The sequence below is a fragment of the Pituophis catenifer genome, unplaced genomic scaffold, assembly GCF_029215685.1.
Source record: "Pituophis catenifer annectens isolate HBS135680 unplaced genomic scaffold, rPitCat1.0.hap2 SCAF_11, whole genome shotgun sequence".
Taxonomy (NCBI): domain Eukaryota; kingdom Metazoa; phylum Chordata; class Lepidosauria; order Squamata; family Colubridae; genus Pituophis; species Pituophis catenifer.
The window spans coordinates 16,873,541-16,945,280 of record NW_027256891.1 but is presented as its reverse complement, the minus strand read 5'-3'; the positions used below and the strand labels follow the sequence as shown (position 1 = coordinate 16,945,280).

Here is a 71,740-nt window from a genome sequence, read left to right as displayed (position 1 = left end):
GCTTATAAAATGGGCCTACCTTACCGGGAGGTTGTAAACGTGACCGGAACCGATGTGAAAGCTGTTTTCGATGCATGAAATGCCGCCCTATAAAGTCGTTATCGTTGCAACTGCATTTCGGCTTGGACTGGAGGAACCTTCTCACCAAAGACTCTCTGCTTGGGCTTTTCGCACTTGCAAAACGAAATCCCCCAGGTTGTAAAAAGAATTGGCTGTGCTCTTCTTGTTTTGCACTTGTGTGTATGGGGGTGGGGGAGGGTGGGGGGGATGCGTGTGTGTTTGGGCCACGGGGAGGGAGGGGCTGCGCAGAAGCCTGGTGCGGCAGCTCCCATCTGTGTAACTTTTATTTTTTTTCTTCAGGTGGCTTTTCTTTGTAAAGAAACACTAATTTATACCAGCTAGGGATGCCTCCTCGCTTTAAACCCTTGTTGGTAACTGGGTTACCAGTGTTGTGTGGTATCTGTAAAGGTTTGTTCTATGTAAATATAGCTTTATAATAAAGAGATACGAAAGAAATAAAAGCTTGGGTTTTTGGGGGGTTGGAGTCTTAGGATGGTCTTTATCTCTTCTCTTCTCTTCTCTTCTCTTCTCTTCTCTTCTCTTCTCTTCTCTTCTCTTCTCTTCTCTTCTCTTCTCTTCTCTTCTCTTCTCTTCCCTTCCCTTCCCTTCCCTTCCCTTCCCTTCCCTTCCCTTCCCTTCCCTTCCCTTCTCTTCTCTTCTCTTCTCTTCTTTTCCTCTTCTCTTCTCCCTCCCCTCTCCTCCTTTCCCTTTCCTCTCCTCCCTTCCGTCTCCTTTCCCTTTATTTCCAATCCTATCCTTCCCTTCTCCCCTCTTCTCTCCCCTCCCCTCCATCTTCTCTCCTCCCTCCCCTCCTGTCTCTCTTCCCTCTCCTCTCCCTTTACTGCCAATACTCTCCTCCCTCCCTCCCCTCTCCCTTTATTTCCAATCCTATCCTACCCTCCCCTTCTCCCCTCTCTCCCCTCTTCTCTCTCCCCTCCCTCTTCTCTCCTCTCCTCCCTTCCCCCTCCAATCCTATCCTACCCTACCCTCCCCTTCTCTTCTCTCTCCCCTCCCCTTCTCTCCTCCCTCCCTCCCTTCCCCTCTTCTCTCCTCCCCCTCCCCCTCCCCCTCCTTTCTCTTCCCTCTCCTTTCCCTTTATTTCCAATCCTATCCTACCCTCCCCTTCTCGCCTTCTCTCTCCCCTCCCCTCTTCTCTCCTCCACCTGCCCCTCCTTTCTCTTCCCTTTCCTCTCTTTATTTCCAATCCTATCCTACCTCCCCTTCTCTTCTCCCCCCTTCTCTCTCCCCTCCTTCTTCTCTCCTCTTCTCCCTTCCCCCTCCAATCCTATCCTATCCTACCTTCCCCTTCTCTTCTCTCCCCTCCCCCTTCCCTCCTCTCCTCCCTCCCCTCCCCTCTCCTCCCCCCTCCTTTCTCTTCCCTCTCCTCCTTTTATTTCCAATCCCCTCCTCTCCTCCCTCCCCTCCCCTTCCATTTCCTTCCCTTCTGTTTTCTTCCCTTCATTAGAGAGCTCAAGGATGCACTGTTATAAATATTTGTCCATCTCTGTCTGGAAGAGCTCACTTCACATAGAAATCCACAGCAGCTGGTTCACACACTGCCTTCTATATCTGGTTGATTTGTGATGCTACTTACACGGTGTATAACCTTTGGCCAATCGTGTTTGGTAGCTCATGAACGTATTGCAGGTAACAAACATCGGCTGTCCTTGACTTAACAATCCCCCGTTTAGCAACTCATTCGAATGCACCATGGGACTGAAAAAGCGAGTTACATACAACAGGTCCTCGCACATACAATCGTCACAGCATCCCCATGGTCCCACCCGATCAACAATTGGATGCTTGGCCACCGGCATGCAGATCCAATGGTTGCGGTGTCCCAGGATCATTGTGATCACCATTTATGACCTTTCCAGCAACTTCCGCTAAGCAAAGTCAAGGGGGGGTGGGGTAAGTCTGGATTCGCTTAACAACAGTGTGATTCAACTGCAGGGATTCGCTTAACAACCAAAGCAACAAGAGTTGCAAAATCGGGCTGCTCACTTGCTTATCAACAGAAATTCTGGTCCCAAATTCTGGACTACCTGTAACAACAACAACTACTACTACTACTACTACTACGTCTTCTTCTTCCTCCTCCTCCTCCTTTCTCCTTCCTCTTCTCTTCTTCTCCTTCTCCTTTTTCCTCCTCCTCCTCTCCTCCTCCTTCCTCTTCTTCTCTTCCTCTTCCTCCTCTTCTCCTTCTCCTTCCCCTCCTCTTCTCCTTCCTTTTCTCTTCTCCTCCTTCTCCTTCTCCTCCTCTTCTCCTTCCTCCTCCTCTCCTTCCTCCTCCTCCCCCTTCCCCCTCCCTCTCTTCTTCTCTTCCTCCTTCCCCTCCTCCTCCTCCTCCTCCTCCTCCTGTTTTTGGTAGTAGCTAACATACCAGCAGATGGTCTGAGCTCTGTATGTTTTCACAGTCACACAGTATGTTGTTATATCCTCAAAGAGCCTCCACTTGAGCACATTAGTTTTACACTTAGGCCTTCCAACTCTCAACCTATTCAGGGTCCTCCAAGTAGTATAAAGGCAGGCCAGATTCTTCAGCCATATCCTCCTTTAATGTTCTTCCTTGCCCGATGGTCTCCTTCCTCCCTCTTTTAATTCGGTTTTTGTTCCTGTGTATCCTCGAGAATCTTTCTATTGTCCTTGCCATAGAACAAACTATAATGGTAGTGTAACTCACAAGCATAGTGTAACGAGAGAGTCAAGCCACAGTTCCGCAGAATGTCCAAATATTCCTCCGTTAAATCATCTCGCAATCTTGTAAGCGGTGGGTGCAATTTTACCATTTTGTTGGTGAGCTTTTCCTTTCTCCAAAAATGTCTACAAGTGTTGACCTCACTCACCTCCAGCTCAAGCTGTATAGCCAGGGATGAAATCCAGCAGGTTCTGACAGGTTCTGGAGAACCGGTAGTGGAAAGTTTGAGTAGTTTGGAGAACCGGCAAATACCACCTGTGGCTGGCTCCAGAGTGGGGGTGGGAATGGAGATTTTGCAACATCCTTCCCCCAGGAGTGGGGAAGGGAATGGGCATTTTGCAGTATCCTTCCCCTGCCAAGCCCACCAAGCCACACCACACCCACCAAGCCATGCCCACAGAACTGGTAGTAAAAAAAAAATTGGATTTCACCACTGTGTATAGCTTAGCTAGGCTTCAGGCATACACCCATCTCTATTGATTAGATTAGGTTAACAGAGTTGGAAGGGACCTTATAGGTCATCTAGTCCAACCCCCCGCTCAGGCAGGAGACCCTTCACCATTGCTGACAGATGGCAGTCCAGTCTCTTCTTGAAAGCCTCCAGTGATGAAGCTCCCACAACTTCTGGAGGCAACTTCTGTTCCATGGGTCGATTGCTCTCACTGTCAGAAAATGTTTCCTTATTTCCAGGTTGAATCTCTCCTTGTTCAGTTTCCATTCATTATTCTTTCTCTGGCCTTTGGAAAATAGCTCTGGCCTTTGGAAAATAGCCCCTCCTCTCTGTGGCAGCCCCTCAAATACTGGAAGACTGCTATCATGTCTCCCCTGGTCCTTCTCTTCACTAGACTAGCCAGTTCCTGCAAACGTTCATCATGTTTTAGTCTCCAGTCCCCTAATCATCCTGGTTGCTCTTCTCTACACTTTTTCTAGAGTCTCATCTATGTGGATCTCCAACTGTATCTTAGGTTAACTCAACAGTTTTTGACATTGTATTATGGTGTCATTCTTTGTAAGAAAAGGCCAAGGGCTTAAGAAATAAAGAAATCCAGATTTGGGAGTTCGGGAAGCCTAAAGAATAGCTCGGGCAGAATGATGCTCACTAATTATGTGGCTCCATCGTGCTCGAGGTTGTGTACAAGAATATATGAACGGGTTTAATAGACTTTGACGGCTGTTTGACTGAAACTCCAAAATTCCCACAATTAAAGATAAATGCTGCATTTTTCTTCTTTGAAACTGCAGATATGCGGTTCTGGGTTTGATCCCATCAAGCAGCTGTTTGAAAACACAACAGGAAAAGGGTGTGTGTGTGTGTGGGGGGGGGGGGTTAAAGTTATTTGCAAAAAAAAAAAAATCTAATTCAACATTTGCTTGACCTACATTCGAACATGGACAAGTGTAAAAAAATAAATAAATGGGTGTCTACCTTGAAATTATTGGGTTAGTTCTAGGAGATGAGCACAAGCAAGGAATTTTCATTTGATTTCTAACTGGTATCCATTAGAAAAGGGATGCGGTGGCTCAGATGCTGAGCTTGTCGATCGAAAGGTCGGCAGTTCAGCGGTTCGAATCCCTAGTGCCGCGTAAGGGGGTGAGCTCCCGTTCCTTGTCCCAGCTTCTGCCAGCCTAGCAGTTCGAAAGCACGTAAAAAATGCAAGTAGAAAAATAGGGACTATCTTTGGTGGGAAGGTAACAGCGTTCCGTGCGCCTTCGGCATTGAGTCATGCTGGCCACATGACCACGGAGACGTCTTCAGACAGCGCTGGCTCATCGGCTTTGAAACGGAGATGAGCACCGCCCCCAAGAGTCGGGAACAACTAGGACATATGTGCGAGGGGAACCTTTACCTTTACCTTATCCTTTAGAACCGATTAAAGTGATTCAACATTTCCGAATCAAAATACTGAATACTGAAATTTAGGCAAGATCTTCCCTTCGTTAACTTCATTACCCTCAATGGACTTAAAAAGAATTTCATCCTGGCTCATTGGGTCGAAATATTTGCACGTTTTATCTCATCTTATGGAGAAATGACCTCTCCCAAATGCCGTTCAATAAAATACAGGTTACTGGGAAAAAAGGTGCTTCCAAAATTCCTTGTGATTTTCTGGATGCTCATTACAGGCCTGGGGTTAAACCAGGACAGAGAGAGAGGGTAGATTTTGACACGGGAATGGAAGCTTTTCTGATTTGTGGAATTAATGGTCCACAATTTGGAAAATAGAGGGACCAGCTGCTGCAAAGCCGGATGATGTGTGTGTATGTGTTTTTGTGGTGTGCCACTCAGGGAATTCCATCTGAAAAAAAAAATGGGAACTCTAGTTTTCTTTCTTCAAATGCTCAGAGCTCCATCTTGTGGCAAGTCGTTTTATTCAGGAGCTTCTATAATATTGCGTCGAATTTAGGGATTTCGATGAACCGGGAGTTTTCCAAATGAACGACTTTCGGAGAGAAGTGTGAATTTTACACTCTATGATGAAGCCAGACAATTAAGAGTGTAGCCAATTTTTTATTTATTTTATTATATTATTCATATTTCTATGCCGCCCACTCTCCGAGGACTCTGGGCGGCTTACACTAAAGATGTGCTACTCAACACCTCTGTTTATGGAATAGAATAGAACAACAGAGTTGGAAGGGACCTTGGGGGTCTTCTAGTCCAACCCCCTGCTTAGGCAGGAAACCCTACACCACTTCAGACAAATGGTTATCCAACATCTTCTGAAAAACTTCCGGTGTTGGAGCATTTGCAACTTCTGGAGGCAAGTTGTTCCACTGGTTAATTGTTCTGTCAGGAAGTTTCTCCTTAGTTCTAGGTTGCTTCTCTCCTTGATTAGTTTCCACCCTTTGCTTCTTGTCCTGCCCTCAGGTGCTTTGGAGAATAGCTTGACTCCCTCTTCTTTGGGGCGACCCCTGAGATATTGGAACACTGCTATCATATCACCCCTAATCCTTCTTTTCATTAAACTAGACATACCCAGTTCCTGCAACCGTTCTTCATGTTTTGGCCTCCAGTCCCCTCATCATCTTTGTTGCTCTTTTCTGCACTCTTTCTAGAGTGCAGATCTTTCTAGAGTCCACATCTTTTTTACAAACTGGATGCAGTATTCCAAGTGTGGCCTTACCAAGGCATTATGAAGCGATATTTATAATTTGCTACCCATGTTGCCACAAGATGACTCTTCCAAACAAAGCATGAGGCTCTGTGCACTCAAACAAATATCTATTTTTTTAAGAAGATGGTTAATAGAAACCAAATGGAAGTGAGGAACAATGAAGGTGCTAGGGAGGATTGCCTTGGAGATGCAGAATTCCCTTTTTTACTTTTTGGACAGTTTGGTAAAAAAAAAAAAAGGTTATTACTCTGCTCGGCCGATGCCGCAATTTAGCAAGCGATGAAAATTCAAGAGCACACGATATGTCAAGAGGATAGTGTTTCTAGACCATGGAGATCCAGCCATGGGGACAGCTTGCAGGAGACACTGTCATGGCAACGGCAGGGATTTCATGTTGCTTCTCTTCAGTTTTCCCCGAGTTGCTCATCCAAAACTCTCTGACGGGGCTGGTCGCCCTTTGCTAGAATTCAGGATTCTGACCAGTTTGCAAACAAGACAACCACAGATAAGGGCCTGGGCAAAAATTTTGGAAACTAGGCAGTAGAAGAAGGTAGAGGTGGGAGAAATATCTAGATTGAACAGCCAAGAAGTAGATACAGACAGAGATAAAGATCCAAGAGAGGAATATGGGAGGCAAGTAAAAAAAAAAAAAGCATAGCAATTAAAAGTATTGAAGCGGACAAGAGACGATGGATAGATGATCTCTCTTTTTTGTTGTTGTTCTGATTTGCTTTTCTTTTTGTCTCTCTCTTTTCCTTTTTTTAGGTAGGTGACATGACTAGAAGTTAAGTAGGATAGAAAGAAAATGTTTTTTAATAAAGGGTAATATGATTAAAAGTTAGAATAAGAGATAGAAATAAGAGAAGGAGGAATATTAGTGTATACATTTATGTATAAAAAGCAATAACAAGAGAAAATATAGAATAATTGAATAGACTGCAACTTAATATAAATGTGTATTATTATTAGAAATATATAAGTTGATTGAATGTAACAACTATGATTAATTTTACTAGTTTTATTTGTATTAGAATGCATGATACCCAGGTGCCACACTGTTCCCGCATTGATATGTTTATAAAAAAATAAAAAAAATCTTGAAAAAACAAAACGAGAGAAGCACAGATGCCTGATGGAAGAGAAGGGAGGAATAGTTCTGGCTCTCTAGCAAAGTTAGGGTGGAAGAATGACCTACAATGGACTCTATTGTCTTCTGAACATTCTTGCAAAGAGCATATTACTTTGCTTTATTGTCATTGCACCTCGTACAACGAAATTAAACGCCATCTTCAGTGTAACTCATACATAAGAAAACTATAAAAATAAAACAGAAACACACATCTGTCACATTCTATACAATTGAATTGAAAACTCCTGATACTGCATTAATATTGCACCATACAGTAGAATTCAATATAGTTACTGCTCTGGGATAGAAGCTGTTTTTCAGCCTATTTGTCCTGTACCGTCTGCCAGATGGTAATAGTTAAAAAAAAAAAAAAGGGTGCTCAGGATGAGATGGATCATTAAGAATGTTTTGAACTTTCTTAAGGCAGTGGGTTATTATTAGAGAGTAAAGCAGTAATTTCTACACAGAATCACAGTGGTGAGTCTTTGAATCCAACTCAAGCTAAGAGTCCAAATGAAAGCCTATATCTAACCTCATTTGCTATCCCTCAAGATCAGCCAAGGTCAGGGGTCAGCAACCTGCGGCTCTGGAGCCGCATGTGGCTCTTTCACCCCTCTGCTCCGGCTCCCTGTTACTCAAAATATGCATCACAACCGCCAATGTGCGACACCCACCGACACGCAATTTATTGAGCTTTTCAAACCCCGGTAGGCCAGCCATGGATAAATCCAAGAAAATAAAAGTCTCAGAAGAAAACAGAATGTTTAATTCAACTACATATGCTAGTTTTGTGGCCGCTGAAGAAATAGTCAGGCACGGGAAGAGTTTTGTGGCTCCCGGTGTTTTCTTTTCTGTGGGAAACTGATCCAAATGGCTCTTTGAGTGTTTAAGGTTGCAGACAAGGTGGCCAAGGTGAACTGGGTTCTTTTAGCCAGCCAGCCCTTGCAGGAAAAGATCTGCATTCAAGATGAATGAGTTTGCAAGGCCCCCGGGCAGGCTATTGCTCTCACAACTCCACCACAAACAGCTGACCACAATTTAGCTTAGTAGGTTGTGCAAACTCAACTGATACGGTCAGTTTATGATTCAGCGAAAGCAGAAAATTGGGAAATCCCAGCTTAACGGAATGACCCAAAAGTGCATCATGCAACCACAGCGTCCAGTGGCTCGGAGGTGATTTTAACTCAATCTGAACCAACTTTTTACAGTTTTTACCCAGTCTTCTTCCCTTGCTATCCCAGAAGTTAGCAACCCATAACATTAAATGGACACCACTTGGGAGGTTTATTCCTTAGGCTGCCAGATAGTAGGCTACTAAGGCCATATTGTGGACCGGCAAACTTTTTAAACATTCTTCAAAAAGCAACATGTTGCAAATGAAGTAAGATGCTCATTGTTCAGTGTCAGATTGGAGAGAATGCTAGATAGGCTTTTCTCTTCCTACTATAGTTGACAAACCTTAAACTTGTAGAAAAAAAAAACCCCTAGATCCTACAAGCCTAACATTTTCCCAGCTCTATCCTGCTGTGCAAGGGACGCAGTGGCTCAGTGGCTAAGCTTGTCGATCGAAAGGTCGGCAGTTCATCTGTCACATCGGTCAGCAAATTAGGAATCTCATGAGAGGGTTTGAAATTTCTCTTTGAAAGAGACATTCCTAGATTTTTGTGAGGCAGGAAAGACTTGGGAGGTTACAGTTTCCTTAAAGGAGTCTTGATTAAAAGCATTTTTTTTGGGGGGTGGGTGGGTGGGTGGGTGAGGAAACAGAACTGGAAAAATAAATTGCACCTGTTATTCCTTCACATAATTTCCACTCCTTCTTCGCAGACTCATGGACTGACCCTTTTCCTCCCAGCGCCCTCACCCTGCACTTATATTAGAAATCCTCCTTCATCTGCAAAACTTCAAAAGCATGGTGTGGAAGATTTCACACAAACCGGCTTCTGGCGACGCAGAAACACCCCCCGCCCCTAACTTTGGGTATTCCAACACCGGCTTCTATTTGGAGGAAGCCAACATGCTCGTTGACTTGGAACCTATCAATTCAGCCAAATTCATTTTGCTGCAGTCAGCAACCCTCCGTGCAATTGCTTGAGTCAAGAAATCTCAACAGCCTCCATGATCTGAGGTTATCGAAACACTAAAAATAAAGAAATGTAGAGGTTTTGGCATAGAAACGGGAGCAAACCTTGCATCAGCAAGCGAAGTGGTGGAAGACAAGGCAGGGCCCACCTAAGAAGCGATGGATCCTTGTTGTGGCCTGTTGGCCGTCGGCCCCTCCAGCAGCCAAATCAGAGGACGACGACGTGTGGGGAGTCAAGGTCAGCATCAAGGCAACCTGAGAGCTCTGAGGGGGAAGAGGGAATGGAGCTGGCAGAGAGAGAGAGAGAGAGAGAGAGAGGGAGGGAGGGAGGGAGAGAGAGAGAGGCGGAGCCTGGGCCGTCTGTCAGCCCTCAGATGGAGAGTCAACAGCCCCCAGGTCTGGAGGTGGCTGATGAGGAAGAAGAGGAACAGCTGGGTCCAGTGTCTGATGTACGGATGCACAGAAGGCAGAGAGGAGAGGAGAGCAGTGGAAATCTGTGGGCCGGTCCTTGGGACGGAAGAGCCACCGCTGCTAATGAAGCCCCACCCTACCTCTGGGGATAAAAGGAAGGAGGTGGAGATGAATAGATGCGGCAGACAACTATTCATCTCCCCTGCCAGACGGACTTGTTAGCCTGCTGTGAGGGAGAAACTTTTTTGCCGGGGTTGCTGGCGCTCCCAATAAAGGAATCTTTGAGTTAACTTCAGAGAGTTGGTCGTGTTTGGAGAGCTGGGTCAGAACAGATCCATGGTAAAAAAGGGCCATTTGAAATGGGCCTGGTGAGACCCTAAAACATTAGAGCAGACTACATGGAATAAGCATATATGCAATTATGTACCATACTCCCGCATAATACTGCAGGCTTTCTGTCTGCGAAGTGCACAGATGCGGTTACCTAGTTGAGTAATGAAACGTCTGCCAGAAAACAGCCAAGCTCAGAGAGCACCAAGGACCCCATAAGTATGTTTCCCAGGTTTATCGCTATTCAGCTCTACGTTTTGTTCTACTTTTAGCTCCTGTTGTAAAAAGCGGATTCGGCAGCCAGCCCCAATCTCAACAGCTTTACAGGTACTCCTCGATTTATGACCGCAATGGAGGCCCAAAGTATCTGTTGCTAAAGCGAGATGTTTGTTAGGTGAATTTTGCCCCGCTTTTCTTGCCACAGTTGTTAAGTGAATCACTACGGTTGTTAAATTAGTAACACGGCTGTTAAGTGAATCTGGCTTCCCTGTTGACTTTGCTTGTCAGAAGGTCACAAAAGGGGATCACGTGACTGCAACCGTCATAAATATGAACTAGTTGCCAAGCATCCGAATGTAAACCATGTGAACATGGGGCTACTGCAATGGTCGTAAGTGTGAAAAACGGTTGCAAGTCACTTGTTTTTCAGTGCTGTTGTAAACTTTGAATGGTCACTAAGTGAAGTGTTGTACGTCGAGGAGTATCTGCTTGCAAATCATATAATATTCTGGCTTGTTAAAACACAGATCACCCAAAACTGGGTAGATTTCCACAGCATAAAGCAGAGTGACCAAAAACACAAAAATTATCCTTGTATAAGTAATAGCACGGTTTTGTGCAATGTGTAAACTCAGCCAAGATTCGCAAGGTTTCCCAAAATCTCCATTCCGGCATCGCTAAAGATCACCAAAGACAGATCTTTGGAGAAGAGATTTGTTGTGGTCCGCCAGCAGCCTACGGAGCTGGCAGCGGAGTCGGACAGCGATGAGGCTGAGGAAGAACATGGGCCAGTCCTGGAGGCTGGGGAAGGCCCGGATGAGGGCTCTGTGTCAGAGGCAGAGATGGGGCCAGGGCCATCGGGGAGTGATGTGCGGACTCCAGAGCCTCCAGAGGCTGACAGTAGAGAGGCAGAGGAACAGGAGGAGCCTGTTCCTAGTGCAAGTATGAGAAGAGCTGCCAGAAGGCAGGAGCAAATAAAGCAGAGAGAACGACTTGGGAGTAGGGCCAAGAGATGATTGGCCCCTCCTAGAAGACTTAAAAGACCAGCAACGGCTCTTGGGTTCTTTGCCAGAAAACAACGTTGAGAGAATTGGTTCTTGTTTCACTGTATTCATTTCTTGTCGGCGTCTTCTGCTTCTGAAGTTTCGCCAAGAAAAGCCTTTGGCAGTTTGCCTAATTATACCAAGGTCGGTGATAAACTGAGGAATGGTGTTTTGAAGAATTTGCTTTCATTTAGTTTGGACGACGCTGAGAATGAGTTAATTCTCTGCTGTTCTAATAAAGTCTGTTTGTTTTTGAACTGTTTGCGTTTAATACTAACTACTTGGGCCTGGGTCACAACAAGATCAACCACTCCGCTCTCCTTGCCACCAAATACCAGGACGCCTTTTGCACAGTGCAGATTTATTTTGAAACAACTTTCCCAATAAATTATACAGTTAAAAAAGAGAGAGAGAGAAAGAGAGAGAGAAAAAGAAAAAGAGTGAATGTGAACAAAGTACAGAAACCTGAAAACAGACAACTGGAAAGACAAAAGTTGCAGAAACTTCAAGGGAAGGGGGAACCCAACCACCTGGTTTTGCCCCGTGGACCTCGCACGAAAGGAGGGATCTGCTGTGCCGACCTTCCCCTCTCCTCCCCCTCCCGCTTCTGCTTTGGCAGTGTGGTGTTGTTCTGTGAAGTACAAGGGGTACTACTACAGCGGGGAGACCAGCTGAGAGCTGTGAGCAAGGGCCACAGATGAGAACGGACAACTGAATTGTACAAATGCAGGCTGAGAGATAAACGGGGCTGCGGTGCGCACCTTGCTTGCCCTGGCCCTCTTCGCTACTTAAAGAGGATAAGACTGGTGGAACGAAAGGCGAGGAAATACAGTACTAGACTGGGAGTGGACGGAACTGTTACCGCGTGCCGGCCAAGATCAGCAAACGGGCTGTCTGCTAAAACACCAGGAAACCTCCTGCTTCAGCGACCGGCACAGATGAAACTTAGGGACAGGGAATTAAAGCATCTTATCCCTGTAATAACTGTCCCGGAACCCAGAAACACCTGGGCCCTTCCTCTCTCTCCTCCCTTGGCCACTCGACTGGCTCACAGCATGCATGCCAGGTCCTTAGTAGTCATCTGCTCCCAGCAGGAAGCCCAGGATGAAACCGTTGGCTCGCTGGCGATCTTGCAAAGTCTGCTTGGACACCAGGTTGGGTGGAGGCCGCAGGAGGAGGCTGGCAAAGAGGGTGGCTGGGAGGAAGAAGCAAACGTTTGGGTGAGACGAAGGGTTGGAGGGTAGGGGAGGTGGGGGGAAAGAGTGGGCACCCGTCCACCTGGTTGGTTCTCACCTAGCATGTTGGCACTGACGTTGTTGCTCTCGGAGTACTTCAGAAGTTCTCGCAGGAAGGCCATCACGTAGCGGAAGACGTTCCGGTGTGAGCGTGGCAACTGACAAATAACCTGGAAAAAAGCAATAGCGATAGCAACTCATATGCCGCTCCATAGCATTTGGCGGCAGTCTCTGAGCAGTTTACAAGTGTCAGCATTTTGCCCCTCAACAATCTGGGTCCTCATTTGACTGACCTCGGAAGGATGGATGGCTGAGTCAACCTTGAGCCCCGTCAGGATCGAACTCCTGGCAGTGGGCAGTCAGCCTGCAATACTGCATTCTAACCACGAAAGAAGGAAGGAATGGAGGGAAGGAGGAAGGAAGAGCAATAGCAGAAGACTTATATACCGCTTCACAGTGCTTTACAGCCCTCTCTAAGCGGTTTACAAGTGTCAGCATTTTGTCCACAACAATCTGGGTCTTCATTTGATGGAAGGCACTGAGTTGACCTTGAGCCCATCAGGATCGAACACCTGGCAGTGGGCAGAGTCAGCTTTCTAACCACTGCGCCACCACAACTCTTATAAAGGAAGGAGGAGTACGAATTACGACCACAGCACTTATGTTGGAGACGTATTAACGGTATTGACCCTCGATACTGAGTCTCTAGCTTACAGCATCCAGAAGGCAGTGGGACCCCCTGTGCATATCCTTGGAGGGTTCATGCTGGTACCCAAGGGAAGAGTGAAAGAGGCCAGGGAACGGCTGGCCATGTCCTACTCACCCGGGAAAAGGGTTGATCTCGCTGGAGATACTGATGCCAACCAGGGACCAAAACCTGGTCCCTCCACTGCTGAAAGTGGGAAACGTGACCAGGATGAACCAAGATGAACAACCGTTTGGGGGTCCTACCTGCCGGCAGAGGCGACTATCCTGGGAGCAGTCAAGGCAGCGCTGGTAGAGTTCGTAGCAGATGACTGGCTCGGGAAGGGCCTCCAGGAAGATCAGCAAAGCTTCAGCCACGGAGTGATTGCTGCCAGCTGAAGGTCCTCCGTCAAGGAAGATGATGTCCGCCACCATCTGTACTTTGCCTCCTCCCAAGTAGGTGCAGAGCCCTCCCTCCCCTTCTTGCTTCCTCCTCCTGTTTTACCAGGTAGATGCAGCCCACAACCTACCCGTATTTTTCGGACTATAAAAGGCACCGGAGTATAAGACACACCAAGATTTCGAAGAGGTAAACAAGAAAAAAAAAGATTTTTGTCCTCCCCGGCCCCCAGGAGCACTCTGCAGGCCTCCCAAACCCTCTGCGCGCCCTGTTTTTGCGAAAAATGGATCCGTTGTTTGCAAAAACCGGATGCGCAGAGTGTTTGGGAGGCCTGCAGAGTGCTCCTGGGGGCTGGGGAGGGCAAAAATGCCTCCGTTTTTGCGAAAAATGGGCCATTTTTGACCTCCCAAACCACCCACATGTCATGTTTTTCCCCTCTCAGCCTCCAGGAGCACTCTACAGGCCTCCCAAACCCTCTGTGCATCTCATTTTTGCAAAAAACGGGTCTGTTTTTGGCGAAAACGGGACGCGCGGGGCGGGGTTTCGGGAGGCCAAAAATGGCTGTATTGGGTATATAAGATGCACCAACATTTCCACCCTCTTTTAGTAGGGGAAAGAGTGCATCTTATACTCCGAAAAGTACAGTAACCCACAGGCTTAGGGGAACAAATATTCCTCAACTTACAACCGTCCTCTTAGCGACTTTAAGTTGCGACCTACTTGAAAAAAGAGGATTGATGCCCTGGATCTGAAGTTCTCAAATTGCCCCCAAGGTCATCTGACTGTATTTTGGGCACTCGGCAATTTATGGCTGCATTTATGGCTGTTTTCAGTGTCCTGTGGTGACGTGTCTGCATTTTACTATGGTTTTGATAAAAACCGGGAGTTTACTTCCGGTTTTAGGCAAAACCATGCCATGGCGAAAAAATGTGCCTGCTAAACAATCGCATCGTTTACACATACAAGTGCAACATTTGCTGAATGATCACCGCAAAAAACCATCAAATCAGACTGATCCATTTTATGATGTCAGTGTAATGCAGATTTAAAGCTGACCAGCCGCTGTAAGGCTGTGGACCAGGATGACTCAGCAGGGTTATTGCCGCTTTAAGATTGAGGATCATCAGCAGGGTTATTGCCGCTTTAAGAAGCTGTCTATATAAGGGAGGCTGTGTATCTCTCTCTCCTTGTTGTGTTCGATCTGCATTGTAGCTCTCCGTGTAGAGTTGAAGATTGCTTGCTTGCCTGGTATGTGCCTACCACGTGTATGTCTGTATATAGAAGTCTTGTATATAAACCACTGTTTGTTATGACAAAACCTCTGTGTCCTGTATTTTGCTCCTGGGTGGACTCAAAATAATAGTCATGCTGTAAACACTCTGACATATGACTGCTACAACTTAAAACCACAATGTGCAGGCTCCGATATGGTCATAACTTGAGGACTATCTGTACTCTGGTTAGGGAGACTTGAGGCATCAGATAGAGAAAAACGGAATCCAGACTAAATCTATCTGTTTGGTCCTCTTCTCCAGGAAAAGGATACGGATGGACTCCGGGATGCTGGTGTCCAGGCATTCAATAATATCCTGCAGTTCATCTTGCATGCCGGGGGTCTGGAACAGATCCTCCTGCCAGAGAGAAGTCCCATGTAACACTCGTGTTGGTCTCATGAAACATGCTAGGACCATGATGGCAAACCCATGGCACGTGTGCCACCCATATTGGCGGGCATGTGAGCTCAGCTCTGGCCCGGATGTGTGCGCCTGCCAGCTGGTTTTCGGGCTTTCTGGGCCCAGCAGAAGTAGGGAAACAGGCTGTTTCCTGCCTCCAGCGGGCCTCAGAGAGTAGTGGGGAAGGCCCGTTTTTGTCCTCTTGGAACTCCTAGAAAGGCTCTGGAGCCTGGGGAGAGCAAAAAACGGGCCTTCCGGTTGCACCAGAATTTGGCAAACTGGCCATTTTCAGCCTCTGGGGGTGGGGAAGGCCGTTTTCGCCTTCGCCAGATGCCTAAAAAGGCTCTGGCGTCTGGGGAGAGCAAAAAACGGGCCTTCCAGTTCCACTGGAAGTTGGCAAACGGGCAGTTTTCGGCCTGCAGAGGACCTCCGGGGGTGGGGAAGGCCATTTTTGCCCTCTCCAGACTCCTAGAAAAGCTCTGAAGCCTGGGGGAGAGAAAAACAGGCCCACCGGGCCATCACGTGCCAGCAGTGGGGGAGGGGTGAGAGAGAAACTTTTTACTGGGGCTGCTGGTGCTCCTAATTAAAGGAATCTTTGAGTTAACTTCAGAGGGTTTGTCGTGTTTGGGGAGCTGGATCAGAACATCCCAGAAGATGAAGTTCAATTCTGGGAGTTGAAGTCCACGAGTCTTACAAGTTCCCAAGTTTGGAGACCCCCTGGCTGAGATGGTCCGTCCAGCATACCTGATGGCAGGCATTCTTGAAGAGGTGGTCCACCAGAAGCCAAATCTCCTTGGGTATGTGCAAAGGTCGATCATTAGCGTCTTCATCCTGAGGCATCATCTTCAGAAGGGACTTCTCCTGATTGAAAAGCGAATGAATTGGCATCAGAACCTCTGAATACTTGGAGGGGCTTATTTTATGTCTCCCCACTGAAAGGTCCATCAACGGCATCTTTGCTTTGCAGCATCCCTGAGAGTACGCATAAAAGCCACCTCCGCTATTTCAAAAATGTAGGTTCTCTTCTCGGTCTAGACTGGGCTCAGTGGAACGGCAGACGATCGAGAGAGAATCGTTCTTTTTTTAGCAGTGACACAAGGATGATCCTTTCTCCCATCCAAAACTGGCCTGCTAAAATGGAAGGCCTGAAATAATCCGCAGTGGATCGTGGGAGGAAAAGCACAAGTTCGTTGCTGAACAAAGATGGTTTCCCCAGAACTTTCAACAATAAACAGAGAAGGGTTCCTTTCATTTTTTAAAAATTCATCTAAAATGGTTTTGGACTTCAGAAAATTTTTCTCTTGGTTGTTTTACAAATGTCACCCTGTTATGAGCAAAATACCGTATTCTTCGGACTATAAGGCGTACTTTTTTGTCTCCCAAAAGGGGGCGAAAATGTCTGTGCTTCTTATAGACCAAATATCGCTGAAGCCCCGCCCACCCACCAGCCATTTTTTGGCCTCCGTATGCCCCGTTTTTGGGCTTTTTTTGGCACATTTTCAAGGCTTTTTTCTGCCTTTTTTTGAGGCTTCTTTTGGCCTGTTTGGGAGGCTGTTCCGGCCTGTTTGGGGGGCTTTTTGGGGCCTGTTTTTGAGGCTTTGTTCAGCCTGTTTTCGGGGCTTTTTGGGCCTGTTTCTGAGGCTTTTTTCGGCCCATTTTCGGGGCCTGTTTTTGAGGCTTTTTTTGGCCCATTTTCAGGGCTTTTTTTGGCCCGTTTTTACAAAAAAAAATGGCCCCAAAAAGCCTAAAAAATGGTCCGAAAAAAGCCCCGGAAACAGGCCGGAAAAAAGACTGGAAAAGGGTTGAAAAAAAGCCTGAAAAAAGTAGGCCAAAAACTTTTTTTTGCTATTTTTCTCTTCTAAATTTAGGTATGTCTTGTAGTCAGATGTGTCTTATAGTCCAAAAAATACGGTAGACAACACGGAGACTGCTGTGAGAAGAGGAAACAGAGAGCAAGAAGGACATCAATTTCTCTATTCTGGCTTTTGCCGATATTTGCCTTCCAATCCGCCCAGAGTCCTTGGAGAGTTGGGCGGCATAGAAATACAAATAATAAATAAATAAATAAATAAATCCGATAGAAATTTCTGAATGACTCATTAGATTAGAGCAAGGATGGGCAATGCAGGAACCCTACTTTGCTTTCGTTAAGCCCAACGGTTGATTATGGCCATCAATACTCAACTGATTATACCCATCAATGTCATTGATTATACCCCTTCCAGGTAGGGCGTAATCAAGATAATTGCCCTCCCCTCTGCTAAAACCACTGAATTGGAAGGACCATTTGGGGCCATTAAGTCTAGATGTCTCCTCAACCAAGCCTCCTTTGCAGATGGCCATCAACCTTCTAAGCCATTGGGACTTCGCAGCTAGCATCACTTTATTCTGTAGGACATCTGATTTGAGAAATAGTTATGGTTCAACGTGGCCAGTTGTCGCAATCTCTCGCTCTTCCCTTTCTAGCCACTAATCATCTTCACTACATTCTTTCAATTTGGTTCCAATTTATCTGGATTCTTATAAAAACCCAGGAGTGGACTTAGAAATCAAGGTGAGACCAAACCACAGTAGAATTGCGACTTCCTGTGGTCTGGAAGCTCTGAATTCTGATTTACAGTAGTGGCCAAAATTAGGAAAGGTGTATTTTTAATGGCTAATAACACCATCTTTTTTTTTTTTTTTTTGAAGTTTCAAGATAATCCTATTCCACTGCTGGAATGGCCTGGGAATAGCCCAGACCTTCACCCAATTGAAAATCTATGGAGCTGACTAAAGAAACTTGTTAGTCAGAAGCGACCCAGCAATAAAACCCAGTTAATAGAATAATCCTTCAATCTTGGTTTCACATTATAATAGCTTCAGAACTAAAAGACTTGGTTCACTCCATGGGAAGATCTTGTAAGGCCGTAATTCATGCTAAAGGTTACCCAACTAAGTATTAACTGACATGGTGATAATTTTCGTTTATCTCGTTTTTTCTATGTGTTTCACTTTTCTTCTTTATAGTGTAACTGCTATTCTAATAGCAAATCATTCATCAAAGTTATTGCATTGCATTCTTGATTAAATTATCTTTCCATTCATATATCATTTTATGGTACCACTCCAAAAAAAAAAGGGTGTTATTAGTTAGTTTTAGAAAATACATTTTTCCCAAAATGTTTCCACAATTTTGGCCACTACTGTAGTTTAAAACTGACTTTCATAAAAAAAAACCCAAAAAAACAACCACCATATCACATCACTAACACATATCCCTTTTGGCATTTGTATTAATAGATCCCTTGTGCATCTATTACAGTTAGTCCTCGACTTACACAACAGTTCTTTTAATGACCATTCAAAGATACAACAACACTGGGGAAAAAAATGACTTATGACCATTTCTCACATTTTCGACCACTGCAGTGTCCCCCATGGTCAAAATTCAGACCCTTGGTAACTGACTCATATTTATGACGGTTGCAGTGCCCCGGGGTCGTGTGATCCCCCTTTTGTGGCCATCTGACAAGCAGAGTCAATGGGAAAGCCAGATTCACTGAACAGCCGTGTTTACTTAACCTTAACATCTGCGGTGCATCGCTTAACAAAACTGTGGAAAGGTCGTAAAATGGGACAATGTCTCGCTTAGCGACAGAAATTTTGGGCTCAACTGGGGTCGTATGTCGAGGACTACAGGTGCAATTCCAATCTTCTTCGCAGACGCCACCACCAAGCTGTGCGTTCCCCATGCCATAATTCAGCCTCGGATTGCTTCCACCTTCAGTGAAATATTCTGCATTTCTCACCAGTCAGTGCCCCCTGTGCTGTGTTTCCCCACACCTACTGAGAGAACTGTGAAGGCTTTGCAGCCCCATTACCTTTTCAAGGCAGCTGTCCTCTCCCTGAGAGCACAATTGAGGAGGCAAGAGGCGAAAAGGAAAAAAAAAGAAGACAAAAAAGGAAAGGAAAAAAAAAAAAAAAGGAAAGACACAAAATGTGTTAACTGGCACGAGTCCAAGGCAGAGAAAGGAACCCACCATCTATAGGGAAGTCAGAAGCCAGATGGTGGGAAAATGCACGCGATAAAAAAGCGAGCAGCGTGGGGGAAAGGGAAGCTGGGGTTAAAGGGCAGATGGAAACAGGAGATCTGTTGATTCAATGAGGAGGAACCCGGGAGGGCAGGATTTGGACAGCGCAACAGGAAAGCGAACGCAAAGCTGCAAGATGCCGGTCGGGAGGGATGAAGTCCCCTCCGCGCTGGCAGGGATGAATGGACGGAGGAGATTCAGGCAGGCGGGGCGAGAAAACGGAGATGCTCCGTCGGGTTCAGCTACCATCCAGCATCCCAGGAGGCTCCCCCTCCCCCCCTCAGCTTCCTACCAGGTCGATGAGCTTGGTGACGGGGACTTCGCGGATGGGCTGCCTCATCCGGCACAGGGCTTCCAAGGAGGTCCCGAAGCAGCTGGCCAGGTAGTTGCCGCTGATGGTGAGGAAGTAATCCTTGCCCCGGTCGAGGTGAAGGACCAGGATCTCCTCGATCTTGTCCTCCCCAGAATTGAGAAGGGTCACCGCGTCCTTGCTGACGTAGACGTCCAAGGAGATGTCCAGAGTCTCGTCTGGGATGGGGAGAAGACCCGTGAAAGCTTCAAGACCGAATCTTGAAGGTGGCACTTGGCTCCACCATGAAGAGGCATGGGGGAGGGAGGAGAAAAAAAATTCGAACGTATTTCTCAAGACTCACTTGGCTCTAAATAGCCTTCGTAGGGTTCGGCACGGAGCCATGGTTTGCAGTATTGCGTGTCGTTGAGCTTGGGGATAAAGGAGAAGTGGCAGGGGACTTGGCCATTGTTGGTGATCTGGAATTTTTCCTTCTGCAGTTGCCGGAACTTTACATTCTCAAAAGAGAACTGTGGGCACGAAGTAGAAGAAAAAAAAAACAACAACAACAACAGAACACCTGAGTATTTTTCAGCAGAAAAGGGAAACCCGCTCCGATCACCAGAATTGGCTTCTATTTTAAGTTTACACAAGAAGGATATACTGTATTTTTTGGAATATAAGACACACTTCCCCCCCCCCCCAAGAGGGTGAAAATTTGGGTGCGTCTTATACACCGAATGTAACCCGCCGGCCCCCACCTTTTGGCCTCTGCCTCCCAGCAATTTACTTCCTTGCAGCAAACAGCCCGCTTCAGTTTCAGCACATCCTGATTAGCACAAGCAGCTGATTGTCGGCCTCCCGACTCTCAGCTGTTTCAGGCTGCAAGGATTGCCATTGCCTATTGCCGCGTGGGCCTCTGCTGTTTGCTGCAAGGAGGCAAATTGCTGGGAGGCAGATTTTTTTTTCCTTGTGCTAACCAGGCTGTGCTGAAAATGAAAATGAAACTAAAGCAGACTGTTTGCTGCAAGGAGGCAAATTGCTGGGAGGCAGAGGCAGATTTTTTTCCCCTTGTTTTCCTCCCCCAAAAAGGTAGGTGCATCATATAGTTCGGAGCATCTTATACTCTGAAAAATACGGTATTTGGTTCACACAAGCACTTCAGGAATTTGCCTTCCTCTGAAGAATTTGGGTCTTATTGGAGGAGGTTCTCCTTGGGGCAGATGTTTCCTGCAGATGTGCTTGACTCAATTCCCAAGGTCACGCATGTTAGTGTTTTATGGGAGTTGAAGTCCAATACATCTGGAAGATACCCAAGATGGGGATTTCCCTTGGCAGAAGAACTTCCCTCTTGAGGAAGTTCTCCCTTACCTCCCTCCTGCTCAGCTCCACCGATGGAAGGAAGTCATTCTCCATCCTGTCCATCATCCGAACAATGTCCTCAAATACTTTCCGGTACCGTCGGTCATCTACGACTTTCACCTTTGGGAAAAACCAAGATTGCGTTATTTGAAGAAAGGGCTTCAAAATGAGCGGACACACACCTTACTTGACCGAGCTCTGGCCAACCTCCCAGAGTTTCTGGAGTGGATCCAGCAGTTCTCCAGCCTGGCCTTGTAGAAAAGAAACGAGGTTGTTTCCGAGCTCGGTGACGCAGTGGTTAGAGTGCAGTACTGCAGGCTACTTCTGCTGGCTGCCTGCAATTTGGCAGTTCGAATCTCAGCAGGCTCAAGGTTGACTCAGCCTTCCATCCTTCCGAGGTGGGTAAAATGAGGACCCAGATTGTTAGGGGCAATAGGCGGACTCTGTAAATCGCTTAGAGTGGGCTGTAAAGCACTGTGAAGCGGTATATAAGTCTAAATGCTACAGCTACTTTCCTTCCTTCCTTCCCAGTGGTTAGAATGCAGTATTGCAGGATAATTCTGCCCACTGCCAGCAGTTCGATCCTGACCGGTTCAAGGTTGACTCAGCCTTCCATCTTTCTGAGGTTAGTAAAATGAGGACCCAGATTGCTGGGGGGCAATAGGCGGACTCTGTAAATCGCTTAGAGAGGGCTGTAAAGCACTGTGAAGCAGTATATAAGTCTAAGTGCTATAGCTACCTGTACTTTAGTTCTTCCCTTCCCTTCCCTTCCCTTCCCTTCCCTTCCCTTCCCTTCCCTTCCCTTCCCTTCCCTTCCCTTCCCTTCCCTTCCCTTCCTTCCTCTGCCCACAGCCAGCAGTTCAATCCTGACCGGCTCAAGGCTGACTCAGCCTTCCATCTTTCTGAGGTTAGTAAAATGAGGACCCAGATTGTTGTGGACAATAGGCAGACTCTAAAAACTGCTTAGAGAGGGCTGTAGATCACTGTGAAGTGGTATATAAATCTAAGTACTAAGTGCTATTCCAGGGAGGCTTTGCTAACTCTATGTTTTGACCCGGCTCCCAAACACGACAAGCCCTCTAACGAAACATTCCCTTTATTAAGAGTGCCAGCAGCCCCGGCCCAGAGTCTCTCTCTCTCTCTCTTTCTTTCTCACAGCAGGCTAACAAAGTCCCTAAGTGCCTGTGGAAAGTGCCGCTCGCTCTCTTTCCCTCTGAAATGACTCCAACGCACCAGGAGTCTCTCTCTCTCTCTCTCTCTCTCTCTCTCTCTCTCCCCACACTTGCAAAAGAAGTCCTGGAAGGTGCGCTTGCTTTCTTCCAGCAGCAGAGACACAAGCACACACACATGCTCGGAAGGTACTGCAGATTCCAAGAAGAATTCTGATAATTTTCAGACAGGATTCGGAAGTGCGGGATATCAGTTAGCGGACCGGCAGGGAGATGAATAGTTGTCTGCCACACCTATTCGTTTCCGCCCCCTGCCTTTTATTCCCAGAGCTAAGGTGGGGCTTCGTTAGCAGCGGTGGCTCTTCTGTCCCAAGGACCGGCCCATAGATTTCCACTGCTCTCCTCTCCTCTGCCTTCTGTGCATCCGTGCGACAGGCACTGGACCCAGCTGTTCCTCCTCTTCCTCATCAGCCACCTCCAGACATGGGAGCTGTTGACTCTCCATCTGAGGGCTGACGGACGGCCCAGGCTCTGCCTCTGCCTCTGCCTCTATCTCTGACAGCTGCATTCCCTCTTCCCCCCGGGAGCTCTCAGATTGCCTTGATGCTGGCCCCGCCTCCCACGCCGCCTCCCCATCTGATTCTGAGGCTGGTGGGACCGGCGGCCGACAGGCCACAACTCCCCATAATACAACCAGCTTCAAGCAGGGACCACACATCAGAAACTGAGTGACTGAACGGAATTACCCCTATGAGGAAGAGGGAGCTGACGGGCTTGTGGTCGCTTGTTTTTAGTTCCATGTGGCTGCGGTACTGGAGCTGGCTGATGTTGCCTCCTCTCCAGAGAATCCGGTCACACCAAGCTGGCACACGGCATTTTCCGCTGGAAGGAGATAGGATCAATATCAGGGATATTCTGGAAGCCTGCAGGATGCTCACCACATTACCTTCCGTGATCTCTGCACCAAACAAATTTCAATTCCTGAGATCCATCCTTCTATGGGAACTATCCTCTCATTTAACAACAACAAAACCTTTTTTGCAAGACCATCGAGTCCCAGGCAGGTTAGGTGGGTGGAAACTAACTATTGGGGCGAGATTCTTACCTGGACTGAACTATTGGGGCGAGATTCTTACCTGGACTGAACTATTGGGGCGAGATTCTTACCTGGATTGAACTATTGGAGCGAGATTCTTACCTGGAATCCCAGCGATCTGTTTTAGAGTCATATTTGTACGTGGGGATGAACTTGATTTCGCCTTCTGTGAAATCGGCAAAAGCTGCTTTTTGGGTACGCTGAATATTCAGCTGCAGGCAAAAGGCAACAATCAGTCAGCTGACCTCACTCAGACCATCTAGTATTGACAGGGAGGGCCGCGAAAAACTTAAGACTGCCTGTCACATGACTTTCGGGGTGTGTTGTGTGGGGTCAATCATCCTTATTCAAAAGGCAGGAAACATGTTGTGGTGGGTCTATGACAATTTGCTCCCTCCTTTCCCTTCTTACCTGGTCAAAGGTGAGCAGTTTCTGAAGCTCGTTTTTAGTGATTAGACTTTTTACATCATTGGAATCCGGGAGGCAAAGCCTGTAGTTCAGATCTCCCAGCCAGATGACAACGCTGAAGGATACGAGAAAGAGCAGAGGAACTATTAACAGGCAGTCCTCCACTTACAACAGTTCGCTTAGCGACCAGAGTTACAACGGGCGCTGAAAAAAAGAGACCTAAGACTGTTTTTTCACACTTACGACCACTGCAGCGTCCCCATGGTCACAAGATCAACATTCAGATGCTTGGTAACTCACATTTATGACCGTCGCAGCTGTCCCGGGGTCAGAAGAGCCTTGATAGTACAGTGGTCTAAGCACCCTGTTATTAACACAGCTGCCTGCAATTACTGCTGGTTCGAATCTCTCCAAGGCTCAAGGTTGACTCAGCCTTCCATCCTTTCTAAGGTAGGTGAAATGAGGACCCAGTTTGTGGGGGCAATGAGCTGACTTTGTATAAATATACAAAAATATGAAGGCTATTGCTTAACGCATTGTAAGCCGCCCTGAGTCTCTGGAGAAGGGCGGCATATAAATCAAAATCAATAAATCAACAATAAATCAATGTGATTCCCCTTTTGCAAGCAGCAGTCAATAGGGAAGCTGGATTCATTTAACAACCATGTGACTTCCTTAACAACTGAGGCAAGAAAAATTGTAAACTGTGGCAAACTCGCTTAACAAATGTTTCACGGAGCCACATAAATTTTGCGGCTCAAATGTGGTCGTTAAGTCAAGGACTACCTGTCTCACTGGCCAGCATGGAGGAGAACAGCTGAGCTTTTTTAATGGAAAGTAGAGGAGAGTTACAAGCAGATAATAGAGTGGTAACATTACACTGAACCTGATCTCTTTCCAAACGTCATTCCGAGAATCTTTAAAACTCTTTGTGGTTTTGGACCAGAAGATCTGCAAAAACTACCGGCCCTAACTCACTGATACATATCTTCAAAGATGCTCCTTCCCCCTGGATATCTTCTGCTACCTGAGTCGGAAAATGAGCAAAACGCTCATTTTCATGGCACCGACCCATATTTTGCATTTGGAAATATGCAACTTTCTGGCAGAGTTCCTCTGATGCACATCGTAATAATTCCTGTGCTAAGAAAAGATCTTTTTTTGAAGGTCCCCTGAAACTCTCCTTCTATGAGAATCTAGTGGTGGGTTGCCCCCAGTTCGGTCAAACCGGCGGGAGGCTCCGCCCACTGAACCGGATGTCATCAGGAAGCTTCTGCGCATGCGCAGAAGAGAGTGTGCGTGGGAGACCGAAGCGAGCGCGCCGCCCCTTTGAGAACCGGTAGTAAAAGTAAGTAGAACCCACCCCTCTATGAGACCATCTATAAACCTGGTGCCCTTATTATATGGTTCGGATGTCTTAATTCCTTTCAGAATTGTAGTTCTGATCTGTCCCAGTCTGAGAATGGTCTGCGGTAAAAGTTAAATCTCTGTAGTAACACTCAAAAAATAAATTAGGATGTATTACTATTATTTATTAGGGACATGGTGGCTCAGTGGCTAAGACACTGAGCTTGTCGATTGAAAGGTCGGCAGTTCAGCGGTTTGAATCCCTAGTGCCGCGTAATGGGGTGAGTTCCCGTTACTTGTCCCAGCTTCTGCTAACCTAGCTATTCGAAAGGACGTGAAAAAATGCAAGTAGGAAAATAGGGACCACCTTTGGTGGGAAGGCGTTCCGTGCGCCTTTGGCGTTTAGTCATGCCGGCCACATGACCATGGAGACGTCTTCGGACAGCGCTGGCTCTTCAGCTTTGAAACGGAGATGAGCACTGCCCCCTAGAGTCAGGAACAACTAGCACATATTGTGCGAGGGGAACCTTTACCTTTAGTATTATTTATTAGCGGTGATAGCATGGTTTTATTACTGCTTCCCTTACTGTCCCGTCCTAAGTAGGTGTCCTTGGATAAAGATGCTCTACTTGAAACCTCACCAGAGCAAAGAGGAAGAGAAGAATCCGTTCATTTCTCCAAATGGTGCTCACCAGAATTAAAAAAAAACAAACAAGCAAACAAAAAACCCAGATATCATATCACGTATTATGGTATCTAATCCAAAAAACGCCTATTCATAATTTATTTAAGCATGCCACAGATATGACCCAACTTCTCTGTGGCCACGAATTCTTTCTTGATAGCTTGGGCTTCAATCCTCATCTTCTTTTAATGACCCCATAATCCCCTTGCGGGGTGGAGTCGGGGCAACTTAGTGGAGCTGAGTGTTTACTGGCCGGATGCCCTTCCTGTTGCCAATGTGGAGTTTTGTTCGGCAGATATATTCTCATCGTGCCCAGAGAGAGAAATATCTGCCTCTACCTAGGATCGAACTCTCAGCCTCCTGATGGTGAGGTGAGAACTCCACCTCTAGGCCATCGCACCACTCATGGCTTGGGCTTCAATGATTGTGTTTACTTCACTGAGCCAAACGTATTCCTTTCTGCCTTCCTTTAACAAAATCAATAATGAACCTCTCTCCCCGTCACCCGTGTCCCACTCTTCGGACGCACTCGTGTTTCATGATGGTCAGCTGAGGCAGATTCTGGTCAGGAACCTGGAAGCTCATGCGGGCGCAGATGTCCTTATAGTCTTGATTGCGCTGCTCAAAGTTCTCCACGTGGGCAGCCAGGTGGGAGTTGACGATGCAGAAGCTGGTATTGTGGAAGACGAATCTGACGGCCACACCACCCTTGTTGCCCTGCAGGAAGCCGGACAGAAGGAAGGAAAGAAGGAAGAGCAGAAGGAAAGTGTCTGTTGTGACCCCGACTTCCGAGCCTGTCCTAACAGAGGAAGAGGACTCAGAAGGTGATGGGGAGGAACTGACAAGGCCTCCCTCTCCAGGACCTTCCTCTCTGGCAATGCCTCAGGTTCCATCCAAAGGCCAGGAGGAACAGCCTGGGATGTGCCAGGAGGAAGGCATTTTGGAGCACTCATTGATAGAGAGTGATACTGATGAATCTTGGCTTGATCCCAGGCAGCGTCGGAGGGAGAAGTGTGCGCAGCAAAGGAAGAAGCACGGGAGGACCATGGATTGAGCTGAGTCACTGAGCCACGCCCCACAAGGGATAAAAGGGGGCATGATTGCTCGGCAGGCTTTGTGACGGACAAACGTTTAAACTCTAAAGAATCACATCGTGAATCCTGCACTTCGGCTCAGATATATTTTGGACTAATCTCTTGTGGATAATTTGTCGCTCTGGAAACGGACTGCAGATAAGGCCTCTCCTGCTTTTTGGGAGTGAAAACGGTCTTGGCAGGCATTCGGCAGTTTGCTGCCAAAACCTTGGTCTGCCAAGTATTCTAATCTGTTTACCTAATAAAATACTGGCAGGTGTGCTTGGTATTACGTTTGCCTGTGTGAGGAGGGGGGACAGAACAGTGTCTGGTTGGAGGGCGACGAGGAGACAACCTGGGGATCCCGACGCCGGGGGGGCGGGGGGCGCCACTTACCATCTTGCCCATGATCCCGGTGCCAACCGTTTCTGCCACCACATCTTTGATGGAGTCGATCTGCTCCTTCCTGGCGAAGATCAGCAACATCATGCCAACCAGGCGCACCAGCTGCACCTGCAAGATTGGAGATCTTAGAATGGCTGTCCTGCTCTCCATACCGGCCCTGATTCTAGGGAGCTCCTCCGGCCTGCTTGCAACGGGATGAGGGAATTGGGACTTACTTTCCTGTACTTGGCTTTGTGGTGCAAAGCCTTCTCCACGGCCGCCAGCCACTCTTGCTCTTTGTTGGAGTCGAAGTAGAAGAAGGCTTCTGTGCTCAGGTCCAGCTCCTGGAACCTGGAGGGGAGAATTCAGCAGATGCTGAGCATGGCCTCAAAACTCCGACAGTCAGCTTATCATCAGCCATCCTCAGCTTGGTGGCACAGTGGTTAGAATGCAGTGTTGCAGGCTAACTCTGCATCCCCACTGCCAGCAGTTCGATCCTAACCGGCTCAAAGTTGGCTCAGCTTTCTATTCTTCCGAGGTGGGTAAAATGAGGACCTAGATTGTTGGAGACAATAGGCTGGCTCTGTAAATTGCTTAGAAAGGGCTGTAAAGCACTGTGAAGCAGTATATAAGTCTAAATGCTATTGCTACTTTCCTTCCTTCCTTCCCTTCCTTTCCTTCCTTCCCTTCCCTCCCCTCCCAGTGGTTAAAATGCAGCGTTGCAGGCTAATTCTCCCCACCGCCAGCAGTTCGATCTTGACCGGCTCAAGGTTGACTCAGCCTTCCATCCTTCCGAGGTCGGTCAAATGAGAACCCAGATTGTTGAGGGCAATAGGCTGGCTCGGTAAATTGCTCAGAGAGGGCTGTAAAAGCACTATGAGGAGGTATATAAGTCTAAGTGCTATTGCTATTAGGAGCCCTGGTGGTGCAGTGGTTAGAATGCATTATTGCAGGCTGACTCTGCCCACTGCCAGGAGTTCGAATCTCACCAGGCTCAAAATTGGCTCAACCTTCCATCCTTCCGAGGGGGGGGTAAAATGAGGACCCAGATTGTTAGAGGGCAATAGGCTGACTCTGTAAACCGCTTAGAGAGGGCTGTAAAGCGGTAGGTAAGTCTAAGTGCTATTGTTATTGATGCAGTCACCTCCAAAGCTAGTTGCTGCTGTTGCTACTGTTCTTTGAAGAAGAATCCTTATTGCAGTCACGTTAGTCTAATACTGTCTATCTGTCCATCCATCCACCCATCCTTTCCCCAGGGAGCTCAAGACAATATATTGAATGTTTATAAACCTGGTTATTGCTTCCCTTCCCCTTTGCCTCCCCTCCCCTTCCCTCCCAGAGGTAAGCGGCCTCTTACCAACCTTTTGCTTCTGGGTTAACATTTAAGAACGCTAGGACAAAATCCCGGGAATTATTTTTCTCTCTGTGCCAAATTTAAAGCTAATGATTCCTATGAACAGAAGTGGAGCGAATAAAGTCTCGGTTAAAAAAGAAACAAAACAAGGAACAAGAAACCAGAAACAGAACTGGCTGTTGTGGTCTGCCAGCAGCCTGCGGAGCTGGCAGCGGAGTCGGACAGCGATGAGGCTGAGGAAGAACATGGGCCAGTCCTGGAGGCTGGGAGAAGGCCCGGATGAGGGCTCTGTGTCGGAGGCAGAGAAGGGGCCAGGGCCATCGGGGGGTGATGTGCGGACTCCGTAGCCTCCAGAGGCTGACAGCAGAGAGGCAGAGGAACAGGAGGAGCCTGTTCCTAGTGCACATATGAGAAGAGCTGCCAGAAGGCAGGAGCAGATAAAGCAAAGAGGACGACTCGGGAGTAGGGCCAAAAAATGATTGGCCCCTCCCATAAGGTTTAAAAGACCAGCAACGGCTCTTGGGCTCTTTGCCGGAAAACAACGTTGAGAGATTTGCTTCTTGTTTCACTGTATTCATTTCTTGTCAGTGTCTTCTGCTTCTGAACTTTCGCCAAGAAAAGCCTTTGGCAGTTTGCCTGATTATCCCAAGGTCGGTGATAAACTGAGGAATGGTGTTTTGAAGAATTTGCTTTCATTTAGTTTGGACGACGCTGAGAATGAGTTAATTCTCAGCTGTTCTAATAAAGTCTGTCTGGTTTTTGAATGGTTTGCGTTTAATACTAACTACTTGGGCCTGGGTCACAACAGTGGCGTGGTGGCAAAAGAGAAAGCGAGAATGGTCTTAATAAGGCTCTGGTCCCTCTGGGGATCTCACCCTATGCAGTATATGTCTGGAGGCTCCGGGTCCGAGATCAGCCAAGGCTCCAAACCCCCGTCTGGCGATTGTCCGTTGACATTCCACGTCCCTATAAAAAACCTGCAACATAGAGAAGGAAGCGGAGTGGTTGAGGGCAGGGCAAAGCCCTAGAGGTCAGAGATCATGACCCCAAAAGCAATGAAAAGAAGTTTCCTCAAAAGCGAAAAGGCAAGCTAGATTAATAGCAGTAGTGGGTTCCACTTACCTTCGCTACCGGTTCGGAACTGTGAGCGCACACGTGAGCGCTTCTGCACATGTGCAGATTCTCCGTGATGACCTCCGGGCGGGTGGGCGGAGCCTCCCGTCACCGCCACTACCGGTTTGTCCGAACAGGAGCAAACCGCTAGAAACCCACCGCTGATTAGTAGCATCACAGACATGAAGCTGGCACCTCTGGACTCACACAATCAAAAAGTACAGGTAGTCTCTGACTTACAACGGTTCATTTAGTGACCGTTCAAAGTTACAACGGCACTGAAAAAAGGGACTTGGGACCGTTTTTCACAGTTATGACCTCTGCAGCGTCCCCGCGATCATGGGATCAAAATGTGGGCGCTTGGCAACTGGTTCACACTTATGATTGTTTCAGCGTCCCACAGGTCACATGATCCCCTTTTGCGACCTTCTGACAAGCAAAGTCAAACGGGGATGCCGGATTCACTTAACAACCAGGTTAGTAACCTTATCAAGGGCAGTGATTCGCTTAACAACTGGGGCAAGAACGGCCATAAAATGCGGCAAAACTCACTTATCAAATTTCTCGCTTAACAACAGAATATTTGGGGCGTCATTGCGGTCGTAAATCGAGGACTGTATTTATCTGCCAAAGACTCCAGGCCTAGGAATTAAAAGTTGTGGGAACTTTATCACTGGGAGCTTTCAAGAAGAGAATGGACTGCCATCTGTCAGAAGTGGTGTAGGGCAGTGATGGCGAACCTTTTTCTCGTCGTGTGCCAAAAACGCATGTGTGCCGGCACCCATAATGCAATGCGCCTCCCCCCCGCATGCGTGCACGACCCCCCACGCTCCCCACGGCCCCCCGTTTTTGCCTAGCAAGCCTCCCTGCAGCCTCCTGGGCCCAAAAACGGGCTGTGGGGGGGGGGGCGTGCCGCACCCCCTGCATTTCCCCCAGCTCCCCGTGCATGCGGGAGATGCACATGAATGCACGTGTGTGTGATGTGTGCATGCGTGGGCCAGTCGTAGGTTGCCCCCGGTTCGCACCGGTTTTATAGGTAGTAAAACCGGCAGGAGGCTCCGCCCACTGACCCCGACGTCATCAAAACGCTTCTGCGCTTGCGCAGAAGAGCACGCGGCCCCATTGCAAACCGGTAGTAAAGGTAAGTAGAACCCACCCCTGGCATGGGCGCCCCGCCCCCCAGCACCCTAAAAATCAGCTGGCTGGCGGGAGGCGCGCGTGCATGCGTGGTGGAGCTGAGCTGCGGGTCAGCTCGCGTGACTGCAAAGACGGCGCTATGTGCCAGCTGTGGCAGGCGGTGCCATAGGTTTGCCATCATGGGTATAGGGTCTCCTGCAAGGGTGGGAGGTGGGGTTGGACTAGATGACCTACAAGATCCCTTCTGGCTCTGTTAATCTGTTATCTGAATTAAGCTTCTTGGGTGGGTGGGGGAGTGTTTGTGTCTCAGTCATGCTCCCACCCTCCCATCTTTTCTTAGAAACAGACCGGCAACGTTGGAAGCCGAAGAGGCCCATTTCTCTTAAGGTAAACCTCCGAGGTCTCTTTGCACAGCCCTCACCTGAAGTTCCGGATGTTGACGTATTCTTTCTCCCGCTTAAGGACGAAATGCTTGATGAGCCCTTCCCTCTGCCCGGATTGCGTCTGGGTGGACGGCGCGAAGAAGGTGCGCATGGTGTTGCTGCCTTTGGGAGGGTCCTTGTTGGTGCTCTCCTTCTCGCGGGGGTATCTAAAGGAAGGAGACGAGGCGTGGAGTCAAAGCTGGCCTCTGCAATTCAACCCAGGACGCCCATCTCTTGAGACTGACTTACGACCGGCTGGGAGGCTGGGGTGGGGGTGGGGGCTCTCGGCGGGCACTCATCTGCTGGTTCTGCAAGTTCCTTTTCTTCTCCAGGCTGATGGCGCTGAAATTATCCTCGAACCCCAGAAGGCCTGAAGACAAAAGGGGGAAAAAAACCCAAAACTTTCAAATTGGCCTTCAGAAGGCTTCCAGGAAATTCAACAACAGAATGGAAGAAATAAGGCTAACGAAGGTAACGGATTAACAGAGTTGGAAGGGACCTTGTTAGGTCAACTAGTCCCAACCCCCCGCCTAAGCAGGAGACCCTACACCATTTCTGACAAATGGCAGTCTTGAAAGCCTCCAGTGATGAAGCTCCCATAACTTCTGAAGGCAACTTCTGTTCCATGGGTTGATTGTTCTCACTGTCAGAAAGTTCCTCCTCGTTTCCAGGTTGAATCTCTCCTTGATCAGTTCCCATCCATTATTCCTTGTCTGGCCTTTGGGTGCTTTGGAAAATAGATTGACCCCCTCTTCCCTGTGGCAGCCCCTCAAATATTGCAACACTGCTATCATGTCTCCCCTAATCCTTCTCTTCATTAGACTAGCCATGCCCAGTTCCTGTAATCGTTCTTCGTATGTTTTAGTTTCCGGTCCCTTAATCATAATCTTAATCTTAATCTTACTCATTTTATATTCACATTTTATATGTATGTTATTTTAACTGTTCACCGCCCTGAGTCCTTCGGGAGAAGGGTGGAATAGAAATTGAATAAATAAATAAATAAATCAGAGGTTGCTCTTCTTTGCACTTTTTCTAGCGTCTCAACATCTTTTTTATAGTGTGGTGACCAAAACTGGATGCAGTACTCTAGGTGTGGTCTTACAAAGACCACACTTAAGAGTTTCTTAAGAATTTAACACTTAAGAGTTCCTTAAGAGTTTGTTTCTAAATTTATTTTATTATATAAAATATAAAATACAAAAAAAGAAAGAAAAAAAGAAATTAAGGGAGGGAAAGGGAACGAGAAAAGGGGGTGTGAGATACAAGGGGGAAGAGAAAAAAGAAAGAAAAGAAAAGGAGGCATTGACTTCCAACTCTTCCTAGCTCAGTCCAAGATAAACACGCTCCAGCCTCAATTTTTTGCTTTTACACATTAATATATAACTAGCCATTTCTATACACCAAATCTTTCTAATCAACATAATCAAGATCAAAGTTTCATTTTTTTTTTCCTTCACAAGCAAGCACAAATTCCAGAAGTGATATCCAAATAAGAACGTATTTTCCTCTTTAAATCAAGTAATCAAGTTAACCATTCCTGCGAAATCCTCAATATGCTGGAAGTGTGGAGAGACCGTTGGGAATTACTACCACATGTGGTGGGAATGCCCAAAGGGGCAAAAATATTGGAATTTAATCAATAATTGGCTGGAAGAAATTTTGTCAACAAATATAGAAGTCAAACCAGAATTTTTCTTATTGGGAATTATAGAAAGAAAATATAAGAAAGATACAAACTATTTATTACTGCATATACTCACAGCAGCACTGATAGCCTTCGCTCAAAAATGGAAAGAGAAAGGTATTCCAACTGAAGAGGAAATATTACTGAAAATCTTTAACTGCGCAGAAATGGAGAGACTCACTTTGGAACTCAAGGATAAAAGCGAAACTAAGTACTACAAAATCTGGGAACAATTTTATGATTGGATAGATAACAAGAGGGCAGCCAAGACAAATGTACAGTGTTAGAATAAAAATATAGATGTTATTATAGATAAATGTATGTTTAGAGAGGAATAAATATATATAAATAAGGGAAAATTATTAACTAAATAATTAGTTAATAAACTATATGTTTATATGAGTATTGCAAAGTGACGGAAGATCACTTGGAACCAGTGATGTCATATCTATGTCCAATGTTTTTTAATTTTGTACTATTAATAAAAAACATTTTTTTAAAAATTAACCATTCCTGCTTTATCTTCCTTGCTATGGGGAAATAACGTGTTATTTCTATTTGCACTTAGTAATCTTTATAAACTGTCATCATTTTATAAAGGTGATTTCCTATTCCCCTATTCCAGCACCACTGTCATCTGATAACTTCCTTCTGGGTGCGGCCCAGATTTTTCAAGACTTCAATTTCCACTCCCAGAATTCTCAGCATGCCCTTGATAATGGGGGGAATTCTGGGAGTTGACTCTCGGACTGTTCCAAGGAGGCTCTGGAAACACAAGGCCACCTCTCTTCCACAACAATACACAAACATACAATAGATACAAATTCAAGGTAAACTGCTCCAAACTCGATTGCAGAAAATACGACTTCAGCAACAGAGTGGTCAATGCCTGGAATGCACTACCTGACTCTGTGGTTTCTTCCCCAAACCCCCAAAACTTTAACCTTAGACTGTCTACTGTTGACCTTACCCCATTCCTAAGAGGTCTATAAGGGGCGTGCATAAGCGCACCAGTGTGCCTACCGTCCCTGTCCTAATGTCCCCCTTTATTCATATCCATTTCATGTATTAATAACCATGTTTATACCTATATCTGTTCTCTAATACATGCTTGACAAAATAAATAAATAAAAACAAATAAATTTCTGCATTCAAAACATAGAATAGAATAGAATTCTTTATTGGCCAAGTGTGATTGGACACACAAGGAATTTGTCTTTGGTGCCTATGCTCTCGGTGTACATAAAAGAAAAGATACATTCGTCAAGAATCACAAGGTACAACACTTAACGATAGTCATAGGGAACAAATAAGCAATCAAATCCTATTAGAAAACAGTCAATATAAATCGTAAGGATACAGCAACAAGGATACAGTCATACAGTCATAAGTGGGAGGAGATGGGTGATAGGAACGATAAGATGATTAATTGTACCCAGTTTCCCCAAAAATAAGACATCCCCTGATAATAAGCCCAATCAGGCTTTTGAGCGCATGCGCTAAAATAAGCCTCCCCCCGAAAATAAGCCCTACTTGAAAATATTTAAATGCAGAGCTGGAAATCAGGTAAGACAGCAAGAGGAGCCCCATCTTGCTCCATGTGCCCCAAAATAATAAGACCTTCCCGAAAATAAGGCCAAGCGCTTATTTCGGGGTTCAAAAAAATATAAGACAGGGTCTTATTTTCGGGGAAACGTGGTAATGCAGATTAATATTTGCTAAATGAACTTGCACAGGGGGAAACGTGCAAGACAGGTAGACCTTTACCTGCAGGAAGAGGCTCAACGGGCCCCGAGAGGCCTTTCACTTGGTGCCAGGAGGCATGGTCCGCCAATTCAGGGAAAGGGGCTTTGGATGACGCTGGAAGAAAAGAGACACCTGTGTCACCTCCAGCTCTGCTCATCGGCTAACTTAAGGTTTCATTAATGACATCACAAGGAAGTGGAAGGATCACCTTTCTGAACTCGTAGCACCTCGGCAAGGAACTCCAAGCATTGCTCCTCATCGGCTATGTCAAACAGACGCTCCGCGGTCCGATCACCCTGGAGACGGATTTTGCAACCAGCTTTGGAGTCAAACACAAGAAAAGCACATGTTCAGGAAACAGGCGTCGACGCCGATAAGTCCGAGAACGGACGTTAGCCGAGTCGCAATTTACTTTAAAAGGATAGAATCGGGGGGGGAGGGGGAGGGAAGATTGTTAAAAGACAGCGAAGGAAGAGGAAAAGGCCACAGCAGCAGTTTTTTGGGGGGGAAGCAACCGACTTTGCTCAAAATCGGAGCGGCTTTTGGGAATTGGGGCTGCCTCTTGAAGATCAGAACTGCACCCAGGAGCAGGATATGCTCTGATCCGTTGCTCTGGAATACGCATTACTGTGGAAAAAAAAAAACTATACCGCGATTAGACTTTGAACCCGCTGCACCTAAACTGCCTTGACCTGGAAATCCAAACATATATCGTATATTATGCTAAACGAAAGAAGAAAGCAACGTTGAAGAGGAAACGTGTGTACAATAAGGATGTCTAGCTTTCATTGAAAAAAAAAAAAGTTGTGGAAGATCCTGAATGGAGCATCTGAATTAGGTACATTTTGGGATAGGCGTCTATGGCCTACTTGAGTGAAAAGACTCAGATATCCACGAGAGAGATCCATCTTCTCAAAAGGAAGCTCTTGAGACCCAGTAGTGATAAAGGCATCAGGCTAGAAACTAGGAGATTGGGAGTTGTAGTTCCATTTTAGGCATGAAAAACCAGCTTGGGTGACTTTGAGGAAATCACCCAAAGGGGACTATGAATTCCTGTCCTACCTTCAGTATGAAAGCTGGTTGGGTGACTTTGAGCCAACTACCATCTCTCGGCTCAACAAACCTCACTGGTTTGTTGTGGGGAAAATAGGAGGAGGAAGGAGTGTGAGGTATGTTCCTTGCCTTGAGTTGTTTATAAAAATAAGGGTTGGATATAAACCAGTCACTAAATCATGGCACAGCCATTAAGACGTTGGACTGAGTCACTCTCTTTCAACCCATTTAATCTAGAAAGTACTCTTTACGTGATTTTGAACAAAGGAATGGAAGATACAAATCTAATGAAGAACCAAATGGGGAAGGGAGGGAGGGAAGGAAGGAAGGAGAGAAGAGACAAGGGAGTGAGTGAGTGAGTGAGTGAGTGAGTGAGTGAAGGAAGGAAGGAAGGAAGGAAGGAAGGAAGGAAGGAAGGAGAGACGAGACAAAGGAGTGAGGGAAGGAAGGAAGGAAGGAGAAAAGAGACAAGGGAGTGAGGGAAGGAAGGAAGGAAGGAAAGAAGAGATAAGGGAGTGAAGGAAGGAAGAAGAGAAGAGACAAGGGAGTGAATGAGTGAGGAAGAAAGGAAAGAAGGAAGGAAGGAAGAGATGAGGAAGGAAGGAAGAAGAGACAAAGGAGTGAGGGAAGGAAGGAAGAAGAGAAGAGATACGGGAATAAGTGAATGAGTAAGGAAGGAAAGAAGAAAGGAAAGAAGAGATGAGGAAGGAAGGAAGGAGGGAAGGAAGGAAAGAAGAGACGAGGAAGGAAGGAAGGAAGGAAGGAAGGAAGGAAGGAAGGAAGGAAGGAAGGAGAGTCAAATAATTTCTGGTCAAGAATGAAACAATCCTTTTGCCTAAGTTCATAGTTTAAATTAACCAGTAAAATCTCAAACTTGCTTTACCTTCCCCATTAGTACAATCCAGAAACTATGCTTATCAGCTCTGCAATAAATCAATATACAGAATACTCTTTGAACCAGGGTTTAATAGCTTGCCTTGCTCGCTCCCCCCCCCCCAAGAGATAAGCAGAAGGGCTGCTTGTTCGTTTAACTGTCATCTTATTAACTGTCATGTACGATAATACACACGTGACCTTCGAAAGCACTTACATTTGCTTAATGACTAATTCCAAAGAACGTCTTTTTTTTAAAAAAAAAAACAAACAAAGAAGGGGAGGGAGGGAGGGAAAAATGAGATTTTTCTGCATCAAATAATGCCAAATATTATTTAAGAAAGTCAAATGAGGTTAGTGCTTGACATATAAGGAAAGGTATGCGCAAAACAGGTCTGGAGAGATTTAATCTATTGTCCTCCCTTCCTAGCTGCTTGCAGACTAACACGATCCTTTCAAACAAAAAAAAAAAAAAAAATGCAATATGCATTGGCTCAGATGCTTCTCTGAAGGTTGGTGAGCTTAAATTTATTTATTTATTTATCTGAGATTGCCCTACCCCCACCCCAAAGCAGCAAAATGAGTTCTGCAAGGCTTGAGGCTCCTTTCGGGCCCTTAAATTCTCAAAATCCCTTCCCCTGCCGCGGTCCATAGGATGCCTTTTTTTTTTAAAAAAAAAAACACACTCTGGCTTTCAAGGGAAAGGAATCGTTTTAGAGCTCCACAGCAAGAGCAAGATAAGACACCCATCTCCACCCCCAACCAAAATTTGCAATTTTATCAGTTTCCGCCGCGCCGACGCCTGAGTGAAAGAGACTTGCGGAGGCATGCAAACTAAAACAGAAGCTATTTATTATCTGCAATATACACTTGAAAAAAAACAAAACAAACCTGGACATCAAGCTTCGCTGCCTGCCCTTTTCCATGCCAAGGTCAAAATAACAACGACAACAATAACCAAAAACCACGAGGCTTCTCTTCTTCTTTGGTAACAGAATGGAGGAGAAGACTTTTGAGAAGACAGAAATCCAGAGTTCCTTGCTTCATTCAGCTGGGTTGGCCATTCTGCAAGAGTTTTTGGGCATGACTAGCTAGAGCAGGGGTCAGCAACCTGCGGCTCTGGAGCCGCATGTGGCTCTTTCGTCCCTCTGCTCCCTGTCGCTCAAAAATATGCATCACAACTGCCAATGTGCATAACTCACTGACGCGCAATTTATTAAGCTTTTCGACCCCTGATAGGCCAACCATGGATAAATCCAAGAAAAGTTTCAGAAGAAAACATAATCTTTAATTCAACTATGTAGGCTAGTTTTGTGGCCGCTCAGGAAATAGTCAGGCACGGGAAGGGTTTTTGTGGCTCCCGGTGTTTTCTTTTCTGTGGGAAACGGATCCAAATGGCTCTCTTGAGTGTTTAAGGTTGCAGACCCCTGAGTTAGAGAGAGAGGAGATTGAGGACTGTCTACGAAGATTCTCAGTCATCCAAGATCTGGTTGTCCCAAAGGTGCTTTATTTTTTCAAGAAGAGGCTGGACTTTCTGGTTTTTCTTCGAAGACGTTTCGCTTCTCATCCCAGAAGCTTCTTCAGCTCTGGCTGGATGGTGGGGTTCCTGCCCTCAGAGCCGAAGAAGCTTCTCGGATGAGAAGCGAAACATCTTCGACAGAAAAACAAGAAAGTCCAGTTGCCTCCTGAAAAAAAAAAAAAAAAACACTTTTGGGAGATTGAGGATTATTACACCGGGAGTTGGCTAAGCCTGCATAGATAAATATCTCTCTGGAATTCCGAGTTTACACTTGCAGGCGTCTTCAGAAGCAACCACAGTTTTGAGATTTTATATATTTTTATCCTGCCTTTGTTGTTTTTATAAATAACTCCAGGCACCAAACGGACCTAATGTTCTTTCCTCTTCCTATTTTCCCCACAACTCTCTGCGGTGAGTTGGGCTGAGAGAGAGGGACTGGCCCAAAGTCACCCAATGGCTTTCATGCCTAGGACAGGATTAGAACTCACAGTCATCTGGTGACTGGCCCATAGTCACCCAGCTGGCTTTCATGCCTAGGACAGGATTAGAACTCACAGTCTCCTGGTGATTGGCCCAAAGTCACCCAGCTGGCTTTCATGCCTAGGACAGGACTAGAACTCACAGTCTCCTGGTGATTGGCCCATAGTCACCCAGCTGGCTTTCATGCCTAGGACAGGACTAGAACTCACAGTCTCCTGGTGATTGGCCCATAGTCACCCAGCTGGCTTTCATGCCTAGGACAGGACTAGAACTCACAGTCACTTGGTGACTGGCCCATAGTCACCCAGCTGGCTTTCATGCCTAGGACTAGAACTCACAATCTCCTGGTAATTGGCTCAAAGTCACCCAGCTGGCTTTCATGCCTAGGACTAGAACTCACAATCTCCTGGTAATTGGCTCAAAGTCACCCAGCTGGCTTTCATGCCTAGGACTAGAACTCACAATCTCCTGGTAATTGGCTCAAAGTCACCCAGCTGGCTTTCATGCCTAGGACTAGAACTCACAGTCTCCTGGTGATTGGCTCAAAGTCACCCAGCTGGCTTTCATGCCTAGGACTAGAACTCACAGTCTCCTGGTGATTGGCTCAAAGTCACCTAGCTGGCTTTCATGCCTAGGACAGGACTAGAACTCACAGTTTCCTGGTAATTGGCCCATAGTCATCCAGCTGGCTTTCATGCCTAGGACAGGATTAGAACTCACAGTCACCTGGTGACTGGCCCATAGTCACCCAGCTGGCTTTCATGCCTAGGACAGGACTAGAACTCACAGTCTCCTGGTGATTGGCCCAAAGTCACCCAGCTGGCTTTCATGCCTAGGACAGGACTAGAACTCACAGTCTCCTGGTGATTGGCCCAAAGTCACCCAGCTGGCTTTCATGCCTAGGACTAGAACTCACAATCTCCTGGTAATTGGCTCAAAGTCACCCAGCTGGCTTTCATGCCTAGGACAGGATTAGAACTCACAGTCTCCTGGTGATTGGCCCAAAGTCACCCAGCTGGCTTTCATGCCTAGGACAGGACTAGAACTCACAGTCACTTGGTGACTGGCCCATAGTCACCCAGCTGGCTTTCATGCCTAGGACTAGAACTCACAATCTCCTGGTAATTGGCTCAAAGTCACCCAGCTGGCTTTCATGCCTAGGACTAGAACTCACAGTCTCCTGGTGATTGGCTCAAAGTCACCCAGCTGGCTTTCATGCCTAGGACTAGAACTCACAGTCTCCTGGTAATTGGCTCAAAGTCCTCCAGCTGGCTTTCATGCCTAGGACAGGATTAGAACTCACAGTCTCCTGGTGATTGGCCCAAAGTCACCCAGCTGGCTTTCATGCCTAGGACTAGAACTCACAATCTCCTGGTAATTGGCTCAAAGTCCTCCAGCTGGCTTTCATGCCTAGGACAGGATTAGAACTCACAGTCTCCTGGTGATTGGCCCATAGTCACCCAGCTGGCTTTCATGCCTAGGACTAGAACTCACAATCTCCTGGTAATTGGCTCAAAGTCCTCCAGCTGGCTTTCATGCCTAGGACAGGATTAGAACTCACAGTCTCCTGGTGATTGGCCCAAAGTCACCCAGCTGGCTTTCATGCCTAGGACAGGACTAGAACTCACAGTCACTTGGTGACTGGCCCATAGTCACCCAGCTGGCTTTCATGCCTAGGACTAGAACTCACAATCTCCTGGTAATTGGCTCAAAGTCACCCAGCTGGCTTTCATGCCTAGGACTAGAACTCACAGTCTCCTGGTGATTGGCTCAAAGTCACCCAGCTGGCTTTCATGCCTAGGACTAGAACTCACAGTCTCCTGGTGATTGGCTCAAAGTCACCTAGCTGGCTTTCATGCCTAGGACAGGACTAGAACTCACAGTTTCCTGGTAATTGGCCCATAGTCACCCAGCTGGCTTTCATGCCTAGGACAGGATTAGAACTCACAGTCACCTGGTGACTGGCCCATAGTCACCCAGCTGGCTTTCATGCCTAGGACAGGACTAGAACTCACAGTCACCTGGTGATTGGCCCAAAGTCACCCAGCTGGCTTTCATGCCTAGGACAGGACTAGAACTCACAGTCTCCTGGTGATTGGCCCAAAGTCACCCAGCTGGCTTTCATGCCTAGGACAGGACTAGAACTCACAGTCTCCTGGTGATTGGCCCAAAGTCACCCAGCTGGCTTTCATGCCTAGGACAGGACTAGAACTCACAGTCTCCTGGTGATTGGCCCAAAGTCACCCAGCTGGCTTTCATGCCTAGGACAGGACTAGAACTCACAGTCACTTGGTGACTGGCCCATAGTCACCCAGCTGGCTTTCATGCCTAGGACTAGAACTCACAATCTCCTGGTAATTGGCTCAAAGTCACCCAGCTGGCTTTCATGCCTAGGACTAGAACTCACAATCTCCTGGTAATTGGCTCAAAGTCACCCAGCTGGCTTTCATGCCTAGGACTAGAACTCACAGTCTCCTGGTGATTGGCTCAAAGTCACCTAGCTGGCTTTCATGCCTAGGACAGGACTAGAACTCACAGTCACCTGGTGATTGGCCTAGATTCAGCAGCCAGTTTCATGCCCAAAATGAGACTAGAAATCACAGTCTCCTGGTTTCTAGGCCAGTGCCTTAACTACTATACCAAACTGGCTGGCAGGCTGTGACGAAGAATAAACCTGAGAAGCTACTAATCGAGGTAAGAAGGTCAGTTATAGTAGGCCTCCGAAAGGGCCAACCATTTCATCCACTTCATTCTTTCATCTCTCTCTAAACAAGAAGAGGCAATCAGACCCCCACACATCCTCAAGTCATTCTTTTATCTCCCGAGACACCCAAAGATTGCATTTGCCAAATTTACTGGAAAAAATGCTGATTTCAGCAGAGAGATTTGCTTTCCTTTTTTTTTTTTTTGCAGGAGTGAACAAGATGCAAAAATTTGGATTAAAGCTTATTTGGACCCCCCTGCACAAAAAACCCCCAAAAGAGTGCATAAACGCTGTCCGCCCACCCCCCAAAAAAGGAGGGGAACTTGGTTTGGAAATACTGCCCCCCTGGCATCAATGTACCATCACCAAGAGTCTCTTGAAGGTCAACGTTTTTTTTTAGAAAAAGGAAAATCATTTGTCAGCCTCCATAAATTTTTCTAACTCTGTTCTACATCATCCTTGAAAATGTACCCTTTACAGATTCCATCGCTCCGAATTTTCTGCGGTGTTTTTTTTAAATTAAAATTTTTATTAAATATACAATTTAAAAACATTAGACTTGGTGCGACTTGTCCGGTGCATACTTTTCTAACACTTTTTCTTTCGTGTATATTACAATATAACATCATGCATATTCCATATATACTTTTTGTACATTCAATCACCCTCCAGCTACATACATATTCCCTTCGTATCTATTCAAATCCAATTCATTCCTATCTAATATTTCTTATATCATTTTATTTATTTTTCTCCCCTTTTCTTAACTTCGTTTCTAATTCTCTATCCCTACATTCCTCTTTTTCTCTAGCCATTTTAAAATGTATTCCAGTTGACATAGAATTCCGATTCACCTTTATCTTCGAGCTCCATTGTTAACCTGTCCATTTCTGCACAGGTCAATATTTTGTTGTATTTCTGCCTCCTGTGGGTTCACTCTGCATTTCCAATTTTATGCGAATATCAACCTCGCTGCCGTTAATATGTGTACCATAAGATATATTTCTTCTTTTTTGTAATTATCCCTTACTATACCCAGAAGGAAGAGTTCTGGCCTTGGTGGCGCAGCGGACTAAAGTGCTGTTAAGTAGCACTTAGCTGCCAGCTGCCTGCAATTACTGTGAGTTCAAATCTCATCAGGCTCAAGATTGACTCGGCCTTCCATCCTTCCGAGGTAGGTAAAATGAGGACCTGGATTGTGAGGGCAATAAGCTGACTTTGTATATAAAAGAACACCGCTTGGGGGGAGGGCGAAAGCCCTACTAAGCAGGTATGTACAAAAGTATGAAGGCTATTGCTTAACGCATTGTAAGCCGCCCTGAGTCTCCGGAGAAGGGCGGCATATAAATCGAACCAATAAATAAATAAATAAACAAACAAACAAATAAACAAACAAACAAATAAATAAATGAATGAATGAATAAATAAATAAATGAGCCTTGGTAGTACAGTGGTCTAAAGCACCCTGTTATTAAGACCAGCTGCCTGCAATTACTGCAGGTTCGAATCCCGCCAGGCTCAAGGTTGGCTCAGCCTTCCATCCTTTCTAAGGTAGGTGAATTGAGGACCCAGATTGTGGGGGCAATAAGATGACTTTGTATAAATATACAAAAGGATGAAGGCTATTGCTTAACGCATTGTAAGTCGCCCTGAGTCTCCGGAGAAGGGTGGCATATAAATCAAATTAAAAATAAATAAATAAATAAATAAATAAATAAATAAATAAATAAATAAATAAATAAATAAATAAATATCAGTCTGGTTTAACATCTCTTCTAGACACTGTTTTATTTGGAGCCAAAAGTCTTTGGCTTTTGGGTAACATTTCTGACCCCACTCCCCCCGAGTTCTGATCTTATGTAGTTTGTGATACCAGCATTCTGGAATACCTTTCTTTTTTTCAGAAAAAAACATTAGCATACTCTCTTCATTCTCTCCGTGACTGAAAGTAAACAGTATATCTACGTAATCACGCCGGACAGCTGCTTCCTGGTTTCACCCCATCCCTTGCTGAATTTTATAGCGTACTTTTGGTTTTTCTCTATAGTACCAGACAAGAGCAATAGAACATATCCTTTATATATTAACACTTTGGACACTGCACTGTTCAACATGGAAATGGAATATGTGATATAAAACAATAAAAAAAAATATTTAAAAAGAAAAGAAAAGAACAATGACCGAAAATTCCAGTTCCGGCCGCCTTTCCTAGAAAACCTCTACCCCAGACAGCAGCAGAAGGCACAAAAGAGAGAAGAGCAGGACAGTGAGTCAAGTGGGAAAGACAAGCGTGTCAGCCTTTCACAGAAGTCTATTTCCGACACCCTTTCTGAGGAAAAAAGACTCACAATTTGTGGCTATGTCGATCAGCAAAGTTTCTTCAGCCTCTGGAAGGAAGGGAAAACAACAACCAAGAATCAGAAAACTTGCCAAACTTGCAAAGACAGAATGGGAATTTTTTTTTTCCCCACTTGGGCTAACTAAAGGGGAGAAACTCAAGTGGTTGGGGGACCACACTGGATAAAAAAAAAATGTGAAGACATTCTGTCAAGTGATAACTTTTTTTAAAAAAAAAGAATTCATTATAGGATTTAATTCAGTGACAATGCAATGTGTAAAGATTTTTTTTTTTTTTTTTGCTTTCCTTTACTTAATATCTGTTTAGAACAGGGGTCTCCAACCTTGGCCACTTTAAGACCTGTGGACTTCAACTCCCAGAATTCCTCAGCCAGCTTTGCTTTGCCAGCTTTGCTGGCTGAGGAATTCTGGGAGTTGAAGTCCACAGGTCTTAAAATGGCCAAGGTAAGAGATTCCTGGGCTAGCCTATTTTCAATTGCTAAATCTTTACTGTAGATTTAGTACAAAAATAAAATAAAATTGGACCTTCGTAGTAAATGTTCTGCATTACATTCTATGGATAAAATCAGTCAAATCTGTTCCAATCAAATGAAATAGTTTTAACCGAATCTGCAAGAGCTGTAACCAATGAATGCATTATCTGTTCTAAGATGCCTTGTAAAACTTTTTTTTAAATTTTTCTTTTAATACAAACAGGTGTCATATGACTATTTAAACATAACCATACCCAGAACACACACTGTTTGATGAAAATTGAATGTTATATAAATAAATAAAACAAATAAAACATGGGGAAAAAAAATCTGGAAGACTGCCATCATGTCAACCCTAGTCCTTGTTATTGCACGAAATATCTGTACCCAGACCGCACACAGTTTAATGAAAGAGGAAATCAAGTGGTAAGACTTTTAATCCTGGTTTGCAAGAGCTCAGCGCCTGGATTGTGTTTTACAGGTGATACGGAGTCAGTTTCGTTTACAAAAACACCAAGGCCATCACTAAATGTCTGCAGAGATTCTCATTCATCCAGGTCATGGCTGTCCCAAAGGTGCTTTTTTCAAGAGGCAACCGGACTTTCTGGTTTTTCTTTGAAGATGTTTCGCTTCTCATCTAAGAAGCTTCTTCAGCTCTTTTTCTTTGAAGAGGTTTTGCTTCTCATCCAAGAAGCTCCTTCAGCTTTTTCTTTGAAGAGGTTTTGCTTCTCATCCAAGCTTTTTCAGCTCTTTTTCTTTGAAGACGTTTTGCTTTTCATCCAAGAAGCTTTTTCAGCTTTTTTTCTTTGAAGACATTTTGCTTCTCATCCAAGCTTCTTCACCTCTTTTTCTTTGAAGACATTTTGCTTCTCATCCAAGAAGCTCCTTCAACTCTTTTTCTTTGAAGAAGTTTCGCTTTTCATCCAAGAAGCTCCCTCAGCTCTAAAGAAGCTTCTTGGATGAGCAGCAAAACTTCTTCAAAGAAAAAACTAGAAAGTCCAGTTGCCTCCTGAAAAAGCATCTTTGAAACCAGGGCTATCAGTTCATTAATCAAGCAAGGGGATTCCCTGCTCTGTTTCCACTGGCACAGGATTTATGGTTGCACGAAAACTCCCAACCAGCATCTCTGGTTGCTAGGGTCCAGATTCTGTTTGTGGTTTTGATTTTGACACTAACCTTTCCTGGCTTGCAGGAAACCATGAGTCATCAAACCAGAAAGAAAACAAGACTTTGAATACCTTGCACACATTTAAAACGGCTGTTGACTGGAATGTGTTCTTGAAGAGGGGGGTCTGTCCCCTGGGAGCTTATAACCAACCTGCAATTTAAAAAAAAAAAAGTGATAATTTAAGAGGCACAGGAAGGAAACGGAGCAAGCATTCTTCGTTTTGCCCTTCCAGGCAAAAATACTACACGTGGGATGATTCACACACACACAGACACACACACAAATGGGAATGGCATTACAGCATTTGTCCAAACACAAGAGACTACAGACCCCTCACATCCTGGACATAAATTGTTTCAACTTCTATCCTTAAAACCAGGCTATATGGCACTGCACACCAGAAAACTAGACACAAGGACAGTTTTTTCCCGAATGCCATCATTCTGCTAAACAACTAATTCCCACAACACTGTCAAATAATTTACTATGTCTGTATTACTATTATTCCTCTTCCTTACTAGTATCTATCTCTTCCCACTTATGACTATAACCATGTTGCTTGTATCTTTCAATTTATATTGTTTTTATTTGTCTCCTGGTACGATTTGATAGTTTATTAGTAACCTTGACTATCACTAAGTGTTGCATCTTATTATTCTCGATGAATGTATTTTATTCTCCTTTTGTACACTGAGAGCATATACACCAAAGACAAATTCCTTGTGTGTCCAATCACACTTGACCAATAAAGAATTCTATTCTATTGTATTCTATTCTATTGTATTCTATTGTATTCTATTCTATTCTATTCTATTGTATTCTATTGTATTGTATTGTATTCTATTCTATTCTATTATTCTATTGTATTCTATTGTATTCTATTGTATTCTATTGTATTCTATTCTACACAATGATTTTCTATAGTGCAAATGGGAGCTAAATGCTGGCTGGGGAATTCTGGGAATTGAAGTCCACACATCTTAAAAGCTGCTAAGGTTGGAAATACTGCCATAGGCTAACAAGTGCAAGGATCTGTGTACAGATTTGTAAGCAGCGGCGACAGAAATGCTCACACTTCACTGGGGACTTACTCATATTCTCCGCCACGTTGGACCAGGCTCAACTCACACGGCATTTGCTGACCTGCATTCACCTCCACGCCCTGAAGACCAGCTAAGGAAAAAGGAAGAGCAAAAAAAGCAAGGGAGGGTAGTTTTTTCCTCAAAGGCCGGCAATTTCCAACCGGCAGAGTCTTCCTTATTGTGTTCTGTTCTCTCTCCAACTTATTCAACCTCTGAAAGAGGATAAACCTCAGCGCCTTGTCATGCCAGCTTCCTCCCCCCTAACCCTCTCTCTCCCTGTGCAAGCTCCTTAAGGGAGAGCAAGAGAGGTACAAGCCAAAACATTTGACCTGGAAAAAAAAAAGCAGTTTTATACTTTAGCAAGAATGACCAGAAAGTGGTTGAAAAAAACACACCATCATCTGTTCTGAAAGCAGTGTGGTTATGGGGGAACCAAACACATGGCTAAGACACCGAGCTTGTTGATCAGAAAGGTTGGCAATTCGGCGGTTCGAATCCCTAGTACAGGTCTCCTGCGTGAGCAGGGGGTTGGACTGCATGACCTCCAAGGTCCCTTCCAACTCTGTTACCGTTATATTTGTTTCCGACTTCTATGCTTTAAACTAAGACCTGCTGTGTGCTAATATACCAGCAGAGGAACCATTTTTTTCCTGTATTAAATCCAGTTCATTTTCCAACAGCAATCCCAGCCAGGTGTTTCTGAGAAATTCATTTACCTGCAGGGAAAAAAAATAAAGCTTTCTCGACCAACTGCCTACGGCATCTGAGAGTATAGAAACGAAACTGCTGAATATGAAGATGCGTTCTGCTGCTCACATACTTTGGGGATTGTGGTTTGGGGAAAATGGACTAGAAAAAAGTAGATGATAGATAGATGGTAGGTAGGTAGATATAGATACCAGTAGATATATGGATAGCTAGGTAGCTAGATGACAGATAGATTGATACATAGATGATAGATCGATAGATAGATGATAGACAGATATAGAGATAGACAAACAGACAGAAATAGGTAGATAAATAGTTCGATAGACGACAGATAGATCAATAGAGATGACAGACAGAGATATAGATGATAGTTCGATAGACATATAGAAATATAGATATAGATGATAGATCGATAGATGATAGAGAGACAAAGAGAAATAGGTAGATAGTTTGATAGATTAGATAGATCAATAGAGATGACAGAGATAGATATAGATGATAGATCGAAAGATGATAGACATATAGACAGATAGAAATATATAGATGATAGATCGATATATAATAGACATAGCTAGATATAGACAGAAATAGAGATATAGAGATATAGATCGATCAATACATACATAGATAGATACAAACAGACTAGATGGGCTGAGGAAAGTACAAGAAAGGGAAGACATCAGATGAAAGAACTGGGGAGGATCAGAAAAATCCTAGAATCTCCTTGAAAGATACACATTATTTCTAGAGATCTAAAGGGATCCAGATGCTGATAAACATCTTTCTATACATTCACCAGACCGACAGCCTGACTAGATAACCCTTTGATTCGGTACCCGACCCTGTACTATGATGAGAACCAGCCTTTTAAAAACCGGGCGGAAAACATGAAAGTTCTTAGCGGCAGAGCCATCCATTGCAAGGATTCCCACCCCGCTCCATGGCCTCCCGGGATCAGCAGCAGAAACAAGCACACCGCAAAGCACCGTTTGCATCTCAATTAGCCTGCTGGAAGGAGGAAGAGAACAACAGGAACCTGGCAAAGGTTTTGCATGCTCTTGAGCTGCTCCTCGGCAAGCAAATTTGGGCCTGGGAAGGTGATTCTGGCACCCTTACCCTAGCCTTAATGCCAAGGGGGTTCAGACGCTGGCAGGTCCTTCCTGGACAGGCCACCCCAGCTGGCCTGGGGGAAAAAAAAGGAACAGGGAAGGAGGCTGTCCATCGTCCCCTGCCCAGCCCGCAGGAGAGGAGGGTGCCCATCGTCCCGTCCTGCCCATCCTGCAGGAAAGGAGGGTGCCCATCGTCCCCTGCCCATCCTGCAGGAAAGGAGGGTGCCCATCGTCCCCTGCCCATCCTGCAGGAAAGGAGGGTGCCCATCGTCCCCTGCCCATCCTGCAGGAAAGGAGGGTGCCCATCGTCCCCTGCCCATCCTGCAGGAAAGGAGGGTGCCCATCGTCCCCTGCCCATCCTGCAGGAAAGGAGGGTGCCCATCGTCCATTACCCAGCCCACAGGAGAATGCCCATCATCCCCTGCCCAGCCCGCAGGAAAGGAGGGTGCCCATTGTTCATTGTCCATCCCACAGGAGAGTGCCCAGCCCGCAGGAAAGCAGGGTGCCCATCGTCCCCTGCCCAGCCATCCCTGAGCTTTCAAGAGGAAGTCCTTTTGGGAGGAAGGAAGGAAGGAAGCAAGCCAGGCTATCTTCCAAGCCAGTTGGGCCCTGAACATCCCATCCATTTCTGGGGTGCTGCAAGCAAGGACAGCAGGGCCTCCCCCCCAAAGCCCCCCCAACCACCCCCCCAAATGGGGAGGGGGGACTCCAAAGCCAAGAGGGATTGATTTTAAGGAGGGGGGGCTCCCCCTCTCGCTGCCCCTCCCAGGACAAGGTCAGAGCCTGCCCCCCCTTGTTTAGACAAGCTCCCCACAGACGACCCCCCCAGCCCCATAACTGCCCCCCCACCCCCAGCCAGCTGGGCTAAGGATACAGCGAGGGTCCTCTTCCCAGGGGCGGGGGTCGCCAGAGGGTCCATGGAGGCGGCCAGGCCCCGTGGCGGGGCAGGGGACGCTCGTTCCCGGGGGGCTGCGCTGCCCCCCCCTCCCCTCCGCGCGCTCCCGACTCGGCGGCGACCTTCGGCGACGCGCAGCCCGCAGAAGAGGGAGGAAGGGAGCAGACGAGAGCAAGGGCCGGAGGGCGGCTAGAGCGGCGCCGCTTCCGCCCGGCGGTTGGATGGATGGATGGGTGGGAAAGCTACGCAGCGACCCCTGCCGGGCGGAAAGGCGCAGGCGCCAAAAGTGGGGGAAAGGGATTTGGCTCTCTCGGTTAAGCTGCGGTAGAAGGCGGGAGGCTGGGGGGGGGGGACGGGACGCATGGGCTTTGTAGTCAGAAGGAGAAACACGGGAGTATCGCCAAGAGGATCCCTTGCACCGCAACTCCCGTGTTTCCCTCCTTCTACTACAAAGCCCATGCGTCTCCCCACCAGCCTCCCCGCCTTCCAAAGCTATTTCCTTTGGGTTTAGATTTATTAGGGTGGGGGTTTTTTTCTCCTACCCCCACCCAAGATCATAAAAGTGTAAGAAAGCGAACAGATATTTAAAAAAGGGAAGTGGGAAAAAAAAGGAAGAAAACGTAGAATTATGATTTCCCACCGTTTTTCTATTGAGTAATTGACATTTTACTCTCCCTCCCTCCTTTGACCTTTTTTAATCCTCAAATCTCTTTAAATCAGCTGCTGGGTCTTTTTTCTGGGGTAAAAAAAAAGCCAAAAACTCCAAAAACAAAAACTTCCAGTCTTTTTTTTTTTTTTAAGTCTTTATTGGGGTGTTTTTTTTCTCCCCCTTGGCCAAAGAAGTTACCATTTTATTAATCTTCTCATTGTTCCCATCACCCATCTCCTTCCACTTATGACTGTAACTTTGTTGCTTGTATCCTTACGATTTATATTGATATTGTTTCCTGATTGCTTATTTGTACCCAATGACTATCATTAAGTGTTGTACCTTATGATTCTTGACAAATGTATCTTTTCTTTTATGTACTCCGAGAGCGTATGCACCAAGACAAATTCCTTGTGTGTCCAATCACACTTGGCCAATAAAAAATTGTATTCTATTCTATTTCCACAAATGGGGATAGTTTTATCATCTCATCTTCCCTTGTGGAACTCCCATATTTTTTTTTAAGTCAAAAAAGGTGACATTTGTTATTTGTTATTTATTTAAGAACCTTGGTGGCGCAGCAGACTAAAGCACTGTTAAGTAACACCAGCTGCCTGCAATTACTGCAAGTTCAAATGTCACCAGGCTCACGGTTGACTCAGCCTTCCATCCTTCTGAGGTAGGTAAAATGAGGACCCGGTTTGTGGGGGCAATAAGCTGACTTTGTATTAAAAGTACACCGCTTAGTGGGGGCCGAAAGCCCTACTAAGTAGATATATACAAAAGTGTGAAGGCTATTGCTTAATGCATTGTAAGCCACCCTGAGTCTCCCGAGAAGGGCGGCATACAAATCGAACCAATAAATAAATAAATTTAAAATGTTTTTTAATTGGAAATTAAAAAATGCTCTATTTCTTATCCCGATGTTGCCTATGTTTGCAAATAACCCTTTACTCCTAATAAAACAATCATGGTTTACTCAATGGGTCCATTTTTTTTAAGGTTTGCCTAAAAGTGTTTTTGCAACTAACCTAACTTGATTTTTGAATGCAATAGAAATTTTATTCATGTAGTCGTTTTACCTATTGTAGGCTGTTATGTATAAAGTGTTTCTAACTTGATTTTTAAATGCAATAGAAATTTTATTCATGTAGTAGTAGTTTTACCTGTTGTTGTAGGCTGTTATGTATAAATCAGAAATGAAGAGGTTGATGAGCCGCCTGGGAAAGCCAAAGCAAATCATCAAAGCCATTAAAAATTAAGAGAGAGAATATTTCAGACAAGTGATGTGACACCTGGTAAAATACGGCATCCTTCACTTAATCCTCCAGGGAAAGATTGAAGGCCAAAGAGGTCCAGGCAGAAGGAGAACATCATGGCTTCAAAATCTAAGGGACCGATTTGGACAAAACTCAACAGCACTTTTTGTTGTGCCTGTTGATAAAAATAGGATCGCCAACATGATTGCCAACGTCGGATGATGGATATGGCACAACAACAACAAGAAGTCATTTTACCAGATCAAAAGTACAGAATTATAACAAATATACAGGTATACCACTTGCCATGTGCGAATAGGCAGCAATATAATTTTTTCTAAAAAATAAATACATACATACATACATAGATAGATACCGGTACATATGTACATACATACCAGAATATGGCTCAGGAATTCTGGGAGTTGAAGTCCACACATCTTAAAAGTTGCTAAGATTGAGAAGCAATGATTTGCATAATGAGAAACTGGGTGCTTTTTAATTTTTTTTACGGCACATAACAAATATAACAACGGAGAGTGGATGAACACAGGTTGCATTAGGTGCAGGATATATAGTTGGGCTGTGCCACTGCTGACAGAGAGAGAAAAGACTATGGAGATAATGTATAGAATCCCTGTTCCTGCACAGTCACAGTAGCTGTTTTTTTTAGAATTTAGAATAACAGAGTTGGAAGGGAGCTTGGAGGTCTTCTAGTCCAACCCCCTGCTTAGGCAGGAAACCCTACACCACTTCAGACAAATGGTGGTTATCCAACATCTTCTTAAAAACTTCCAGTGTTGGAGCATTCACAACTTCTGGAGGCAAGTTGTTCCACTGATTAATTGTTCTAACTGTCAGGAAATTTCTCCTTAGTTCTAGGTTGCTTCTCTCCTTGCTTAGTTTCCACCCGTTGCTTCTTGTCCTTCCCTCAGGTGCTCTGGAGAATAGCTTGACTCCCTCTTCTTTGGGGCAGCCCCTTAGATATCAGAAGACTGCTATCATGTCACCCGCTCTAGTCCTTGCGTTTATTAAACTAGACATACCCAATTCCAACATCCATTTGTTATATGTTTTAGCCTAATCATCTTTGTTTTTAACTAACAACTGCCAGCACTCCAAGGTAGACCAGACTAGGCAACCCAAGTGAAGCATGCCAATACTACTTATTGTAAAGATATAGTAAAATAACCTTTCAAATCTGAATGCAGGGTCTTGTTTGAAATATTTTCTCAGGTTACCAAGTTGCTCTGGACTCAGGTTTCATTTATCTGATGGCAGAAGTGGGCTTCACATCATTTTTCTACCAGTTTGCCCAAAATCAAACATGTGAGCGTGCGTACACACTTGCTTTGCTTCTGCGCACGCCTTGCGTACATGCGCACTTCTATTCTATTCTATTCTATTCTATTCTATTCTATTCTATTCTATTCTATTCTGTTCTATTCTATTCTATTCTATTCTTATTTTCTACTCTACTCTATTCCTAATTCTATTCCCTATTCTCTTCTACTCATAATTCTATTTTATTCCGTACTGTACTGTACTGTACTGTACTGTACTGTACTGTACTAGTCTACTCTACTCTACTCTACTCCTAATGCTATTCCCTCTTCTACTCTACTCTACTCTACTCTACTCTACTCTACTCTACTCTACTCTACTCTACTCTACTCTACCCTACCCTACCCTACACTACACTACACTACACTACTCTACTTCTTATTCTATTCTATTCTATTCTATTCTATTCTATTCTATTCTATTCTATTCTATTCTATTCTATTCTATTCTACTCTACTCTACTCTACTCTACTCTACTCTACACTACTCTACTCCTTATTCTATTCTATTCTATTCTATTCTATTCTATTCTATTCTATTCTATTCTATTCTATTCTATTCTATTCTATTCCATTCCATTCCATTCCATTCCATTCCATTCCATTCCATTCCATTCCATTCCAATACATTCTATTCTATTCTATTCTATTCTATTCTATTCTATTCTATTCTATTCTATTCTATTCTATTCTATTCTACTCTACTCTACTCTACTCTACTCTACTCTACTCTACTCTACTCTACTCTACTCTACTCTACATTTAAAGGGTATACAGGTAAGATGGACATTCTTCATCTTGAAAACCTTCCTATTTTCTAAACGGCTGGTTTTTTTTAACCATGATCTGTTGAGCGAGCCGCTGAATCCAAACCAAGTTAAGGCAAATCTATATGACATCGTGCGAACCCTCTTTTAGCATCCCAAACCCACCCGTGCACCGTTGAAAGAAATGGAGGAGACCACTGAAGGTGTTTTCAGCTGTGAGTAAGTAACTCCCAGTGGGTTCCTCCTTGGCTTTGGTTTAATTTATGGGAAGCACAATTTACGCTTGGGAAATCCTCCAGGGGCGGCTGCCAAAGTTAACATTTTAAATTTCCCATTTAATTAGAGTCGGTGATGGGTAAACCATGCGCTTCATCAGCAGCGGCAGGGATGCTGTAAATTTTCACTCCATCGGCTTGCTTCAGTGACTCTGGAGATTACAGCTCCATGAATATGAATGAAATTCCATTATGTGCCATCAAGTCCAGGCGGGGTAGCCGGCTGCTGCATCGCTCTGCATGGGACTCTGAGCTAACCTTCCTCTCCTGGGTGCAGAGTGGCAGGGGATTCTGGAGAACCTTCTGCTCCGGGGATCGAGGTTTTACCGAGCGTTTTCTACTCCTGGTGGACTCTGCCCCAGTGAAGTGGAAGGACCACCCTTGGCCTACCGTGGTAGGTGGTTGGTTCCGGTCAACAGCGATGGGTTGGCATTGGCAAGCTTGCTTCCAGATAATGGTACAGTGCAGTCCTGACATTCATGGGGAGATAAGCTTCCTGTGGATCACAGGAAATCATAACGGGGGTTTGCAGTGGTAAGGACATAAGACATCTCTTGACCTCTGGTGCTATATTCATGAATGAAAGAAACATTATGGCTGGTCCAGAATCCATCCATCCTTCCTTCCTTCCTTCCTTCCTTCCTTCCTTCCTTCCTTCCTTCCTTCCTTCTCTGTCTCTCTGATTTCCTTCCTTCTTTCCTTCTTTCCTCCCCTCTCCCACCTTCTTTCCTTCCTTTTTCTCCTTCCCTCCACTATTTTCTTCCCTCTTCATTTTACATTCCTCTCTTTCATTTTTCTTTCCTTCCTTCCCTCCCTCCACTCACTTTCCCACCTTCTTTCCTTCCTTCTCCTTCCCTCCATTCTTCCCTCTCTTTCATTTTACATTCTTTTTCATTTTTTCCTTCCTTCCTTCCTTCCTTCCTTCCTTCCTTCCTTCCTTCCTTCCTTCCCTCCCTCCTTCCTTCCTTCTATCCAGCCATCCAGCCATCCAGCCATCCTTTTTCTTTAGATTTTGTCAAGCACCGGGGAAAGCAGGAAATTCAGGCAGTTCAAATGAGTATAAAGAGGGATCCTGGGTGCTTTCTACTTGTTTCTTGCAATTGTTTCATTACCCTAACTAGGTAACATTATCAGTACTAGTAAGGAGTGTTGTTTACTCTCAGATTATATTCTGGTGTCTTGCCTGTCTGTGTGGGTGGGGGCGGTCTTAAGAGATTCTTTGGTTGGGTTGTGGCTCTTTGGCAGTTCCTTGATTGGGCTATTGCTTACTTGATTGTTGGTCTGAATATAAGGATTTATTGCAATCTTAAACTCTCTACAAGAATCTGACCAACTAACGGTCAAAGGAAATGAGCGGGGGATAAGAAAGGCATTCAAGGTTGGCTGGACTTCGCTCTCTCGTCGGCATATGGGGACTCTTGACTTATGATGCATTTGACCCCTCCCTCGTGCTCAGCCTAGTCATCTCCTACAGATTGGACACATACTGCATTTAAAATCCTGAATGAAAATAAACCATCTTGCATTTGTCAAGGAAGGCCACATTGCGTAATGCCTCCTGAGGTCATTGTGCAAGGAGGAAGTTGTGTCCTTCTCCCCACTCCACCCCCTCGCCATCCAGTGCTGATTGTAATGACATTCGGCCTGCACCAGGGGGCAGTATATTCACGCATGTAAAAATTGCAGCCGCCAAACTATACCAGTGGTTGGGGTTTTTTTTTGTTTTTTGTTTTAAACGTGCTGCAGACGGTTGCAGAAAGAAGCATGTACCAGCAGTGCATTTGAATCCCCTGCCTTGCAGGGCTTGGATTTACTCTGGGTTCTTGCCTGACTAGGTGGCTCACTGTCTAAGACGCTGAGCTTGTCGATCAGAAAGGTTGGCAGTTCAGCGGTTCGAATCCCCAGTACAGGTCTCCTGCGTGAGCAGGGGATTGGACTAAATGACCTCCAAGGTCCCTTCCAACTCTGTTACTGTTAAATTTGCTCACCAGATATCCACGGCAGTGGTGGGTTCCTCCCGGTTCCACCCGGGTCCGCCGAGCCGGGAGTGGTGACGATATGACATCACCGAACCGGTTCTAGCCCCCACACCCCCCTGCGTTATTCTTACCTTTTATTTGGCCCCGACCCCAATCTATTGCTGCCTCCCGAGTCCCAGCTGATGGCTAGAGGGAAAAAAACTGTTTAAACACTTGCCGAGGGGCTTCAAAGGGCCGCCCTACAGCTGATCAGTGTTAAAAGAAAACAAATGAATAGACCGGTGCCTGCAAAAATAAATGGGTAGATGAGTGCCTGCAAAAATACATGAGTAGATCAGTGCCTGCAAAAATAAATGGGTAGATCAGTACCTGCAAAAATACATGAGTAAGTCAGTGCCTGCAAAAATAAATGGGTAGATGAGTGCCTGCAAAAATACATGAGTAGATCAGTGCCTGCAAAAATACAGGAGTAGATCAGTGCCTGCAAAAATACATGAGTAGATCAGTGCCTGCAAAAATACAGGAGTAGATCAGTGCCTGCAAAAATAAATGGGTAGATCGGTACAGCCTGGTAGACCAGTACCTCTGCTAAATTCTAAATTATTGTCACATGACCATCAAGCCACGCCCACAGAACTGGTAGTAAAAAAAATTAGAACCCACCCCTGATCCACCGGCCTGAATCAGTAAAATTGCAGAAACATATCCCTCCCTCCTTCCTTCAACCAAAGTGTGTGTGGAAAGAGCAGTTTTTATTCAACTGTTGAGAAGTGGGGGGGAGGCAAAAAGGCATTTTCTTGGTCTTTGCTGATTCTGCCTCATTGGAACAGCTGCTGCTTCCTAGAAAGTTAGCCCGTTTCCATCACCCCAGAGTCTGCATTTGTGGTCCTTCCCTCTCTTTATGTCCACCCTCCTCCCGCATCCAGCTTCTCTTTGTGTTTTAATTAAATCTCCCTCCAAATAGCTGCGGTCTGAGGCTTCAATCAGGTGGGATCCAATTAACTTTATGGAGCTTTAATGCGACTTTCTCTCTCTCTCTCTCTCTCTCTCTCTTTTTTTTATTATTGTCGGATGCCGGGCATGGACAGAAGGGGAGCTGATGTGTTCAGATGGAGAGTTTTATGGCGTCTGTCTAGACAAGGCCGTGGCTCTTAAATGCCATGGCTTTTTCCGAAGGCGATGGGAACATCTGGTGAGAAACTCCAGGACAGGTGTTCCCGGTATTTAAAGCCAAGCAATGCCCTCTGGAAAACTCTTAGCTAATTTTAGGTTGCCTCCGAAAAACTGGTCCATCTTTTATAGAAGCTCTTCCGTGTGCCATCTCCAGCCTATGCCGATTCCAATTTGACCACCCATAAATCTTAAGATTTCCTTTAAAATTAAAAAGCAAGATTCTTTTCTTTAGGGCCACTAGCCAAGTTTATTTATTTGAGCCGTGGTGGTCAGAAATGCAGCATTGCAGGCTACTTCTGCTGGTTGCTGGCTGCCAGCATTTCAGCAGTTCGATCCCGACCGGCTCATAATTGACTCAGCCTTCCATCCTTCTGAGGTCGGTAAGAGGAAGGACCTAGATTGTTAGGGGCGGTATTCTGACTCTGTAAACCACTTAGAGAGGGCTGTAAAGTACTGTGAAGCGGTATATAAATCTAAGAGCTGTTGCTATTGTTAACTCTGCCCATTGCCAGGAGTTCGATTCTGACCGGCTCGAAGTTGACTCAGCCTTCTATCCTTCCCAGATCGGTAAAATGAGGACCCAGATTGTTGAGGGCAAGATGCTGACTCTGATTTTGCAGTACTCTTCCCCAAGAGTGGGGAGGGAATGGGCATTTTGCAGTATCCTTTGCCTGGAATGGGGAGGGAATGGGCATTTTGCAGTATCCTTTGCCTGGAATGGGGAGGGAATGGGCATTTTGCAGTATCCTTCCCCTGGAATGGGGAGGGAATGGGCATTTTGCAGTATCCTTCCCCTGGAGTGGGGTGGGAATGGAGATTTTGCAGTACCCTTCCCCTGGAGTGGGGAGGGAATGGGGATTTTGCAAAGTCTTAGCTTGACAGAGGGTCTAACGAGAGCATGAAGAAATTAGCAGCGATGCCTACGGGCAAATAAATATTTTAGTCCTCAATGCTGAAGCTCACTTGTAGAGCATGGACTCCGGGATATTTAATGTAAGAAGACCCTTCTCATCACTGTGTCTTGTCAAGGGGATTTCTTGAGGATGTCTCAACACCAATTATTTCCGCCTGCCGCTGTAAGATTCATACCCTGCTTTCCATTACAAGAATTAGCAAAGCTGTTTATGTTGTTACCATCTGATCAAAGGGAACCCTGTCATGTTTTAAACACCCAAGAATAATAAACAAATGATTATTGAGGCAACTAGCAAAAAAAAAAAAAAAAAAAACGACAGAGGGGAATTGGAAAGGCGGCTGGGATAGATATGTTTTTGGTTTATCGTGCAAATATTTCAAATATTGTGCTGGGCCAGACCGGGGATGTCTCCTGGGTATGTAAAATTTTTTTTTTCACAATCCTGTGGCCACCCCTGTGATTTTGTGACCATACCTTGCGGATAGCTCTGAGTCTGTTAAAAAATAATAATAATGAAATCTGAATTTCCTTTGCTGAACAATGTTTTCATCTTGTAGATGGAAAATCCACTGTTGCTCTTTTCCAAAAAGTGTCAGTATGGCGGGGTAGGGATAGGGGGCAGGTGTCAGACCAGAAGTATATTTCAGTGGTGAAATCCAATTTTTTTTAACTACGGGTTCTGTGGGCGTGGCTTGGTGGGTGTGGTGTGGCTTTGTGGGCGTAGCAGAGGAAGGATACTGCAAAATCTCTATTCCCACCCCACTCCTGTGTTGTGGCTCCGTTACCTGAGCCTGTGTCATCGGCAGGAGAGGACTCCGAGAGTGAAGGAGAGGAGTTGGCAAGGCCTTCCTCTCCAGGATCCTCCTCTCTGGATAGGGCCGGGGCCAAGCACGTCCACGCAGGCACAGATAGACAGTGATGAGGGTAATGAGTCTTGGCTGGATCCACGCCAGCGTTGCAGAGATAAGCACGCACAACAGAAGAAAAGGCGTGCCCGAGATTAGGCTGAGTCACTGGACCACACCCCACAGGATATAAAAGGGAGCGTGGTGGCCAGTCAAATCTTGTGACGAACAAAGCTGAAAGCTTCCACGCCATTCTGCATTGCCGGACTTTTTGCTATAGACATTGCTGGATTATCTCTGGACTTGATTGACTCCGTAATTATTGAGCTGTTTCTTTTGATGTACCAGGAGTGGGGAGAAGTTATCTCTCCTCTTCGTAAATAATAAACTCTTGGCAGGCAGCCACTAGGTTGTTGCCAAGTTCTGTTATCATAAGGAAAAGGATTTTGCCGGCTGGTTTGGTTTTTAACTCTTGAACGTCTGTTGGTGTGTGTGCGTGTGGTTGGGGACAGAACATCCTGGGGGAAGGTTATAGAGTTATAGAGATGCGGATGAGAGACTCAATCATTCCTCTTTAGAACCGGATCAGCAGCTCCTTAAATCCTAAGAAAGAAACAACTTTAGGGTGGTCATATCAGCCTGCACAACTAAATCATAAACCATATTTTCCAAAGCATGATTGGGTTCACACCACCAGGAAGTCCAAACCAAAGGAGCTATTTTGCGTCTTAGCACCACGTGTGAACTTGGCCACAAACGTTTTAATTAAAGACATCCACCAGCTCAGCCTGTCTCGTAGGAAGGTAAAGAGAAGATTCTCAGAGGGGGAAAAAAAAAATCAATACGAACACTCTGTAAATGTGTTGTCTGTGTGTGTTAGGGGTCCGCAGGAACCTGGGAAATCGTGGGAGCACTCAAAGCCCGCTCATCAGAAAAGGCTATTTATAGAACCGGCAGGAATCGTAAGCCCTAATTGGTGCCACGGTTGCTTTGAAGGAATTTTTGCAAACAGAGCGATGCCACCTTGGCCCTTCAGCTGGGAAATGCCATTTTAAAAAGAACGGGTCATCCAGACGAAGGCTGACTCCATGGAAGTGTCAGATAAAGCAAAGGAGGGAAGCAGCAAAAAAAAAAAAAAAAAAAAAAAAAAGAAGAGAGAAAAAGAAAACCTCCCCAATTAAAAGAAAGAAAGAAAAACAATTGCAAATCCAGCTCACAAGTCCAGGGTGATGGACCACCAGCTCTTAAATACCCCTCAGAGCTTCTTTCCTAAAAGGAAAAGAAGTAGAAAAATGGACTAGAATAGAATAGAATAACAGAGTTGGAAGGGACCTTGGAGGTCTTCTAGTCCAACCCCCTGCTTAGGCAGGAAACCCTACACCACTTCTGACAATGGTTATCCAATATCTTCCAGTGTTGGAGCATTCACAACTTCTGGAGGCCAGTTGTTCCACTGATTAATTGTTCTTACTGTCAGGAAATTTCTCCTTAGTTCTAAGTTGCTTCTCTCCTTGATTAGTTTCCACCCATTGCTTCTTGTCCTGTCTTCAGGTGCTTTGGAGAATAGCTTGACTCCCTCTTCTTCTTCTTCTTCCTCTTCCTCTTCCTCTTCCTCTTCCTTTCTTCTTCTTCTTCTTCTTCTTCTTCTTCTTCTTCTTCTTCTTCTTCTTCTTCTTCTTCTTCTTCTTTTAAAAAAGTTTTTTATTTTTTTAAACAAACAAACATTTAATACATCAGTCATTCCTTCCATGTGACATCTCGGTGTTGTCTTCAGTCGTTCTTCTTTTTGTTATTTCTTCTGTCTTCATTCTCATCCAATAAAATACAACAATTCATCACTAACAAAATATTCTGATTATGGCATTTTTATACATAACTATTAATTTACTTATTTGTATCTCTTTTCTAACCAGTAGTAGACTTGATTCCATATCTTAAAGTATTCTGAATCTTCTCTTTCTTTAATCATCAAAGTCAATCTATTCATTTCTGCACAATCTAAATTTTTTTTAATTACTTCTCCTTCCAAAGGTATTTTCTCTGCTTTCCAATGTTGTGCATAAACAATCCTCGCAGCTCTTATTAAATGTATAATCAAATAGATATTTTCTTTGCTATTTTTTTCGGGCAGGATACTTCTTCTTATTTTGCGATTGAGGGATGGAGAAGGGAAACCTTGACATTCTCACTCCTTTGTAGCCAGGTGAAAGCAGCATGCCTCTCACGGATTGGCATTTCGGAGAGCTTTGCTGCCGCCTCTGTGTCTGGAGGCTGCTAAGCAAAGGTTAAATCAAGCGTGGAAGAAGATCTGAGGCCAGGTAGGTAGGGGGAGGCGGAGGCGGAGAGAGAACCTCAGCCAGGTGGACGCCTGGGTGGGTCGATGGGCCTTCGCATCTCGAGATGGTCTACCATTTTGGCTGAAGGTCATAGCAATGGTCTCTAGATACACCAGATACCTTCAAAACAGGGAAGTGCTCTTCAACGGGGATGCGTTGTAGATAATCCTCGATTTACGATCGTTTGTTGAACAACTGTTCAAAGTTACGGAAGCACTGAAAAAAAAGTGACTTATGAGCCGTCCTCATTTGGATCACCAAGGGTCACTGGATCCAAATTTGGGCCCTTGGCCCTTACCCTATATTTATGACAGTTGCAGCATCCGGTGTTTATGTGGGCACTGTTTGTGATCTCAGTCAGCTTCCGATGAGAGAGAGAGAAGCAAGGAAGCTCAACTCCAAAGAAATGCAGGATAGAGAGGTGATTTGTGTCAGAATAGAACAGGAAGGGACCTTGAGTGTCTTCTAGTCCAACCCCTACTCAAGAATGAGGTTAGGTAGGTAGCAGGGGTGAAATCCAGCAGGTTCTGACAGGTTTTGGAGAACCGGTAGCAGAGATTTTGAGTAGTTCGGAGAACCGGAAAATACTACCTCTGGCTGGCCCCAGAGTGGGGAGGGAATGGGGATTTTGCAGTATCCTTCCCCCAGGAGTGGGGAGGGAATAGGGATTTTGCAGTATCCTTCCCACAGGAGTGGGGAGGGAATGGGGATTTTGCAGTATCCTTACCCTGGAGTGGGGAGGGAATGGGAATTTTGCAGTATCCTTCCCCTGCCATGCCCACCAAGCCACGCCCACCAAGCCATGCCCACAGAACCGGTAGTTAAAAAAATTGAATTCCACCATTGGTGGGTAGGTAGGTAGGTAGATAAATAAATAGATAGAGATGAGAGAGATAGAGATATGAGAGAGATAGAAAGAGTCTCTCTCTCTCTCTCTCTCTCTCTCTCTCTCTCTCTCTCTCTCTCTCACACACACACACACACACACACACACACACACACACACACAAAATCCATGGAGGAAGCTGGATTCAGTTAATGACTGTGTGATCCACTTAGCAACTGAAGTGATTCACTTAACAACCATGGCAAACAGGCCATAAGATGGAGCACAACTCAATTAAACTCCACTTCGCTTAGCAACCAAAATTATGTCCCTAAGGATGTTCATAAATCCAGGGCTACCTGTCCACATTTGTCAGTCACTGTTAGAGAAACCTGTTGGACATCTACCTATGTCCCCAAATATAACAGACCAGTTAGACATCTACCTGAGTCCCCAAATATAATAAGATTTTTCATCCACCTTCTGCTTAGTACTGCCCATTTTAGCCTTTCAGATGACAATACAGGCAGCTCATTATTTCAACAGCCTCTAATAATGAAGTCCTGAAACAGTATTTTTGGAATCGCTATTTCTATTTTCAGTGTTTTTCTAATTTGTGCCCCGCGGAAGTGCATGGTGTACAACGTCCTGGAATTTCCAGCTGGCATGGAGAGAATATTCTTTGTCTTGCATCGCTGAACCAAAAAGGGCATATGTGCTGTTCTGCAGGAGAAGACATTGGTAATCATCAATGATTCATCATTCGGGCAAATTTGTACAGACAGCCACTGGGATTGCGTTTCTCACAAGAAATCATTCACAGTAGAAAAAAAATATACAGTCAGGCCGTGTCCAAAATATATTGGCTAGGGTTCTCCTATTGATTTTCAATGAGCAGAGCCCCTCTGAAAAAAAGTAGCTTCACTCAATCAATCAGAACAGAGCTGGAAGATACCTTGGAGGTATAGATACAGATTAACAGAGTTGGAAGGGACCTTGTAGGTCATCTAGTCCAACCCCCCTTCCCCCCAAGCAGGAGACGCCTACACCATTTCTGACAGATGGCAGTCCAGTCTCTTCTTGAAAGCTTCCAGTGATGAAGCTCCCACAACTTCTGAAGGCAACTTCTGTTCCTTTGGTTGACTGTTCTCATTGTCAGAAAATTCCTCCTTATTTCCAGGTTGAATCTCTCTTTGTTCATTTTCCATCCGTTATTCCTTGCCTGGCCTTCAGATGCTTTGGAAAATAGCTTGACCCCCTCCTCTCTGTGACAGCCCCTCAAATATTGGAAGACTGCTATCCTGTCTCCCCTGATTCTTCTCTTCACTAGACTAACCATGACCAGTTCCCGCAACCGTTCATCATATGTTTTAGCCTTCAGTCCGCTACCGGTTCTCCAGAACCTGTCAGAACCTGCTGAAACCCACCTCTGCTCCGGTCCCGGTAATTGACCCAGACTGAACCCTGCAACATTATCCTAGGACACGCATGCTCGCCTTCATTCACATCAATCTAGGAGCCTGGATAGCTCAGCAGACTAATGCATTGTAATTTAACTCCAGCTGTCTGCAATTAGTAAGTTCGAATCTTGCCAGGCTCAAGGTTGACTCAGCCTTTCATCCTTTCTAAAGTAGGTAAATTGAGGACCCAGTTTGTGGGGGCCATAAGCTGACTTTGTAAAAATATACAAAAGTATGAAGGCTATTGCTTAACGCATTGTAAGCCGCCCTGAGTCTCCGGAGAAGGGCGGCATATAAATCAAATTTTAAAAAAAAAACTTTGCTCTGTCTTTTCCTTTCTTCAGCAAAGGCCAAGCAACACCATTGACGAGAAGTAGAGAAAATAAATGTCTTATACCAGCTACCTTGGGAATGGAAAGTCTGTCAAGAGAAATTCATTTCTGTTTTAAGAAGCCCACAGATACGGAATGTACAAACTCTAAATAAATAGAACATGGAGCAAGATTGCAGCTGAGGAATGGCTTACAACCCTGGTGGTAGGGACTTGCTTGCAGTTTCTTCTTCTGCTTTGTTGTCTAACTGTTTCTCTTTCAGTCTTCCTACTTTATATTTCACCCACTCTTGTCTTGAGACTCTGAAGACAGGGAGCAGCTGGGGAGTAAAATAAAGTTTGATCCTGACACTTGAGGGATGACGGTAAGAAATATTGCAGGCTGGAAGGAGCTGAAATAGAAAGCAATTCCATTCTCAAAGGGGCAGTGGCAGAAGAGGTGACAGACTCCAGATTTAAAAAGAGACAGAAGAAAACTTTATGCTGCAGTGCTCTCTTCTTCAAAATGAGATTTCTTCTCACCGGGGAGCTGGAGGGACGTTCAGTGTTGTCCATCCCATCTTGTCATCCCAGATGTTGTCATCCCAGATGTTGTCATCCCAGCATGAATGATGATTTCAAAACCTCAGCTTTGGTTGCCTGTTCACTTGTTGCTATTGTTATTACGGTCGGTTGCACAGTCAGCCAGATGTTGAGACTGGACTTGGCATTTTTACCCACCTTCCCAAGGACCTGCGATCGGCAGAGGTTGTTATCTGATGGTGTTTAAAGGTATCATTGCAGGATGTAAGCTGTTCCAGTAAAGCTGCCTTTTACAATTGACTGATGGTGATTTTGTCAATACTGATAGAGTTCAAGCAGGGATGGCTGCTGGGGGTTCACAGGGGTTTGGAAGAACCTCTAGCGAAAATTCTGTGCAGTTCGGAGAACCCCCAAATCCTACTCCTAGCTGGCCTCGCCCACCCCACCCTGACCCTTTCAGGAGTCTTCATGTGGCCCGTTTTGGATGCAGGTAAGTGCAGGGTGCACGTAGAGGCTCGGGGAAGGCGAAAAAACGGGCCTACTGGAAGTTCAGGAAGGCCGGAAATGGGTCTCCAGAGGGCCTCTGGAGCCTGGGGAGGCCGTATTCGCCCTCCAGGAGGCTCGAGGAAAGCCTCTGGAGCCCGGGAAGGGCAAAAACGACCCCCCCCGCCATGGTGCAGGAGGCTGACTAGGCCATGCCCACCATGGTCACGCCCACCCAGCAACCGGGCAGAGAACTCCTTGCTAAAATTTTTGAAGCTCACCCCTGGGTTCAAGTGGCGTTCCAGATGTTTCAGGATGGCACCCAAGGTGCCTATCACTATTAGTACCATCTTCGCTTTCTTTTGCCATAGTCATTTTATTTCTATTTTCTTTTGCCATAGTTGTTCTATTTCTGGAGTGGTGCGGTGACCTAGAGGTGGCGCTCTCACCTCACAATCAGGAGGCTTTTAGTTCGACCCTAGATTGAGGCAGATATTTCTCTCTCAGGGCACAATGAGAATATATATCTGCTGAACAAAACTCCGCTTTGGCAACAGGAAGGGCATCTGGCCATTAAACTCCATTCTGCTAGCTCCGTTCAGTTGCCCAGACTCCACCCCGCAAGGTATTAGGGGATTATTAAAGGATGATGATAGTTGTTCTATTTCTATTAGCAAATCTTTGTATTTTATGATTTTTTTCCACAGTTCTTTCTCTTTTATTCTGCTGTCTCCAGGTACTACCATGTCCACTATTCAGATTTTTTTGGTCTTTCCTATGAATAATTGTTAATTTGGGGTGTTATGTGGCTAACTAGGGAGTTATTATTATTATTATTAATCAGTGAATGATGGTTTAACAAGTGGCAACTTCAAATCTCAACCAACCTCTGTCTTGCACATTGGCAAAAAAAAATATCAAAACATAACATACAAATTAGATGGACATGACCTTGTAGATGACCCTCACTCTGTCAAGGACCTTGGAGTACTCATTTCTAAAGATCTAAGTGCCCGAGCCCACTGTAAAAATATTGCCAAAAAGGCATTAAGAGTTGTTAACCTAATCTTGTGTAGCTTCTTCTCTGGTAATATTGTACTGCTAACTAGAGCATACAAAACATTTGCTAGACCAATTCCTGAATACAGCTCATCTGTCTGGAACCCACACTGCACATCGGACATAAATACAATTGAGAGAGTCCAGAGATATTTTACAAAAAGAGTCCTCCATTCCTCTAACCGCAATAAAATACCTTATGCCACCAGACTCCAAATTTTGGGCTTAGACAACTTAGAACTACGCCGACTTCAGTCTGACCTAAGCATAGTACATAAAATTATCTGCCACAATGTCCTTCCTGTCAATGACTACTTTAGCTTCAACCACAACAATACATGAGCAAAGAATAGAGGTACTCAAGGTTAACCGCTTCAAACTCGATTGCAGAAAATAGGACTTCAGTAACAGAGTGATCAATGCCTGGAATGCACTACCTGACTCTGTAGTTTCTTCCCCAAACCCCCAAAACTTTAACCTTAGACTGTCTACTGTTGACTTCACCCATTCCTAAGAGGTCTGTAAGGGGCGTACATAAGTGCACCAGCGTGCCTTCCGTCCCTGCTCTAATATTCCTTTTTACTCTTACTCTTTTCATGTATTCAAATTATGTTTATACTTTTACCTGTTATCTTATATATGCTTGATAAATAAACTTATGATTATGGTTTGGAGAATGATTGCAAATGTTGGAAGACGCCACCCTGAAAACAGGCTCATTTCAAAACTGAATATCTAGCCCTGTGCAATCAGAATCCGAAACAAATTCTAGTCGCCTCCCCCGCCACAGGCCTCGTCTTAATTTTTCACCGTGACAAATGAGGGACGGAACAGGCAACCTGTCAAGGATGCTGAAAGCACCAGTCCTACAGGTAACGCTTTCATCACAATGGCTTTCCATCATAATTTTGCAAGCGCAGAGACACAGTTGCAGAGCCCGTCGTGATCAATGCTTCTCTTTTGCCCAATGGGTTCATTTGAAAGCACTTAACGGCAAATAGCATACAGATCACCATCTGAAAACGCCTATTATAGAGATTCTCCATCTTACAGGCTCTCTTCTCTTATCATAGCTTTGCCAGCCTCCAGTCTGGAACTGGAATTGTTTCTGTTGTGGCCCGCCAGTGGTCAGCGGAGCTGGCAGAAGATTCGGACAGTGAAGAGGTTGGGGAGGAACATGGGCCAGTCCTGGAGTCTGGGGAAGGCTCTGATGAGGGCTCTGCGTCAGAGGCAGAGAGGGGGCCAGGGCCGCATGCCAGTTATCAGCTGCCTTCGGAGTCAGACATCAGTGAGGCAGACGAACAGCTGGAGCCTGTTCCCAGTGTGTGCCAGATGAAGGGAACAGCTAAAGAACAAGGGTCGACTTGGGAGTAAGGCCACAGGTGGACAATGAAGGGTCCCTCCCAGAAGGAATAAAAGAGGAGCGAAAGGGGAGTGGAGTTTGCAGGAGACAATTAGTTCATTCCTGCATTCTTGCCAAATATTGCGGTATCTGAAAGATATCGGTCTGGCCACTCTCCAAGCCTGATAAAGGTTGGTCATTGTGACCTATCTTGAAAGACTGTGGGAGAGGAAAGACTTTGCTGGAGAGGAATTCACAGTAAATTAAATAAAAGGGGTTTATCAGGACGAGGACTCGGCTTCGTGCTGCTGGGAAAGCCTAGGTCAGAACAGTTTCACCCACATAGTGTGGGTCCTTGAGAATGGCAAAGTGGTTGGCTTAGATTGTTGGTCCGGCAACCTAGAGAATGAAAAAGGGAGCTTGAATTAACATACATGAATGTTTTATCGCAGTCGTTTTTCATCGCCCTTGTCCCAAATCTGCAGCATCCTTTTTTTCTGTCTTGAAATAAATTGTGCATCATACTTTATTCATCAGCATTTGGGTTTTATTTCATGGGTCATGACGGAAGTGAATTATGCATTTTGACAAAAGCTCTGAGCTCCCGGTAACAAATGAAGATGAGACGCCGTTTTGAGATACTCTGGTGGCCTGCTTGGACTTCAGCTGTTTGGTCTATCCCTGGGCGCCTTTCCTTGATCTCATACTTTCATCTTGATGGTTTCTTCATTTCTGGAGAAGGAAGCAGATATTTGGACGTCGTCCAAATGGTAGCTGTTCGTAGTGTGCAGACATCTTGTCTAATCTCTTGGCGCATCATCTGACTTCTGAATTGAAAGCTCTGTTGGAAGAAACATCCTTCTAGGTTCTGCTCCAAGTGGGGAAAACAGACACTGGAGACATGGAGGCTGCTTGGAAAGATGGTTTAATGGTGGACAGGATCACATGGCTTGAGTTCCTGAACAGAAAAGGGGCAGATACAGCGAGTTTTTCAGGTTTTATGCTCTCTCTGGCTTTGAACTTCCTGGGGCCCAGAAAGAGTACTTTGATTGGTTGTCAGACTCCCAGGGGGTGGGGGTCTTAGCTAGCCGATGGTCACATGTGCTTCCCAGGTCACATGTGGTGAGTTTCTGCTGATATTGTGTAGAGAGCTAATCCTATCTTTGTTGGATCTTTGGCAATTCCTACTATGGCTCTGCCTGAAGGAGGTAGATCTTTGTTATGTAGAATAGACTGGCCCAGGCCTTAATGGCCCATTGACAACGGGTGGGGGCAGGAAGATGGGAGCTGCTTCAAAATATGCTTATCCCAAGGAAATATAATATTCTGCCTTTTTCATATTTCCTAAAATATTTCACTCTTCCAGGAAAGGGGTGGATGCTAACTTCCTACAGCTCAAACAAGATTAGAAAACTGCCAGTTAAGCTGAAAGGAGGAGTCAAGCAGGGACCCAGCTTGGAATCCTTACACAGCCTCAAGAGGCATAATCCCCCAAGATCCAGGAAGCCTTATCTGGTCATTCCCAGGAGAAAGCAAGCAGTCTGGGGAAATTCTTGTAACATAGGCAGAGACAATAAAGTTGCTTACTCGAGTCTAGTTGTTTATGAGTGGCTCTGGTTTCTTGCCCTTTATTATCAGCATAATAAAGGCCAAGGACTAGTCTTTTAACTAGATGTGATATTAATTCACACGGTTAGCTTTATTATTACTATTTTAATTCAAGGGATGGTGAGCAACAGGAGTAGGGCTTTAATCTATTCCTCCTATTGTAGTCCTGGTTGGAATTCCTGTTTTTTTTTTTTTTGGACAGTTAGGATGTATTCCTGTGGCTTTACCCAGCATGTGATCAGTCATTTTTTAAAAAATTGGGGCTCATCAGATACACAGAACCATTATATTTTATATTAGATGTTATGTGTTCAATATCTATTGCAAACTGTACTCTGGGGCCAATGTGCTTTACATGTGCACTTTCTTTGTGAGCTACAACTTGTAGGAGAAGAAGAGGCAGGGCCTGGGGGTGGAGTCAAGAGAGGAATCAATTTAGAATCATTACGTTCCCAGATCCAGCCCCCTTGAATTCTGTTAACTCTTACCTAGCACCAATTTAGTGCTGACCTTTAGTTGACAAGCTTCCTGTCTGTAGGCATGAGCAATAAATCATCTTAGCTGGAACTTAACGTGAGGTTCCCATTCTCTGCATCTTGACACAACCATGGTGTGTTGGAGTCAGCTTGCACAAAGTTGTGAGTGTGAAATTTTCTAGTTGTTTGTGAGCCGGTTGGCAGGAGAAGTGAGCCTCAATGCTTAGGCACCAATCAGCTGTTTGACAGCTATCAACTTGTGCTCCCTTGGTATGGAGCTGGTAGATCCAGTTCTTAAACTTTTAGCAGCACACTACTGGTTGTGACAGGGACACAGCGGCTAAGTGGCTAAGATGCTGAGCTTGTCGATCAAAAGGTCACAGTTCAGCGGTTCAAATCCCTAGTGCCGTGTAACGGGGTAAGCTCCCGTTACTTGTCCCAGCTTCTGCCAACCGAGCCGTTCGAAAGCATGTTAAAAAATGCAAGTAGGAAAATAGGGACCACCTTTGGTGGGAAGGTAACAGCATTCCGTGCGCCTTTGGCATTTAGTTATGCCAGCTATATGACTATGGAGACATCTTCGGACAGTGTTGGCTCTTCAGCTTTGAAACGGAGATGAGCACCGCCCCCTAGAGTTGGGAACGACTAGCACATATGTGCGAGGGGAACCTTTACCTTTACCTTACTGGTTGTGACAACTGTGGTTGTCATATTTTGCATGAGATATAGACCATCTATGAATGTCCGACATCTTTTTTATTTGAGTCCTCAGCAGCTTTATCTCTCCGGTTTGAGAGTTCAAGACAGCAAATCTTACATCTTGCCTCCATACTAGAGGTTCCCTTGTACCACCCCTCCTTCGTACTTACTCTTTGAAATGGGAAGAAGAGTCCCTTGGCACCAGTCAAAGAGCTGTTTGCAATGGGGTGAAAGCTCCCTTGGGCTCCCATAACCAAAGTGCCTCTTCTTGGCAACGGGAGCGAAGTTTCCTTTGATATCGATCCCATTTATTATTGATAACGGGAAAAAGCTCTCTTGGGGAGCCCAAGAATGCCTGATTTGGAGAACGGAAAGGACATCCATCCGAGCAGTAAAGGCATCAGAGATTATTAATGGAAGGAAAGGAAAGATCCCAGTGGACCTGGCGGCCTCAGTTGTTTGCAATGGGAATAACGTTCTCCTGGGCATCAAGAGCAGAGGTGGGATTCAGCCGGTTTGCTCCGGATCGGGCGAACTGGTAGTGGCAATTGCGGGAGGCTCCACCCACCTTGTTGTAAAAATAACTGGTTTATTTAGTAAACTAAGGTTTGTACAGACTTTGTGTGTGCTGCGTTCTTTGGGTCCGTAGCTGGGGCAGAACAAGTCACAAATGGTGATTAGTTGATGATGGGATGCTGTAACCATCATAAATACATGCTGGCTGCTACCAGTAAGTGCCCAATTTTGATAATATGACCCTGGAGATGCTGTGATGACCAAGGACTGGTCATAACTCACATTTTTCAATGCCGTTGCAGCTTCAAATGGTCACTAAACAAATGCCTGAAAACCGAGGACCCACCTCTACATACAAAGGAAAAAATAGTGTATCCCGAGTATAAACCATACTTCTCTTATCTTTTTTTTTTTTTGAAGTCAATTTATCACATCTCTTTCAGCTTCACCTACATTTTCCAGCCTTAACACAGCTAGATTTTAATTTTAATTTACATAGGCAGGAGCAGGCCAGCTGCATCTCTTTCAGAAGCCAGAATTGCTTGCTAGATTAAGTCGTGCTCATAATCCTGTTGTTTTTCTGCTGTGTCACAGGATATCAGATAATATTATGATCCACGGGGGTGTTGGCATCAGAAAGACCTCCTTCCCTGACTGTTGAAATAAGCAGGATACAAAATCCAGGAGCTGGGATTTAAAGAGCCAGGTAAATTTCAAGAAAAAAGTCAGACGAGAGGTTTCAATGATGTGATGCGAACGGCTCTTAACTGAGTTTTATTTAGCATCTCGTGCAAAGGCAGCCTTATCTTCCGAAACATCAAAAGCCCTAATAATCCTGCTGTCTGGATTATAAAAGAACCAAAAGCAGATTACAAAACTTGTAAAAGATCATAAAAGCCACCAACCCATATCCAAGAAAACCAATTTCAATCACAAGGGTAACATTCAAGTAAGCCAGTGGTGGGTTTCAAAATTTTTTACTACTGGTTCTGTGGGTGTGGCTTGGTGGGCGTGGCATAGCTTGGTGGGTGTGGTGTGGTGGGCGTGACAGGGGAAGGATACTGTAAAATCTCCATTCCCTCCCCAATCCAGGGGAAGGATATTGTAAAATCTCTCTTTAAAAAAAAAAAAAAAAAATCTTTATTTACATTTTCCATTAAAAACAAAAAGAGAATGACACATTATATAAATAACAAACAAAACATACAAGACAACACAACGAAAACCAACAAAACTAGTATATCTATAAACGGTACCTTAATAACCTAGTATTCGGTACTGTATATCTATATTATAATCCGGTGAAGACAGGACATCTTACATATCTTTATATAACAATTAGGTCTATCCGACCTCACTTTACTTGTATAATATAAATTTCTCAGATACTGTAAAATCTCCATTCCCTCCCCAATCCAGGGGAAGGTTACTGCAAAATTCCCATTTCCTTCCAATCAGCTGGGGCTTGGGAGGCCGAGAATAGATGGAGGCAGGGCCAGTCAGAATTTTTACTACCGGTTCTCCGAACTACTCAAAATTTTCGCTACCGGTTCTCCAGAACTGGACAGAATCTGCTGAAACCCACCTCTGAAGTAAGCCCGACGAAATGAAAAGGCTGCTTTTATTCAGGACGGAAGCCCGAGAAAGTTGGGGGGTCTTTCTAAATTACAAGACTCACCACTCTTGTAATTAAGCAAGATTGGCCAAAATGTATAAGAACTCCTCTGCCAATTGTTGGAAATTTAACCAGACTCCAGGAAAATACTGTTGTCCCCAGTTCGGATCTGAGCCTGGTATTGGAGCCAATGATGGACACCAGACATGAGGTGGAAATTTTCTGATTGCTTTTTATTGGAGTACTCCAAGGAAAAGGGCTCCTAGCACCGCCCTCTAGAGTCGGGAATGTTAAGGATATTCTTGGCTCATAACCGATGTTATGGGTTATTGAGCAGAGTACCCCCTTGAGTATGCACATGAAAGTGGCTGAGAGTGAATAACCACAGTTAATATTTTGACACACTGAGTTGTGGT

General features: G+C 45.3%; 1 protein-coding gene across 1 annotated transcript; it reads right to left on the bottom strand.

The window, feature by feature from the left end:
• Window positions 1–11,430: 11,430 nt before the first annotated feature.
• OCRL (OCRL inositol polyphosphate-5-phosphatase) lies at window positions 11,431–47,076 on the bottom strand. The gene is given in 25 exon segments (XM_070952169.1): window positions 11,431–12,281; window positions 12,380–12,491; window positions 13,273–13,400; window positions 14,952–15,036; window positions 15,823–15,939; window positions 18,942–18,965; window positions 19,444–19,679; window positions 19,805–19,970; window positions 20,812–20,922; window positions 22,718–22,853; window positions 23,170–23,279; window positions 23,479–23,590; window positions 26,037–26,224; window positions 26,977–27,093; window positions 27,201–27,315; window positions 29,194–29,295; window positions 30,990–31,157; window positions 31,240–31,360; window positions 34,445–34,537; window positions 34,632–34,742; window positions 43,401–43,439; window positions 45,122–45,201; window positions 46,143–46,224; window positions 46,529–46,574; window positions 46,577–47,076. Coding segments are annotated over 25 exon segments (2,820 nt in total). The 5' UTR covers window positions 46,673–47,076; the 3' UTR covers window positions 11,431–12,156.
• Between the last annotated feature and the right edge of the window lie 24,664 nt (window positions 47,077–71,740).